This window comes from Pagrus major, chromosome 4, assembly GCF_040436345.1.
Source record: "Pagrus major chromosome 4, Pma_NU_1.0".
Taxonomy (NCBI): Eukaryota; Metazoa; Chordata; class Actinopteri; order Spariformes; family Sparidae; genus Pagrus; species Pagrus major.
This window is the reverse complement of record NC_133218.1, coordinates 29,783,917-29,853,501: the sequence shown is the minus strand read 5'-3', so window position 1 is coordinate 29,853,501 and position 69,585 is coordinate 29,783,917. Positions and strand designations below refer to the sequence as shown.

General features: G+C 40.1%; 7 protein-coding genes across 12 annotated transcripts; 4 read left to right on the top strand and 3 right to left on the bottom strand.

The window, feature by feature from the left end:
- Positions 1-10,341: 10,341 nt before the first annotated feature.
- On the top strand, positions 10,342-23,293 carry zdhhc7 (zDHHC palmitoyltransferase 7). The gene is made up of 8 exons (XM_073465235.1): positions 10,342-10,488; positions 11,700-11,800; positions 16,640-16,990; positions 17,791-17,915; positions 18,038-18,134; positions 18,895-18,976; positions 19,492-19,622; positions 19,797-23,293. The coding sequence occupies exons 3-8, from the start codon at positions 16,646-16,648 to the stop codon at positions 19,977-19,979; spliced, it is 963 nt and encodes a 320-aa protein (XP_073321336.1). The 5' UTR covers positions 10,342-10,488; positions 11,700-11,800; positions 16,640-16,645; the 3' UTR covers positions 19,980-23,293.
- Positions 23,294-23,883: 590 nt separating this feature from the next.
- On the top strand, positions 23,884-34,127 carry terfa (telomeric repeat binding factor a). Of its 6 annotated transcripts, none has more exons than XM_073463993.1 (14): positions 23,884-24,127; positions 25,151-25,246; positions 27,413-27,540; positions 27,838-27,924; positions 28,210-28,350; positions 28,676-28,797; positions 29,324-29,845; positions 30,490-30,643; positions 30,737-30,783; positions 31,170-31,292; positions 31,384-31,527; positions 32,693-32,784; positions 32,879-32,925; positions 33,314-34,127. In XM_073463993.1, exons 1-14 carry the CDS (start codon positions 23,971-23,973, stop codon positions 33,470-33,472), a joined length of 2,019 nt encoding a protein of 672 aa, XP_073320094.1. In that variant the 5' UTR covers positions 23,884-23,970; the 3' UTR covers positions 33,473-34,127. The 6 variants fall into 6 exon arrangements, with proteins under 6 accessions (XP_073320094.1, XP_073320098.1, XP_073320099.1 ...); XM_073463997.1 differs by having other exon boundaries at positions 25,151-25,234; positions 32,693-32,790; positions 33,314-33,563; XM_073463998.1 differs by having other exon boundaries at positions 32,693-32,775; positions 33,314-33,563.
- A 93-nt stretch (positions 34,128-34,220) lies between these two features.
- Positions 34,221-36,710, bottom strand: nip7 (NIP7 nucleolar pre-rRNA processing protein). Its single transcript, XM_073463999.1, has 5 exons — positions 36,564-36,710; positions 36,368-36,454; positions 36,140-36,278; positions 34,835-34,975; positions 34,221-34,663 (listed from the first exon to the last, which is right to left on the bottom strand). The coding sequence occupies exons 1-5, from the start codon at positions 36,617-36,619 to the stop codon at positions 34,544-34,546; spliced, it is 543 nt and encodes a 180-aa protein (XP_073320100.1). The 5' UTR covers positions 36,620-36,710; the 3' UTR covers positions 34,221-34,543.
- A 2,500-nt stretch (positions 36,711-39,210) lies between these two features.
- Positions 39,211-41,548, top strand: cdc42se2 (CDC42 small effector 2). Its single transcript, XM_073464000.1, has 4 exons — positions 39,211-39,346; positions 40,121-40,222; positions 40,317-40,395; positions 41,460-41,548. The coding sequence occupies exons 1-3, from the start codon at positions 39,293-39,295 to the stop codon at positions 40,389-40,391; spliced, it is 231 nt and encodes a 76-aa protein (XP_073320101.1). The 5' UTR covers positions 39,211-39,292; the 3' UTR covers positions 40,392-40,395; positions 41,460-41,548.
- A 5,733-nt stretch (positions 41,549-47,281) lies between these two features.
- On the bottom strand, positions 47,282-52,949 carry irf1a (interferon regulatory factor 1a). Its single transcript, XM_073465065.1, has 7 exons — positions 52,839-52,949; positions 52,592-52,691; positions 48,348-48,527; positions 48,089-48,250; positions 47,945-47,997; positions 47,715-47,805; positions 47,282-47,397 (listed from the first exon to the last, which is right to left on the bottom strand). The coding sequence occupies exons 1-7, from the start codon at positions 52,926-52,928 to the stop codon at positions 47,282-47,284; spliced, it is 792 nt and encodes a 263-aa protein (XP_073321166.1). The 5' UTR covers positions 52,929-52,949.
- Positions 52,950-54,954: 2,005 nt separating this feature from the next.
- On the bottom strand, positions 54,955-59,815 carry LOC140995034 (uncharacterized). The gene is made up of 9 exons (XM_073464919.1): positions 59,730-59,815; positions 59,439-59,630; positions 59,063-59,211; positions 58,795-58,943; positions 58,550-58,709; positions 57,420-57,513; positions 57,190-57,268; positions 56,651-56,724; positions 54,955-56,548 (listed from the first exon to the last, which is right to left on the bottom strand). The coding sequence occupies exons 1-9, from the start codon at positions 59,741-59,743 to the stop codon at positions 55,543-55,545; spliced, it is 1,917 nt and encodes a 638-aa protein (XP_073321020.1). The 5' UTR covers positions 59,744-59,815; the 3' UTR covers positions 54,955-55,542.
- A 1,979-nt stretch (positions 59,816-61,794) lies between these two features.
- On the top strand, positions 61,795-66,370 carry ddias (DNA damage-induced apoptosis suppressor). Its single transcript, XM_073464673.1, has 5 exons — positions 61,795-62,165; positions 62,354-62,515; positions 62,656-62,764; positions 63,314-63,612; positions 63,702-66,370. Exons 1-5 carry the CDS (start codon positions 62,044-62,046, stop codon positions 65,467-65,469), a joined length of 2,460 nt encoding a protein of 819 aa, XP_073320774.1. The 5' UTR covers positions 61,795-62,043; the 3' UTR covers positions 65,470-66,370.
- The last annotated feature ends 3,215 nt before the right edge of the window (positions 66,371-69,585 follow it).

Below are 69,585 nucleotides of genomic sequence, written 5' to 3'. Positions count from 1 at the left end.
TCCAGACGATACATCTGGATAGTTTTAATCAAATATAAAGCAGGTTAAATCAGTCATGAAAGCGTACTAAATTGAGTGTGACAGCGCGCACTGTTTGGTTGTTGTGCACGATGACACATTCCACTGACGTGGCAGCATTTGTGACTGCTGTCTGACATCCGTCTGCTGCTTAAAACCATCTAGTCCACTGCTGTGATGTTATAAAATAGGCTCAGATTTGTTCAGACAACCAAAACACTCTATGTGTGTCACATTTTAAAGTGGTGTGAGCCCAAGCTCACTGAGCAGATCTGGCCATTAACCTCCAACCCTGCTGGCGTAAACGGTGTCAAAATACCTTTTATAACACCAATATCCTAGATTATCGTATATGATACCTCACATATGCCAAATGATGATCTCTCCATACACCAGTAGCAAAGAGGGGGGTGGTTATTTGAACATGTTACTTTAGTTTTGCCAGACAAACTGACTCATTATCTGACTGAGGTTTGTGCAAGTTCGACTCTAAGCTCACGACCATGACGCTGACAGATCGGCAGCCTAACTGTGTTTTGTGTGTTTCTGTGTTTTTGATTCCCTAATATTCTCTAAACGTTATAATAATAATACTGGATTCCATACTATATTCTAGCACATATACTCCACAAAGTAGTGTCAACTTCATTATCGAAGTGTAGTCGCAGAACAGCCAGAGGATCATAGTTTTATCTATAGGGTTAGAGGTTCGAGTTTATGTTAGGGTCATCCTTACAGTTAAAAATGACCAAATGAACTGTTGGTTGTGAAAGTACCCAAAGCCTGGAATTAAAACACAAGATAAGCAAAAACATCCGCAGACTCGAGAGGATTGAAGAGAAAACACTTGGTATGAGGCAGCTGACAAATGCTGCTATGAAATTATCTACACACGCTGTAATCCAGATTAGCAACTTCCTGAAGGTCCCGGGATAAGCAGTATAATGCCCGCTAATGTATCTTTTAATGGATTCTGTTTTCTCTCTCTTGTGCATTTTCATCATATGGAATCAATGGTTTAGGCAGGAAATGGAGCCTGCTGGCACTCACATTTCACGTGAGATGATGGTCAAAAGGGGACGGACAGAGAGATGTTTTCCCTCACAGTTTAATAATTCCCTAAGCAAACACATTACAACTCTTGAGTGACTTCTGTCAGCCCTCTTGTCTTTTGATATTAAGGTATGCTTTCTAGGTAAGGCTCACACTAACTTTTGGGTGGTGCAATCACAAACAAACAAACACAATAGTATCTGTTTTGTGATTTAATAAAAAGTTGGATTTGCACTACCTGGAAGATATTTTCAAGTGACAACCACTGGAAAAAGAGCACATACTGGATACACCGTACCAGAGAGATGTTTTCAACATATTTGTATGTTTTAGCCCTTTTACCAGAAACCTGTCACACTTTTTAGTTCTGCAAACCATCATCCCATTGATTTCCTACCTTCCAGACGGACATTTTATTTTATTTTAGAATAATATTAGATTTAAGTGATAAAACTTGCAGAAACTTGACATTTCCTCACACAGAACATCACACTGATTCACAGATAATGTAAACAGACTAATGGTAAATTAGTTTAGTAGCTTAAACCCAACAATGGACGCAACAATGTTGATTTGACAGAAATAAATTCAAGCTTGATGTTCACCGTCTTAGATTTTGAGATTAGCTCCTTTGTCGGGTGTTTACGCACTGTTAAATTGACTGCCGACTGAAACCGGAGTGGAAATGTACTTTACTTCTTGAATGTAACATTACAGAGAGGAGAGGGGAAAAGAAGACAGAGAACCGGAGTCTCTGGTGAGTGCTGAATTCACTGAGAGTTGACCTGAATTTAAACACAAAAACACACGTGCTTGGCGTTTGCCTTTGCTCGCTATCGCTATCTTACGGCTAGTAGACAGTTAAGTACTCTGACTGTTTGGGACAGATAAACGCTGCGTGAGTAACGGGAATAAACACAAGTGATATCCTGCGGTTATACTTGCTAAAAAAACACCATTTCTGATTTTTTTAAAAATCTGTGACGTGACTCAGGCACACATTTTCACAGACGAGGTAAAGTATTTTAAAGTTTACGAAGTTTAGTCTTGCGACATGCGACCAAATGAAACACACCATTAAGTAAAACTGTGAATTTCTTTGGGTTTGAACATTGTTGGAAACATTTGGGATAGTGTAAGTACACAACTCAACATTTTATGTAAAGTTATTTTTAGACACTTCAATGCAGAATTCCTACATATTATATCTTTAAATACAGTGAACCAGTTTCACTCCGTTGTTCAGTGTATGATTGTGTGTGATAAATAAAGACTCTTCTTCTTCTTCAAGTCATCAGTGGCTGCGTAGAAAGTGGGAAGAAGCATTGCACAATAAATAAAGTACTAACTACTGTACACTGGCAGAAATAGTATAAAATATACTTGATTCAAAGTACACTAAATCTTTCAAGCCATTTCACAGCACTCACTGGACCAAATCCTGTTCTGCGGCCAGTGCCTTGGAGAAAACTGACCGGAGTGTTCCTAAACATGCATGTCTTTAGATGTGGAAAAAAATTGAAGCACCCGGAGTAAACCCACACAAACTCATGGGAGAAAAAACTCCACACAAGAAGGCCTCAGTCAATGAGATCTTGTACCCTTCTTGCTGCAAGGCATTAGTAACCGCTAACCACTGAGCCACTGTGTGGTCAAAACATCATCCCCTAAAATCCTCTTAAAAACACGTCTTTTGACTTCTCCAAGTTTGACGTCTCACTCAGCGATGCTCACATCTGAGATAAAGTGTCCGGAACAGGATTAGCACTCTGTGTAAGCCCTAATCTTACATGATAACGAAAAGCTAACTTGATGTGTTACATGAGTAGAAAGGATCCCTTAAAAGCCAAAGATTATTTGGATGGGCCTCAGATTTATTTGGAAGCACGTTGCAGCGTGTTTTAAGTGGTTTGGGGCGGCAGGGTTAGCAGAGAGTCAGGCGCATGAGGGAGCCCGGAGATGGAGGCTGTTTGCGAAGTACGAGGAAGATGCAGTCAGTTAGAAACAGGCTGAACACCGAGGGGAGAGGGAGAGAGAGAGAGAGGAAGTCTGTCTTTGTTGAATTATTGATGGACCCATCCACTATGTGGTCTCTTACACAGCACAGCATTCAGCAGAGGGGTAAACCGTGAGTCACGCCTCTACTCCATGAAGGTCCAGACTTAGGAGGATGTCCACTGAACCATGACTTACACACACACACACACGCACACACACACACAATAGTGCTCCTCTCTCAACTCCCTATAAAAAGAGAAAGCTAAGGTTACCTTAAAAGCCCTCATATAAACTTTGCATTGATCTTGGCAAATATGATGCAGCACTCAGGAAGGCTGTGTGTGTGTGTGTATGTGTGTGTGTGTGTGTGTGTGTGTGTGTAGCTGATGAAACCAGATGATGAAACCTTAATAAGCCAGCCTTTGCCACCATAAACATGCAGTCGTCCGCAGCAGTGATGTTTCTTAAAACCAGGATTCTTTGAAAGAGAGTTAGATGAGAAGATTGATACCAGATTCAAATCTGTCCATAAAATATAAAGTTTCAGCTGTTAGCCTGTTAGTTAAGCTTAGCATTAAAGGCCGGAAACAAGTTGACTGGCTGTGTCAAATTGGCCTAAAAGCCCCTCTAAAGCTCAGTGTTTCACACATTATATCTAGCTAATTTGATCCAAAACACAGAGTAGAATGGACAATTTGCCTCTCTGCCTGGCAAGCGAGTTTTCTCTCTATGTGCTAGGCTAAGCTAAGCTAACACGCTACTTGCTGTATAGACCTTTATATAACAGGCAGACATAACTCTCTGCAAGGACGTAACTAAGCATATTTTCCATTGTGTCAAATTTTGTCTAAATTACATTCTCTGTCAGTCTGAGAGGTGGGGAGTAAAAAAAGCCTCAATTCTGTGGTCCAGGAGTTGAAACCATTCTACTTTGTATAACCCACTTGTTTGAAGTAGAGTGGAGGCTTTCTCGCGTGCTACAGGACATGGTACATTTTCCATTCTAAACTAAGATGAGCCAAAATGATCCGTGGCATCTGCTGGGCCAAGGCTTAGCTCTAATCCTATCACATCAAGGCAAACTCCGGAGGAACCCAAGGGAGGTTCTGTGAGAGTGAAAGCGATATATTTGGGGAATAACGTCAAACTAACAGCCTAACATGCATACCATTTTTTTTTTTTTTATGTTGCAGGTTGGGATCAGCCTTGTGAACTTCCCGTCGCTCTCCGCTTTCTAGTCTCCATAAAAACACACTGAAGCAGTGAAACAGCTTGCTGCGTGTCATGTGGAGTGTGTTTGTGTTAAAGAGGTGCTTGTTTGTCCGTTGGCTCCGCTACCCAAAGCCTTAATGTAATCCTTTGTACCTGCCCCTTTCAGAAAAAGGAGGACACATCGAGCGGATTAAAAAGATGTCCCTCTCAAAAGACATTCAACTCCACCAAAATAAAACACACTGCAGGAGCATTCTATAGTTGCTAAATGAGGTTTATTAGTGACCCTTATCGATCCCGAGCTCTTATCTGCAAATTATTTGTGAAGCTCATCGTGCTCCAGCCGAGCATTTTACAGCTGTATGTGTGCGCAGTGCCACCAAACACATAAGGAGAGCTGATGACCTTCGGGGCACAAGGTCTTGGCCTTGTCTGTTTTCCTCTTGCAGTTTTTAAAAAAAGCTAACAGATTGCCCTTCTCAGAAAATCCGCTCTAAAAGGCTTCTACGTTGGATTTGTGCGGGTGAGGCGAAGGTAGATGCAGCAGAGATAAGCCCTGCGCTGGGTTAGAGGCCATTCCATCACGGCCTGGGTCTGTGTCATTCTTCATGTCGCTGTGGACGACACTCCCAACGCTCAAGACTTTGATGCTTCTCTCTCTGACTCCCTGACAACTTCCTTCATGTCTGTCTGTCTGAAGGAGAATTTGCATGAATACATTGTCGTTGGATATTCACAGACAGATGGTGGTGTACAGTCACCGCAGGGAGGTCAGTTGTGTGGAATGTGAATTAGCAGAATTAGACCTTAATAGCCGCCGCGTCATGTGATGTTTGGACTCAATGCCACTGTAATAATACTGTAAATGCTTCCATGTAGCATCCTGTGATTGCATTTGCCCATCATACATCTCACCCAACTGAAACTGTTTCTCTCTTTCTCCCTCCTCCTTCTCCCGCTCTCCCACTTTTTTTCTTCTTCTTCTTTTTTACCACAGATAAACTGATGCCAGGTAGTTTAATTCAAAAACACCGAGGCAATTTCTCTTGAGGTGCTTCTCTCTTTAAGAATTCATGAAGACTTTCGCTGTTTTTCCTTTTTAACAAGACATTTCCCTCAGGTCATAAGTCTCAACAGGCCTCCGCAGTCTGACATCTCTCATTGCAGCTCAAGTCTGGTACTTTTGTCTCACAGCATAAAACACAATTGGGTTTTGGACTACTTGAACTATTGCTTTCAGAAAATGCTGGTGTTTAAAGTTAAAACTGAAATGATGATGATGAATGAAAAAAAAAATGTATTTCATGTGGTTCGGTTTCCTAACTTTAACTGCTAACTGCTGCTAACTGTAGCTGCCGTTAGCTAGTTAGCTCAGTTGGCCATGCAGCTAGCAGTCCGAACTGGGAGCTGGGAGCACCAGAGAAGTGTTGGTGTTTACTCCGCTAGCACATGGGCTTTGGACTGGGGTAGGCCAGGGCTAGCTGGTTAGCATGCTAAACATGCTTTGTAACTCAATACGTTTTTATTTCTTACATATTGCGTCTTTGACATCTTAACACTAAAACTTTATTACTAATTACTAATACTGTCCTTAACTTTGGTACAAAGTGATTCGCAAAAGGATTTAAGTACACTGATAAAACACAACGCATGTATGAGTTATGTAAGAATTTTGGTTGAAAACATTCAAAAGTTGACTTTAATTATCAACAGAATGTGTGAAGGAATAACAATTTTAACATTATGACATCTACAAATAATGTTGCAAAGCATGTTTAGCATGCTAACCAGCTAGCCATGGTCCGTCCTGGTCCAAAGCTCAGGTGCTGTGAACACCAACTCTCCATGTCTAGGCCGCTAGCTGCATGGCTAACTGAGCTAACTAGCTCACAGCAGCTGCAGTTGGCAGCAGTTAGCAGCTTCTCTGGTGATATGCATTCAACAGGTAGCCAATTCTAGCATTTTGTACTGTTATGTGTAAATAAAGAGCTATTTGATCTTCTGAGTGTGACTATCCTTAATTAATCTGATTGCAATGCATCAGTGACGATGTTGATATGTGAGGTTATTCTTTAAAATACCTATAACATCTGAATGTGTCGTTCTGGTGTATCTGGGGGGCAGCCAGCCAGTGAGACTGCTTAGCAATGGCTTAATTTGGGCAGTAGTGGCCTAAAGGTTAGAGAAGTGATCTTGTGACTGAAGGGTCAGCGGTTCAATCCCCAGATAAATCTAGATTTGGAAAGTGAAAGGCAGCGCTGTCCACTGGAGTGGCCAACAGATCAGACTGCGGTTTTGCTTAGCAGCTCCCAGATGTGAACGTGTAACTGTGTTATTCTCAGTTAACCCGTTCTGAAAAAATAATGGCTGATAAAAAACAATAAAAATAATTCCCAGGGCAAATGAAAATAAGGCACACTCCACTGACGGACAGATATCTGTGCTAAAGATGCTAGCATTGGTCTGGAGTTGTGCTATCCTGTCATGGTCTCTTCAATTTGCTCTTTTTTGCTTGTTTTTCTTTCTCTTTCATACTCCAAATGCATTTTTCTCTCTCCTCCCCTCTGATGTTAGCAAAGCCCCACATCTTCTTTACCCCTTTTATTCCTGCCGCAACACACACATACACACTGACTAGGGGACCGGCAACAGTCACATCACACACTTGCTCCAAACCACTCTGCTCTCCACTCCACTTTGCTTCACTTCATTTCACTCCAAAAGCCCCGCATGTCAACAAAGGGTGGCGGCGGTGGGGGCACTGCGCCAAAATAATAACGCACATGGGAACCCAAAGCCCCCGGCGGTAGATTTTATTTGTTACATGAGCACTTAGCATTCATTATTTAATCGGATACAAGGCTACTGATTACATCAAGAGACAAAATCAAATACCCCTGCTTGCTATTCACAGTCTCTAATGTACATGGTGGTACGTCCCCATAGGAGATGTGGCCTATATGAGGTGGGGGAAGCCCCTAGGAGGACGCAGCAGACAGTTTACATACAGCCACTGTGACTGCGCTTTTGGCAGCCTGTCAGATGCTTATCTAAGCATAATGGACAGAGAGAGAAGCAGTGCTGGAAATGGAAAGGGCTTCAGTCGCCTGATTCAGCCTTTAAGCTGCTTTAGAGGATTGCTGGGTATTTTTTCTCTCCCTCCCTCTAAAACAGACAGCTGATATCGGCTCTGAACCAGAACAGGAGAGGGCAGAAGCCCTGAGCTTGCACTGCGCAGCTGCAGACACAGGGCAGGGAAGGGACAAGCTGCTTTGTCTTGGCTTTATAATCCACTCTTGGGAGACACGTGACAGCAGAGACTGCTGCCAGGAAGGTCCCGGCTGCTCCCTGCTGGGGACATGCCGCTACAAGTGGGTGTCTGTCCCCAGCTGACCAGAAGAGACCCTGGCCAGGACCAGCTAAATATCTTACTTAGTCTCACAATGTGTTTTTCTTCAGCTGTCAATCCCAAAACTGCCTGGACCAGAAATGTCACATGCATTAAAGTTTTAGGGTCCTTGAGAGCAGGACAGTTTTCTGCTTTGCTGAATAACTCACACGTTTTTTTGGTGAAGTTCAAGGTCATGGTCACTGCGGCAATATCAAGAGGACTCAGTAAGAGCGAGACTCAGACCAGGCGAGCCAGAGCACTGTAAAATATTCATCCCTTTTCTATACCTGTTTATCCTGACCAAGGTAAGCCTGCTGGAGAAGTTCAAGTGCAGATTGATTTTTTTAAAAAGTGTCCATGAAACCTTAAAAGAGACTTAATAGAGAATTAATGCAGACCCAATGTTCACTGTGAAGGTTTATCGGTCATTAGTTTGTGAATACTGATTCATCAAGATGTAACCAGCATTTTACGGCTGCAGCTGCTCGAGGTTTAAATGGCAAATCGACTGTATTTATATCGCACTGCTTTACAACACAAGTCAGCATTCACCAGTTCACACACACATTCATACATACTTCGACTTGTAGACTGCGGAGGCCGGAAACCGAACCACCAACCCTCCGATTGGTGGAGGACGGCTCTACCTGTCCAGTGGTTCCCATCTTAGGGGTCAGGTCCCTCCCAAGGGCCACCAGATAAATCTGTGGGGTCGTGCCTTTGGGTTATTGTAATGAAACGATGTGATGCGTTGAGAGGGAATCAATTGTTTGTGGGAAATGATAACAATATAAAGACCTCGTGGGAAGGGGCCCCAACTCGATGCTGATTTTTAAACCTTCGTTTGTAAAAAGTTTTTCTGTCACCAGTGCACGAAAACATTTGTCTTTAAGGCAAATTAAGTGAAATGAAGAAACCTCAGAAATATCTGAATCTCATCCAACCAGAACACATAAGAGAATATTACGATTTTGTGTCAGCACTCACAGAATAGGACCATGTGAAGATGTGCATATCATAATAGATCAAGATTAAAACAACTAATAGCTTTCTACATTGATACTTCCTCACTTTTACTAAGTTAATTAGAATTGCTTGTAAAAATGAGTGTGAACTAATGAAATGCATCAGAAGTCTACTCAATAAAATGATGTCTCAGAGACCTCAGCTGTAGCACATGGATGAACAAAGCCAACTTTTGTATGCTCATATCCCAAATAGGTGTATTGGGACTTGCTTCTAACCTCAAACATAAGTAACATCACTATGTAGGTTAACATACTGTCTGTGAATTACTTTTTTCCAGACAAAAGAAACATATACTTTATCTGTCTATGCTTTGCCTTTATGACATATAAAACATGGTGTAATAACAGAAACGTTATACACCATGTAACCACTTCAAAATCTATTGGAGCTTTTATTGTAATAGGATCAGAAAAAGATTTGATGATATTATGATCACTTTTACAGATACAGTAGTGTGGTGTGTTGGACCCCAATCAATAAAGGAACAGAGGTCAGGTGCTCACTGTTTTTCATTGACTGAGCATCACCATGAGGGGGCGATGTTGCTCTATTTATTAATGATTCACATGTATTTCACACAATCTCAACAGATGTTTGGACACAAACTGTGCACAACAACACCTTCCTTATTGCAGTGGTGCTAGCTCATCTAGCCTACTTCCAATCCAAGAGGGCATCAGTTTGATGAAAGGTGAGTCCATCAACATCATGTACTGTAAGGTGTTGTAGGTGTTGTAATTGCTGTTGGTGTGATGGGCCAGTTCTGTAAGAGGTGCCTCTGGCAACACTATTGTGGGCAAAGATGAACTTCTTTCACGAAGTGTGAGTTCCAGATGTGAAAGCTGACACGCTGATGTGGTGGGAAGGTTGGGTCTTTGTTTTCTAACACAGCTCTAGAGTGTCACATTGAGGGAAACAATGCTTTTAAGTGTCTTACAAGGCTGTGTGGGAGTCTTTATCACGCATTTGAAAATTCAAAGAGGCCAGATGGCAAACAGACTGAAGGTTTGCTGATTAAGATCAAAAATGATATCTTTGACAACAATGAGATTGAAGATCCTGGAGCGGTAAGACATTTCTCTGAAGAGGAGGAATGTGAAAAACCTGAAAACCAAGGTCAGGTAGGGAGAAGTATCCTTTTCAACCATAAGGACAAATAAGGTCAGATAAGTATTTGTCTTAGATATTAAACATTCATGAGTAAATAAGTAATTAATAGCATAAATACCGCTTCATCGAGACTGTGTGAGTGTGGTTTGATCAGATTTAATTGACAGTGATAAAACAACATGCATCCATGCACACATACAGTATTAAACCGAAGCTACATGCATACATCCATAGCTACATGTATGTAGCTACATGCAATGCATCCTCAGGAGCATTTAACAGCCTTTTACAAACTGCAGATTATGTTAATCATGATGATAAGTAGTATTCATATAAGTTAACCTGGGGAGTCCAATGCATTGTGTTTAGCCAACAGCACCAACGAGTGGAGGACTGTGATTCTGGCAGCTCTGTGGTTGCAGTTCCGTCCCAAATCCACGAGGTGGGGCTATTGGAGCAACTGTGATTTCCCCGGGAGTTCACGAGGAGTGACGGAGGGAGCCGAGGTGAACCCCGGAAGCTCAGTCGTTAGGTTACTGGACACTGTCAGCCCCGTTGTGAGAGCGATGTGTTGCCGCTGAGGGGAACGGGCTACGTCGGAGCCGGAATTCAGCTCAAACGGGACCGCAACATGTACGAAGAGGACGTCCCCAGTACAATGACTAGGGAACATTAAGGTATGTCATTTAGCTGACACTCGGGAGGCGCTGCTTTTGCACTCGTCGCCCGCTGTGTTAGCATGCTAGCTGTGTTAGCTACTGTTAGTGGCTAGTTAGCAAGCGAGATTTACCATCCAGTACGGATGCATGTGAAGTGTCAGGCTAGCGAGCTACTCTCTCTCCCTCCCTTTCTCCCTCTCCCTCTCTCTCTCTCTCTCTCTCTGTGTTTGTGTGCGTGTGTGTGTTGACAGTGTTCAGTTTCAGTCACGACCTTTACAGTTATCATTGCAGGGATAAGAGGAAGGGCTCTAATCTCAGTCACACCTCCTTTAAGTTAGTAATCTGTTGATGATGTGTTGTCTGGGTAAATCTAAGTATTATCTCAGCTTGGACAGTCTTTAAACCAACGTAAACCTCTGCCATGGATGTGAAAATGACAACTGCATGTCAGTGTAGTAACCTAACCCAGAATAATATACATATTTCTGCAGTTTCTGCTGTTGGTTTCAGGAATCGTATTAGTATTTAAGTAAATCCTGCAGGTGGTGGGTTGTGTGTGTCATTACAGTAATTGCTGCATGTCTGTATATTACCCCTGACGTCTGATGGTTTGGACGTATACAAAAAGCTGGATACGATTGATTCACCATCTCAAGAGTCAAGTCAGTAAGGGGAAATCTTCAAGGCTCAACAGAGTGTTAGCAGAAAGTACTTGCAGTGTCACCACATCGCTATGAATAGCCATCATCATTTGGGTGTGTTTTCCTGGGAGAAAAGAAAAGGGAAGACGTGCAAAGTCGAGGAAATCACACAGAGTCATCACAAAGTCATTCAGCTGAGGAGGAAGCAGTGTACAAATTGTGTTAATTTACGGTAAGTGTGTTCATACTGAGTTGCCGGTTTATTAGTTTTGGATAGGCGTACTTCAACAGGGCTCCAATAAATGCTCCCTCGTGGCGGTTTTAGGGTTTTGTTGAAACTGTCTCAGAGAGGTATTGATCCAACTGTATGATCATTTTGGGGGCTGTAGTTTCTGGCGCTTTTGAATTGTGCTGCATTTTATTGAGAGGTGTTTCGCTCGGTGTACACTCATAGGCGCAAACAGTTTCAACAAAATTAAACACTATAACCTTCATGAATTCTTTAGTGTGTAATACACCGATAAACTCTCACTACATTTTGAGCAAAAGGTAAAATACATTTTGTCTGTGTGTGTCTTTTTTTTGCAGGTGTCGGCCTCTACCTTCCAGTCTACATATGTACTTCATCCTGAATGCTGGTCCAGGAGGAACCCTCCACAGCATGTTATTGTAAAGCGAGATCATATTAGGTATGTCTCCCTGCATGTCTTTTGTCTCACAGAGCAGGAATGTGTAACAGGGGCAAACAGAGCAAAAGCTACTCACCCTTAATTTGTTTATCTCTCATGCAACAGCTGGAAAAGTGACATTCCACATGTTAACTTCCACTTGCAAAAAGGAGGTTGTCTAGGGAGGTACTAAGCTGTGGATTGTGACTAAGCCATCGATGCCAGAGAGCAAGTCCTTTCCAACCCGGCTGAAAGTTTTATAATTTCTTCTTGGCATTTTTTTTAGTTTTAAGTCAAGCCTACAACACTGAATGCTAAAATATATGCTAAAATTAATGATGTATCATTATGGATTTTTGCCGATTTCTGATATGCCATTGTTTTTTCCACCTACATATTACACATATAACTATGCCAGCCCTTGCGTAATGGTACATACAACATTTTTTTAAATGTACACATTCAATGGGCAGAACAGCTCCTTTGTCAACAGTTTGCATTGTGTGGCCAGCGTCATCTTATTGGCAGGTCACATTGGCAGAAATGTTAATTTCGGGCCAGTATTTCATTTGAAAGCCTTTCTTGGTGAACGCTGATGAAGTGTAGAGATAACAGTGCATCCCCACTTAAAAGTATAATGGTGGGAATAAAAAGTGAATGAAGTCTCGAGCTATTGTCAATCAGCAGGCATAGAAAACAAGTCTTTAAGATCGTTGGATGAAACAATAGGTGTTTTAAGAGATAGTTGTTAAAAAAGCGTGTTAATATAGCTGGAACGGCTGACCTTGTGGTGCTTCATACAAAGGATTTTATCTAGTTGTGGGTATTATAGATCGGATGTTTGTACAGAGTAGGCCATGAAAATAACATGTGTTGATTGTGTTTGTAGTTTTAATGACAATTTCGATTCTTTGTAATTTATTCGTCTTTGTCAACATTCCCATCAAGGGGCGGTTTTATTTTTGTCCGCTCACTGTTCTCAGTTCGAGTGACATTATGTTGGCCATTAAGCTGGTCGACAATCTGAAAATGTGACAGTGAAACATAAAATCACTCAGTAAATCGAAACCCATTTTTATGTCAGGACTATTTTTGTATTTAGCTATTGTCTCATCTAATTTTCTTGGACAGTAGACGCCAGCCCTCGCTATGACTTAGCATTTGCTGACCCTGCAAAGTGATCTGAGCAGCAGGATGACACTGAGGTGACTGCAGGTTATGTATGCCAGAGAAAAGAGAAGAAGAGAGATAAGGAAAGGAGGGGGAAGGAGAGAGGGACCAGTGGCTCTTGTGTTGCGCCCTCTGACCGGGAAGGGCAGACAGCTGGACAAGCAGCTGGTGTAGCTTTAATGGACCTCCCTTTCATTGACCACAACACAATCAATACACCTTAAACTGGCCAAGAGCGTTTTCTGTCCTCTTAAGGACAATGCTAACTCTCTTTTTTGTTTAACAGAAAGCCGTGTACCATTCAGCTCTGGTGTTATGTGGTAAACAACACTGAAATTGAACTAATACTCATTAAAAGTCAAATTGACAGAGGCACCCTGTGGCACGTACGCATAAAGCTTCTACAAATAGCCTTGCTGACCTGTGTTCTCTTGTCAGGTCACATTTGTCTCCGTCACTGTAATATTTCTTGACATATTTCATTGTCGTGTTTCTTAATCACAGACTGGGAATAATAAGGTGAGAGGATTTTCTTCTAGAAAATAACATTTTCCAGCATTTGCGACTTTGTGAATATCAGACTTCACTATAACTTTATCCTGACATGTGCGGCACTGCCTTGACAGTAGATGATTGTACTGATAGAGCCTCTTGTGTCCAGTATTTCCCAACCTCAAAAACTGAATGCTTGCAGTTTTTCCGTCATTGCGACATGCTGCTCTAATAAATTACTACAAAGTGAACGTGTGAGCCAGATCAGTCAGTCACTACCTTTTTCTGAGCTTACTCTTTTGATGTTTGAAATTGAGCTATCAGCTGAGGCAGTGCTTCCTTCAGCCTCGCCTCCAGCCTTGATCTTCATGGTAGAGAAAAATTTAATCTTTTTAAAGGCAATTCCGCTTTGCTCACATCAGTCAGTGATGCATGCCATTGCTGCTGTCATGTCAGTAAGTGAAACTGCATGGCTGTGTTGTGGTTTACACGCTGCTTACTTGCTGACAGATGTCTGCGTTTCTGCTGTTTAATAGTGATTGGTGGGGCAATTTTGACAGCCAGGGTAGCTTGAGTAAAAATTAAATGATCTGAAAAATACTAGGCTTTATAGAGCCAGTACCAGTTCATTAAACAGGCTTTGATTTGCCATGATCCCAATCAGCTTGAGACGTCCCTCGTCTTGTTATTATGCACAATGGAGAACGAACGTGCTGCTGATATTCATAAGGAGATCTAAGCATATGTTTTATATTAAAAACAGAGTGTAACAGAATACCAGGTCTTTCTGGCACCAGGGTCAAATTTACCCAAAACACTGACGCATCCACGACCCCTAGAAATCTGGTTTGCATGTAAGTGGAAGACCTGTATTTTATGTTATTGCACATACTCACACAAACCTACAAATTACATTATTAGCACCACATTTACTTTGTATTTTGTATTAGCTGTCATAAAGTGACTGTTTTTTGTAGTTTGTTTGTTCAAATTCTCTGAGTGAAATGTGTCCTACGTCAAATATTGAAATTTGTATTAAAAGCTACATAGTGTTTGTGCCGTGTAACCTCAGTTACGCCCTTTTAAAGTCAATTGCACAGATTTAAAGTCACTCTCAATTATATTTTTCTTTGAGAAGCCTGCCGGTCTTAGTGTATAAAACAATTTTGCTAGCCATCAATCATATAGATTTTTTTAAATAGAATATCTTTTACTCTTAGTCAATGCCTGAGCTGGACTCCTAACTGGATCTCCTGGCTGTCTAGAAGACATCTTTGCTTGTTTGGGGTTTCATTTCAACTCTGCAGGGCAAAACACCTCTTGTCTTTGTTGGCATTTCCATTTTGCAAGCAACTTCAATGACACCCACTGACATGGAAAGTTTTGGATGCAAGCAGAAACCAACAGCAGTGTGGTGTTTGGAAGGCTGCCTGGCTGGCTAGTCAGCTAAAGACTGAAAGCTTAGCTCTGCACCAGCCATCTCACTGGAAATGTCTCATTTGATTTAAGCACTTAGCGAAAGGAAGCAGTCTTTTGCTTCGAAGCATTACATCAGAGTCTGCCAGGACACCACACCAACAAATGCAATAAGCACCCCTACCTAACAGCTTGAGTCAATTGTATGGCTTATTGATGGCTAAATAATGAGTGTCTGGTAAGATGTTACAGCATGTTAAACAGGATTCTTTGATGCAGGTTGTTCTTTCGTCTGTTTCAACAACTGTCATCTCAGGGATGGACAGCCGTATATATGTGTGGCTGGTTGATTAAGACAGTGTCATGACAGCCAATCCCAACTGGGCATGCAATACGTGTGCACAGCACGTTTATATTGTCTTTCCTGTATGATTCCTGTCCTCATTTATTGATGTCAAAGAAAAGTGGCAGATTCTTACATTTAAGAGACTGGAGCAAATGTGTGACAGTTCTTGTTTGAAAAATAAAGAAACAATTAACTGATTATCAAAAATAGTTGCTGCCGATCGTCACAGCTCTAAATTTTAGCACTTATTTGAATCGGATACAAATGAAATCTCGCAGTGTGGTTCGCTTATCTAGATAGGATGATGAGTTGCACCTTCTCAGCAGTAAGGGAAATACTGATCATTAATCTGGCTCTGTCGGTGCTAAGTGAACAAATGCACATTTTAACACTAAATCCACTGGAATAAATGAACTGTAGATATGTGTTTCAGCATATTAAAGTAGTTCCTGACTTTGGTGAGGAAGAATGAATGTTTTCTAGTGTAATATATAACAAAGTTGATTTTTAAAAAACTAGGCCATTCCACCATTGTGTTAGACTTTTAGAATATTTGTAGAAAGATCTTATTGATCTGACCTCTTTCCAATCTAACAGTAAACTGCATGTTGAGTTACAGCAACAGGACCTAAAATCAAAGATTATTATGTATCTTTTGGTAGTGCCTTGTGAGTCACAGCCAGCAGAGGGTAAAACTGGGTCTACAGATTATTATTAGCCGTATTCCTCACATGCACCTCAGCCTGAGGATCAGTTTCCTGAAGGTATCAGGGCAGCCATTGATTTATCTTAAGCTGCGGACATGGTCTCAGGCTGGCCCTGAACGTTCTCTTGTGACCTTGACATGAAAAGAGAGGAAGAAACACCATGACTCACGTCTCTTGGAATAACAGCAGCAAGGCTCGAGTCCAAGGTTGACTCACCCTTGTTCAAAAATTTTCCATGCCCCACCAGAAGCGTGGTGTAAGGATGCTGATATTGGTTGGTTTTCCGTCCAACTCTTTGGTTTAAAATGCTACAGGACAGACTTCCATAAGATTTAAAAAAAAAAAAAGATATTCGGGGTCCTTGTGTGATGTTTCCTAATGTCTTTTGTAAGCCTGCGTCATTTCCTCTGACATCAGGACAAAATATTCTCATGATCAATACGGTTGTTACTGTGGGCTGAAAAGACCTCCAACACTGTAAATTGCTATGACTCATTTATTTCATGAAGGAAAGGTCAATGTCTGATGATTTAGCTGGCTTTGTTGTGCTCTTAGTAAATGTTATTGCCTATTTGCGCAGTTTGTATGAATATCATTTTACCTAACATAGTTCATGATTTTTACCTGAGGAAATCAACACTGTGTATATCTTTGTCCTTTTTTATTGTGAGGAGATGGAGACAGTAGCCCTAAATTTAGTCTTACCTTGAATGTTTCCCCTCTCCCTAGGGCAGGATGCAGTCTTCAAACCACCGACTGCGAGATATGGAGCAGCACCACCCACTGCTGTCGGCAGGGGCAGATGTGGAGACAGGGAGCCTGGCAGCCGGAGTGATAGTCGGGGGTCCGCACGCGGGCCATGCTGCAGGAAACCGCACGCTGTGGTTCATTCAGGACAGTTGTGGGATGGTGTGCGCAGGCATGACCTGGTTCCTGGTGTTGTACGCTGAATTCGTAGTGAACTTTGTCATGCTGCTGCCCAGCAAGAGCTTCTGGTACTCACTGCTGAACGGGGCCACCTTCAACTCGCTGGCTGTGCTGGCATTGGCCTCACATCTGCGCACCATGTTGACTGACCCGGTAAGCATGTTAAGGAGAGTAAGAAATGAACTACGAACTACGAACTACAAACAATTTAATTTAATTTCTCCTTAAAGTTCAATTAAGTTAGTAGTGTGTAATGTTGTTCCACTGACAGCTGCTCAAAACAATTGATAAATGCCATATCTACTGGGGTGTGTGATGACACATTGAAAAGTGAGTGCAACAGGGATTCATTCTTCTGCACTGTGTTACTGATACTTTATGACTACTCTTTGGTAAACTCAGTCAATTCATGCTCCAGGGGTTTGTAGGTCAAATATTGTTAGTGCTGCTGTTGCAACACTGACTCATTCCCGCTCAAAGAAACTAGATGTGTGATGACAGCTCCGCTGGTGCTTTCTAGCCCAACAGCCCAGCCTGAACAATTGCTCCATTTCAAAGCCCAAAATAGTACACAGAAGGTTGTGCAGTAGTATGTCAAACTGGGGATTTGCCTAAGCTTGAAAAGGTCTCAAGTTTATTTGTGAATTTCACTTTTGTAGGCTCCCACACCAAAGAGATTGCTTTAGTTAAAATCTGCCATACAATTTGTCAGGCTGAAAAATAACATGCAAGTGTTTCTGTAAATCCAGTCAAAGTCTAACATCCAAGTTATTACTGGAACAACTTGTCCAAATAGTGGATGTTTTAAGCCTTTTTAAAAAGCCTGGAAACAAAAAAAGTGGTTAAATTGCTGCATACACAAAGAAGCACAGCTTGACTTAATGAGCCGTAATGCCATAATATATTTATATGACTGACAGCATTTGTCGGTGTCTGTCTTCCATCCTCCTTAGGGTGCAGTTCCTAAGGGCAATGCAACCAAGGAGTACATGGAGAGCTTACAGCTGAAGCCTGGTGAGGTCATCTACAAATGCCCGAAGTGCTGCAGCATTAAGCCTGAGAGGGCACATCACTGCAGGTCAGTCTGACATGTTACGTTAGCTCACAAACTGTACTTTTGAAAACATCTGTAGAAGCGTATTTGGTGTAAACAGGGACAGTATAGTTGATGACACATTAACATCTCTCTCCTGCCTGCAGTATTTGTAAAAGATGCATCCGGAAGATGGATCACCACTGTCCCTGGGTCAATAACTGCGTAGGAGAAAAGAATCAGAGATTCTTTGTACTTTTCACTGTAAGTACAGACATTGAGTAGTCCATTTGATTTTCCATCTCCATCCGTACCATATTATCATCACTAGGTTGTTGCTGCTGATTACATGCACGCAGACACAAATTTTAACAAATGCACTACAGAAATTTTTCCTGGGTGTATACGTGTTTACAAACATTAATTTCGTTATGCTTGTATAATGAAATATAAATGACCTTGATACATTGTGATTACCTTGTTAATTTTTCTGAAATGACAAGACCACAAATTAAACTGGAGGGTAAATTTGTTCCCTTCTCTTGTTGAAAATTGTGCCACCAGTATTTCACGATGAAATAACCAGCTGAGGTTCACAGCTCAGCACTGATGCTGTGCACACTAGACACAGGCCTACATGAAATGTACTCTCGTAGTCATTTATGGCTCTCATGACAGCATCAGCACTTTTTTATGGCTTCATATGCTGACTGGAACTTTTTTGATGACGGAAACGCAAAGCCGTCATATATTGCTGAGCAGTACAAGGTCACCTGTGTGATGACATGTTTAGTTTTCTCCCCTGACAGATGCCCATAGAGAGGTTCAAAGTAAAAACAAAAAACATACTGCATCACAGCATCATATAAACAAGAGTTTTATAACAAATGTGACATGAACTAGCCTACATTAACACAGTATCTGCAAACCAACCCTGGGATGTGATGGGATGGCTCTTATTTTACCCTGAACCTGTCACTTTATCTCATTATCTCTTTCCCCCGTTCTGTTTTCCTTTCTGCAGATGTACATAGCATTGATTTCTGCCCATGCCCTGGGCCTCAGTGGGATGCACTTCTTCACCTGTATTAAAGTCCAGTGGAATGGTAAGGAAGCATAGAGTATGTCATGTGTTGGAGTCAAAAAAGCAATCAGCGAATGGCAGAGAGATGTAGTTTGTCAGTCAGAAAATACAGATATTTGTACAAGAGACTGAATCTGCTCAGAGAGATTAAAAGAGGTAGCGTGGAAAAAGGAAAGTTATTGTTTCCTGTCGTAAGAACAGCTGCTCTGCGCGGGTCATTGGAGTTGTGCTGCAGAGTCATCACAGAGCTGCCATTGATCTTCCCCGTTCCCTTGTGGGTCTCTGTAGGAATGAACCAGAAAATGAAGATAATATTTCAGTCTTAGAACTCCAGCTTCTAGCGCCCTCTACAAGATGACTTAGCAGTTTTGCTAACCAGGATTGCCAGGATTTTACCCAAGTGTCTACTTTTTGCTTTTAGGCTCTTAAAGAATTCATCCTCTTCAAAATGCAGTGTTACTTTAGTTGGTGTTTCACTTGACATTTCACTTGTTTAGTAAAAAATAAAAATCTCTCTTCCTCCCTTCTTGTGACCAGAGTGCAGTGACTTCTCCCCAGGGGTGTCTGTGCTGCTGCTGATCTTCCTCTGTCTCGAGGCCATCCTCTTCCTCACTTTCACAGCTGTAATGTTTGGTACACAGATCCACTCCATCTGCAATGATGAGACGGTCAGTATCCACTGTACCCTGCATGCTCTGTTGTCTAATACAGTAAATGCTATATATAGGTTTTCTCTCAGGTTTTAATGTAATTGTGTATCTTAGCATGCTAATAATGAGCCAAAGCAACAGACAATTTGATAAGGAATCTTTTATTTACAGAGGGGTTTGAATGTCTTGCAGGAGATTGAACGTCTTAAAAATGAGAAGCCCACGTGGGAGCGTCGCATGAGATGGGACGGAATGAAAACTGTGTTTGGCGGCCCGCCCTCCCTTCTGTGGTGCAACCCATTCACAGGCCTGCGTCTGCGGCGTCTGTTGCTGTTGACCCATGGTCGCCGCAGCGGATCAGAGTTCTCTGTCTGAGAGGAGGGCAGACTGATGCTGATGCTGCTCACCGACACTTGACCGTCGCTAATGCAGGACTTCTTGTACGCCCTCCTTAGCTGGAGCTAATATGGACCTCTGCTCCCTGAGGCTGTCCTTCATGTGTGGGTGACAGGGGGGACAAGCTGCTCTAGTCGGGCCCCAGTGCATCACAACCCCCACTGAAAGTTTGTATTCTCACTTTCTCATGCTGATGTGAACCCGACAGCCTTGGTGTGCTGAACAAGTGGACTGTTGTTACTAATGTGAGCAGCTTTTTTGGTTTGTTTGTGTGTTTTTAGGTAAAGCATGCAGTATGTAACTCAAGTGAGTCTTTAATTCCTTGTGAGACTGTCCGAGGTGCAGTTTGAACTCAACTCGTGCACCTTCAGTAAACAACTTTAGCAGTTTATTTTCTTTGCTGCACACATGAGATTCATGAGTAGAGTTTGAATTTTTTGAGGCAGGATCAACTACATATCTCTCATCATCACTGGACCCAGACAAGAGGATCTCAATGGGGAAATGCTTGAAACTGCTCGAATGGACCCAGACAAGGGAATCACAGTCAAGGACATGCACTACTTACATGGCTCTTGAGAAAAGGTCTGAATATGGAGCACAGTGGACATCAGACATGGGACTGCGCTGCCTTGATTTGCATGTATAACAGCTCAATCAGTCAGCATCTCAGCCAGGAAATGAGGCTTTTACTATCTTCAAATGAACACAAGCCTCATTCTTATTCAAGAGGACTGAGTGGCTTTTCCTATCTGTTCATCTCCTTTGCCATGTTTGTCCCTCCTTGGGCTGAATTTTTGATTCTTTAAGCCAGTAGAAACTTATTTTCCCCTTTTTAAATAGCTGCTGAAGCTTCTTTACCTTTCATGACCGTGACCACTCCTCAAAAGTTGACCTTAAATGACTCACTGGAGATGACTACTGTTATTCTGACTCTTCATTTAGATTAACAAAAAAAAAAAAAATCACCGTTTTGTATTCGTTGTATCTATGTGTCCATAATTTGCCATTCTATCACTCCTACATGCTGCTCCACGTCTCATTCTGTGCAAACCATCAGTGACCCTCCCCCCAGACCACTCATATGCCTCCCTGTGTTTTCATAACAAAGTGATTCAGGTTGAACAACTTTGGCTGCTGAAAAGACCGAATGTTATTAAGTTTGAATGGTTATTCACTTTTTTTTTTTCAGCATGGAAGACTGGACCATCACTCCGACTGGAAGGCCACTTCTGTGTATAATAGGAATCCTTATGCAAGAACAGCTGGATTACACTTCTTAGCATTTAAACTCTCAGAAAACAACCTCACAGACCCCTTGAGACAGAGCCAAGTCTCAGACACGGCGGCTTTTCATGCTCCACATTTTGAGAAGGAGAACTTAAAACACTAGCACAGCCTCCTCTGGCTCGTTGTGAGCTCATTCCGATCCACAGAGCCAAGCTCCATTGTGCAGTCAGCCTGTAGAATTAAAAAGGAACTGCTTCGCTGAAAGGGGCTGAGGTACCAGGCTCATTGTACAAGCTTTAATACTGAACAAAGTCTTGGGGAACTCAGCAGATGCTTGCAAAGCCTTTCCTACTTTACTCCAGAAATTTCAGGCCTGCAACATCTAGTGGCAGGACGGTAGCAGAAACTCTCCCAGTGTTATCAGAACACGTATCCATGCCTTTAAAATCATTCTGTCAAGTGAATTTATCAGCTTGAAAAGATTTTTGCCATTGTTGCTATATTTATCAAAGTGTTTTTCCATTTTGTGACAACTTGTCTCCTATTTTTTACATAATCAACAGGCCTATTTTGCACTGGAAGAATGTGGCTTTTTGAATCTAGAGTTCAGGATTTAAAGTCAAGTCCTGACCGATGGGCTGGTATTGTCGAAGTATTGTCAAATCTAGATTCTCAAAGTCACATTGTTATCGCGCGTCGGACAATATACTGCTGTTTGTTCTCACCTGTGGTTGTCAGGAGAAGGAACTCCGTCTCCACTGTTTACACTAAATGATTATATCTGATGCTCTATGGCTATAATGTTTTAAGAAACATGCTGTCCTTAGAATGTAAAACTTCTCTATTTTGGGACAAAGGGACAAAGCACTGAAAGCTAACTGATATCAGGGGATTTTATTAATGCTGGCCTCTCATGTCTCCTTTATTCTGCTGGACTGCACCTGCGTCTTTTTCAAACAATGTCATATTTTCTCTGAATGCAGCAAGTCCCTTATCCTAACATGCTCAGTGTACTGTTTTTAATTTCTGAGGTGCAAAATGAAGAGGAGTCAGTTTAGCCAAACACGCAGTGCATCAATAAAAATCATATCCAAGCTGTATATCAGACATGCGCATAAGACAGGAAGATGTGTGCTGTTAAGTTTGGCAGGTGCACAAATATGTTGCCATTCCAGCAACAGCTGTCATCAAGAAATAGTTGCCGGTTATGGTGGTAAGATTATATTATAAGAGGCCCAGAGTCTAATAAACACAAAATGTCAGTAGAGTAGAAGAAAATATCTGAAGAGGGAAAAACTGCTCTACCTTGAGTTGTATTTGTAGGAAGTAGCAGAACATCAGAGCTAATTATGGATTGACAAATATTGCTGTGTTGTTGATTGAGTGTAAGTATTTGGTGTTGACTGGTCTAGTTTGGGCAATAATTTGGGATTTGGTTGATGTATTTCACAAATGGATAGTCCTGTTTGATGTCTATACTCGAATGCTGTGATCCTTTTCTCTTGAATTGGGATTCTCTTACAGGGTATGCAGTTTTACATTCATGCTCATCAACAGAATCGATGAATGATGAATTTTAAATGGTTATACTGGTAATTGTATTGTCTCCGCCTTCTGCTGTATGACGTAAAATAATACAATCACCACGGGGAGAGAATGGTGTAAGACTGCAAAAATGTGTGATTCAATGCAACACTATTCTGTCAAAGGCTTTTCTAACAATAGTTGGCATTTAAAGGAGATTCAGGCAGAAAATGCAGGTCAAATAACATTTTGTAAAGTATAAAATGATTCTCAACAGGATGGATGTTTGATCAAAGAATTACCACTAACATTGTCATGCACAGTTGAGAAAGGTTTTGTTTCCTACTCTCCTGAGAGAATGTTTCCTCAAGAACAAAAGTCCTTCAGCTTTATAAACAAAATATAAGGGTTACTATTAACAATATATAAATGGAATGTTTTATTAAGTTTTTTTTTAATTAATGTGTCATAATCTTATAGTGTCATATCTTTAATGTCATTCTTTTACAAAATAAACTTGATTAAATTAAAGCTAAAAATTGTGATTGATTGTCTGCCATATGTAATTACTTTTCTGTGCTGCTGTGTTTTGTTTCTGGATAATGTAGAAAGCGTGGTATTCACAAAATATGCTGCAGATCTGCTAGAAGCAACAACAAAAAAAAAAGCGGGAGTAGATGGCAGTTCAGTGGGTTTGTCAGTTACAACGGATGGGCAAACAGAAATTGAGATACAATAAGATGCAGTGGGGAATTGAAATTAGGGAAGTGAGGAAATGAATTGTTTCAGCATCAAAGAAAAAAAAAACATCCAGTAAAGAAGAACGGAAAGTGGTTTTCTGACCCAATGCCATGCAGATACCCTCCTAAAGCAAGTCACAAAATAGGAACATAATAATTAGGTAGTTGTTCAAATGTCACAGCCATGATATGGAGTAGGAGATGTCTGATAATTTAACATAATTCAAACATCATCGACAGTGCTCCCCTTCAGGCCACTGGGCGGCAGTATAGTGTTGCCTGCGGTTGTGCGACCAGCTATAAAGTCAGAGAAGAAGAATTACTTCCAGCAATGATTAACCCCTGCACTAGGACTCACAGGCAACACCCTTTCCAAAGCTGTTCTCAAATGTAATCTCCTTCACTTGGATTGGCAGGTTTTGACTCTGCATCATCAACATTATTCGTAGATATTCCACAATGTTACACGTTTACTCATGTGGTGGCGCAGAGCTGGACTGAAGGGCTGCCTGAAAAGTCAAACTCTGAGAATAAAACCCCCATGGTGCCTTGCCTCTTCCTGCGCTCGCTGGTCTGATTATCAGGCGGAGACGAAGAAGAAGACATGTTGCGAACATGGCGGCAAACGAAAGTGTAAACAGTCAGCTAGCTGATGTCGAAAGTCTTGTTACACACTGGTTTGTTGACTATTATGTGTCTCTGGCGCTAGAGTTGTTTCAAAAGGAGCTTTACGCGGACTTCCGTAACGTAATAGATGTCACTGACAGTAAGTAACGAACCGCCGTTCACTTCTTACCGCCAAGCTAGTTTTAGACTTTGTTTAGCTAACTCACTCAACTCGTTGTGTCCGGCGGACTTTGGTGTTAGCGGACTGTTTTATCTACTGCACGTTAAGTGTCCTAAATAGTCGCACTGGCCAGTTTTTAATTGTGCTCCATGCCCGTTACCGACAGTTTTGTTCACCTACAGATAGCTAAATTAGCTTAGCCGTAGCTTTAGCCCCTTGTCAGCTGAATGGAAGACGGTTCTGAGAGGTCCCGTTGAAAAGCTCCGGGAAGAGGCTGTGATTGAACACACGTACATTTGTGAAACCAACAAATAAGTGTCTGTTTTTTGTAAAATCGCAAAGTAGTGTTTAGAGTGGGCACTGCCGATAAAGTGCACAGTTTACCCGTGTGTCTCCTAGGCATTAGTAGTTTATTGGATTTTTTGAGTGGCCTGAAATTTGCAAGGTTTCATAGATTAATTTGTTAATATTTCTAGAGGCTGTTTTTAAGCAAAGCATTTCAGTCGATTACTCTAAAACATGTGTTAATACAATTCCAACAGATGTTTTCTGTGCCTAAACAAACTAAATAAACAAACTCTCTTTGCTTTCATGACTGAATAAACAAACTGAGCTTAAAGAACAACACAATTTCATACTGTTTTACTTTGTTTATTTGGCGGACCCTGCCACCTTTCTAGCTTTAAACAGTGTTCCAGGGACCTTATTTTCTTCTAAGAACAGCTTGTTTATTCAGTTAGTAGTTTGTATCATTACCTCATTAATATTGTAAATATCAAATTTCTGGGGTTAAATTTTTTCTACAGAACTACATAGTGCCCCTTTAAGTTTATTTATTGTTACAAATTTATTTATTGTCATTGTTACAGGTGTTTTGGATCGTCCTTGTGAGGATGCTGAAGACCTGCAGTTAAAGATTCAAGTACTGAAGTTCCTCTCCCGGATAAATGAAGGTGAAAATCTCGGTGAGAAGAACATGAATGCATTCATCATGGCACATCCCTTTTTTAACAATGTTTATTGTTGGGGGTCTAGTTTAGTTGCATCTGTGTGGGTACTTTTGTATCTGTGCATAGTATAAACAGGCTCCATGCCAAAAATGCAGAACAAAGAAATTAAGATATCTTAAAAATATGAGTCATTATTTACCTAACTTGCAGTTTAATTCTCTAGTATACTACGATAATGTCGCATTTGGAGAATTTTCAATTCTGAGAATTGAGAATAAAAAAGTAGAGTTATTCTTGAACCATTTTAAGTTGTTTAACACAAAATACAAAAAAGAAATCAACAAAAGATTGTATCGCAAGCAGAAATATAGACTCGACACAACCCCTACAGTACTACATTGTTATTCAGATTCCAAACAAATGTTTCATTACAAATGATATAGTTGCAGCCCAACTGTAAAACTGAACTTAGGGCTTTCCCTAAATCAGTGCTTGAGCATACACTACCGTTCAAAAGTTTGGGGTCACCCAGACAATTTCATGTTTTCCATGAAAACTCACACTTTTATTCATCAAATGAGTTGCAAAATGAATAGAAAATATAGTCAAGACATTGACGAGGTTAGAAATAATGATTTTTATTTGAAATAATAATTTTGTCCTTCAAATTTTGCTTTCGTCAAAGAATTCTCCATTTGCAGCAATTACAGCCTCGCAGACCTTTGGCATTCTAGCTGTCAATTTGTTGAGGTAATCAGAAGAAATTTCACCCCACGCTTCCTGAAGCACCTCCCACAAGTTGGATTGGCTTGATGGGCACTTCTTATGTACCATACGGTCAAGCTGCTCCCACAACAGCTCAATAGGGTTGAGATCTAGTGACTGCGCTGGCCACTCCATTTCAGACAGAATACCAGCTGACTGCTTCTTCCCTAAATAGTCCTTGCATAGTTTGGAGGTGTGCTTTGGGTCATTGTCCTGTTGTAGGAGGAAATTGGCTCCAATCAAGCGCTGTCCACAGGGTATGGCATGGCGTTGCAAAATGGAGTGATAGCCTTCCTTATTCAAAATCCCTTTTACCTTGTACAAATCTCCCACTTTACCAGCACCAAAGCAGCCCCAGACCATCACATTACCTCCACCATGCTTGACAGATGGCGTCAGGCACTCCTCCAGCATCTTTTCACTTGTTCTGCGTCTCACAAATGTTCTTCTATGTGATCCAGACACCTCAAACTTAGATGTGTCTGTCCATAACACTTTTTTCCAATCTTCCTCTGACTAATGTCTGTGTTCTTTTGCCCATCTTAACCTTTTCCTTTTATTGGCCAGTCTCACATATGGCTTTTTCTTTGCCACTCTGCCTAGAAGGCCGGCATCCCGGAGTCGCCTCTCCACTGTGGACGTTGAGACTGGTGCTTTGCGGGTACCATTTAATGAAGCTGCCAGTTGAGGACCTGTCGGGTGTCTATTTCTCAAACCAGAGACTAGAGACTCTAATGTCCTCTTGCTTAGTTGTGCACCGGGGCCTCCCACTTCTCTTTCTATTCTGGTTAGAGCCTGTTTGTGCTGTTCTCAGAAGGGAGTAGTACACACCGTTGTAGGACATCTTCAGTTTCTTGGCAATTTTTTGCATGGAATAGCCTTCATTTCTCAGAACAAGAATAGACTGTCGAGTTTCAGAAGAAAGTTCTCTTTTTCTGGCCATTTTGAGAGTATAATCAAACCCACAAATGCTGACGCTCCAGATACTCAACTAGCTCAAAGGAAGGCCAGTTTTAGAGCTTCTCTAATCAGCACAACAGTTTTCAGCTGTGCTAATATAATTGCATAAGGGTTTTCTAATCTTCAATTAGCCTTTTAACACGATTAGCTAACACAATGTACCATTAGAACACTGGAGTGATGGTTGCTGGAAATGGGCCTCTGTACATCTATGTAGATATTCCATTAAAAATCAGCCGTTTCCAGCTAGGATAGTCATTTACCACATTAACAATGTCTAGACTGTATTTCTGATTTATTTAATGTGATCTTCATTGAAAAAAACAGTGCTTTTCTTTCAAAAATAAGGACATTTGCAAGTGACCCCAAACTTTTGAATGGTAGTGTACATCCAATCCTGTTTTCTTATTGTGACCCAAACACAACGTTTAATTTTTATCTTTTCTTTGTTGACAGGTGAGTTATTTGGTCCTGAAGAGTCTAGTCCCCTGGAATCAGCCTTACTTTTGCTGAAAGAAATCAACCAGGAAAACTCTATTCCACAGCAAGATTTTGAGAATGTATGCACTTCACTTAAAGAAATGGTATGTTTTTATTTTATTAATTTAATAAATAATTTTTTTTAATGTCATTTTTGTTGTTATTCATTTACATTCAAATTCTGCATTGGTTCAACTGTGATGCCTGCTGGCACAAGGACATACAGTTATCAATCAAAAACGATGGTTTTAATGATGAATAAGATGCTAATGCCGCACCTACTGTGTGTGTGTGTGTGTGTGTGTGTGTGTGTGTGTGTGTGTGTGTGTGTGTGTGTGTGTGTGTTAAAGACACTTGCTTTCAGATTTGCTTAATCGCGTTTTTTTTTTTTCTGTCTTTAGACTGTGGTCATTTTCATGAAGAACAACGAGTTTGGCAAAGCTAAAGAGGTTCTTAACACACACTTTCCCAAACAAATGGTTGGCAAGGTGAGTTCAGTAATTAAAGCCTCAAGGCCTTACACATCTATGGATAGCCATATGAGTAGCTCAACACGAGTGAAGTTGTTTTAACATTAAACACAGCCTGAAAGTATTATTTAGATCAGGTATAAATTTGTCCTTTTCAATTTGACTTGCATGTCTATACATTTTTTAAAAATGATGCTTAAACTATAAATTGTTCACTTGTTAATTTTAACATAGTTGACTTCATTTCTGTGTTTGTGTGCATGCCATGTGTTTCACATTATTGAATGTCCGTGTTCTCTGTAGAAAGCTATATTCATGGGGCTCATCAGAAAGAAGAGTAAAACGCATGAAGTCATCGAGCAGAGTGACTTCCAACGGTTCAAAAAGGAGATGTTGGCCTTTTGCAGAAGGCTCTGCCCAGTCGATACTCCCTTTCTCCTCAGGGTGTGTTGCGATGTGTTTAGCACAATTTAAAGGCTTGTTGCATAGGAACTTTCCTTTTTTTTTTTTTTTTTAAGCTTTCTCTATGTTTATGAGGTATTAATTTGAATGAATGATTGAATTTAATTATCTGTGTTTGAGATTTTATTGCACTGCAAAGTTCACCTCATGAGTCCTCTTAAGACATTTGTCATAAGGGTTCAATAAAAAAAGCCTAGTCTCTGTTAACCTTACTTCTTCTTAATCGGTCCAAAGATGCAACTCTGTTGATGTGTTGCTGAAGTACTTGTCTTTATACTAGTGATTTTGGTTTGTGTATGTGTAACAGGCTGCAATGCTGTATGGCAAAAGACTCACAGAGGCAGATAACGAGGCAGCTGGTCCTGATGTGCAGGAAGAACCTGGTCCGTCCTCTTGTCCACCAATAAACACCGGCCAGTTTGCACTACGGTAGGCTCCCTCTGCCTCTTAACTCGTTTCAAACAAGCTCATCGCTGCTGTTAAAGCACTAACTTTAACTAACTAAGCCAAAGATGGATGGTTTATATCAACTGACGTAACATGGTGTGACACACTCCCGCTCATCACCTGACTGAACAACATCAATTTGAAATGGGCCTTTTTTAGAGTTTTGAAACGCATCATCTGGCTAACAATAGACCTTTCTTTTTCTTTTTCTTTTTAGCATCGAACCATCTGTTTGCCATTATCTGGACAGATTGTAGGAAAAAATGATTTCCCCCAATTGTTAGCTTTACTATTACTCTGATACCCTCCTTAAGCAGCAAGTCCAACCATTTGTATCAACCGTATAACCACATATTACTGTGCTTGATATTTTTTTGCACAGTATTTTTTCATTCTGATAAGATTGATTCCAGTACAATTTTATGAAAACCTTTCTTACTCTATGCTTTTATTCTCTGGCCTAAACACCCCAATCTCTTCTTCTTGTCTCTACCTTTTTATTTTCCAGTAAATATACGATTAGCCAGAGGACAAGGCTGGAGGCAGCCTACAAGGATTTGGCTGCAGGGTTGATTGAGAGAACATTTGCTCAGCTGGAGGAAGAAGTGGAGAGAGAGGGACAGGCATCCCTGTGCCTTTCATCCACTCCCACAAAGGACATCAATCGGGACTCTGAGCAGGATGGGTTATTTCAGAGAGCCTCGGGTAGCCCCATGGAGGCTTCCCCAGCCGACCAACCACCACAAATGGATGTTGTTCCTGAAACGCAGGCAGGTTCACGTTCCAAGACACCTTCAGTGCTGAAGAACAGGCGGCTTTTCACTGTGGCACGACTGGTGGTCGAGCCAGACAGCCAACAGAGCTGTCAGTCCACACCAGCTTCTCAGGACCTGGAGAATGAAGTCAGAACAGAAGAGCCACAGTCACCATCTGTACCCAGTAACAAACAGCCGCAGAGCCCATTAACAGACAGTGAGGTTGATGTACCCACACGGAAACGACGCAGGCGGGCCAATCAAATGTTTAGCAGGTAAATATACATATCACTCTTTAAAAGGTTATCCTAGAATACATCAGTGTCATTTTACATGAAGTTAAGATCAATCGGATGGCAATGGAAATACAATAGGCGATATTTATTTCTTTTATTTCACACATTTAAAAAAAAAAATAAAGGTCATGAAACAGGCAAATAAATAAAAGTTGCTCAGTGCATCTCCATTACACAGGCCTGTTCCTATCAGCCCACAGTTAATGGAGATTATGTTTTCAGGCCCTGAGACTTCGACATGTAGAAAAATGTTAGCAAAACTATTTACCTTTTTGTATCTGAAAAATGCTGCCTTAACTGGACAATTTAATGGTAACGGGTCATCTGTTCCAAAGTGTATGGTTAAAAAAGGAAAATACAAGGTCTCCATTTTACGGCGGGGATCTGGGAACATCAGGTAGATATGTGTTAGCAGACCTGACAGACCTTTAACTGCTATATGGACACAACACTTGATTTAAAACATCACTGATAGCCAGTGAAGTTTCTCTTTAAACTCACTGTAATGTAAATTTAAATTAAAGTGGGTAGCTTAAAGCATCAGTTTAAAACTTGGCCATTGAATCCATTGATCTATCTTTTCCTGGACGATGCTTGACTAAGTCTCAACTGTCATCATGCAGAAACTCCACTAAGTCAAGGCAGTTGTCATCAGACAGTGAGGAAGACCCGCAGGAGTCACCGGCTTCCTACAAAACCGCACAGCAGACACCTCGTAAACAACCGGCCAACGATCCTCTCAGCGAGAGTCGTACCTCAACCCCAGAAAGAATATCGGTAATATTTTATCAAATATCTGCCTCTAATTAATCCTGTGTAAATGTAGTTGTGAAATTCTTGTTATATAATATTTCTTTTTTTTTCTCAAAGGATTGCATAGGAAGAGCACCACCTAAAACTCATGCCTCAGGAAGAGGGTAAGTAAAACAAGACTTGCCTTTGTAGTACAAAAGAAAAGAATAAAGTAACAGATCTGTTGGGGTGCATTACATACCGGCAGAAGTCTTGAGTTGGCTATATTCACGAGTTGTATTGTGGGAACAAATAGGGGTGGGCAGACTATCCAAAAAATATCACAATGTGTTCAATAGCACACACGATCCATGATCTAAAATGTAAATCTATGATTCTCCTGAAAAGTGGACACGGTGGACACCTTCAATCACTCTCTAAAATTGTCAGATTGCCCACCCTTAGAAAAAGAACATAGCCATTGAATTTCACAGAGAAAACCATGATTTTGGTCAACAAATCTGAAATTTTCTGATTTAAATCTTGACTGTCTCAAACTCTCAACACACAGAAAGTCCACTGAATCCAATCAGATGCCATCCGATAGCGAGGAAGACCCACAGGCGTCAGTTGCTCCCCGTAAAACCCCAGTGCAGAAACCTCGTAAACAACTGGCCAATGATCCTCCCAGCAGGCAAGTCCAAACACTACATTCATTTGACGTCATTATGTTAGTTAAGATTCGAGGACGAACGTTATTCAATTAACTTCATGTTTTTATGCAGGGATCCTGATGATACAGATGAGGTCCATATCACAGATTCTTCTTCGGACATCTCACCCAATCCTCATCCTCATCAACGGAGCCCTCAAACATGCTCCACCCCTCACAAGGACACTGCTAAAGACAAAGGTCCTACTGCAAAATGGTAAGTGAAGATTACACCAGCAGCAGCTTTAATTCACCTGTTGTTGTGAATGAGTACTAGCAGAAAATACAAAAATAATGCCGGAACTCTAGAATAGAGGTCGACCGATACCGGCACCGATAGGACCTTTTACAAACTTTTTTCATGGGCTGAACTTGACTCCGATAGTTGCCAATGGCTGCGCAGCCTCCACTGACTGCGGGGGAGTACGTCACCATTTTGCATGGAGGATACGCTGAGTCAGTCATCATCATTTAAGGGCCACTTCTGCTGAAAATATCTACATCCTCTTAATCTCCCTCTCCCTCTAAATCTAAAGTAAACAAATACAGACAGATAACTGCTGTACGTTAATGTTAGATATGTAGCAGCCATACATGCGCGAAAGACTTTAATTTACCAAGATAGACTAACGTTACATCAGAGATATTTTTTTTCATAAAGTAATTCTCCACTCCATGAAATACCTAATGAGAGTTCAACTGTTCTAATGAAGTTAATACCAAAGATTGTTCAATTTTGAGTGTTAATTTAAAAAAAGAAATAACATTTAAAGTATGAATATAGATGACTTTGTTGTCACTTTCACCAACAAAAATAATCGCCATAATTTAGTAAGTCAAAAGGTCCTGTGTATTTGCTTTCCTCCTAGTATTCATTTGGGTGTGTGACAGTCACACAAAAGTTACACATATTGATGACTTCACTATTATTATTTCATTCAAGTTTCATTACAAACCATTAGGGCTGCACCATTAATTGCAAAATAATCGGAATATGACTAAGTGCAATATCCAAATCGTAAGAACTGCAGTTATTTTATGAAGGTAAAATGTGTCACAAAACAGTGTTTTAATGAAATGTTGTAGTGCTGCAGAGATGATCTGGCCTACAAAGCTTGTTCTCCAGATGTAATAAAACATGTTTGTTTGGCAGAGACCTGGAGAAATGCCACATCATGATTTTACTAGTTTTTCAATGATAATGAAAATTGTGATGTAAAATGTAATCACCCATAATAATCATGAATTATATCGCAATCGCAATATCACTTCAAAATGACCTATTTATTTAAACAACAGTCTTAAAATAATGTTTTTGTTTTTTTCACAGCTGTTTATGAATTAGCATTATGAAGCATGATAAACTCTTCTTTTGTTCACAGGAAAGAGCTGTTCTATAATGCAAAGGAGACTAAGGAAAGATGGAGTGATGAAGAGACTTATTTCATCTCCAAAAGGGATAACGGTAATAACGGTAATGGTAATATTTTATCTTATTAATACTTTGCGAATCTAGTTGAAAAAATAGTTCAAGCAGTAAAATATCCTCTTTTTTTTCTCCCTGGAAGGATCACACGACGAGAGCAACAGTCCAAACTCAGGCCATAAGAAGAGGGTAAGTAAAACAAGACCTGGATTTGTAATATCTAAAAGTAAAAAATGAAGTAACAGATTTGTTGGGGTGCATTTCTTTTCGGCAGATGTCTTAAGGTTGGCTACACTCACAAGTTATTGAAATATCAAACTACAATCAGAAAACATTGATGTAGAAAGGATAGCATGAGTTTGGTCGCTTCTTGCCTCCAATAAGACCCACAACTTTCAGATGTCTGACGGTTCTGGCAGCTGATCAAAGTTCTATGCAAGCGGACTTCTCAGTATAGTCGGCTGCACTATAATGCAGCAACAGTGACAAAAATAAAATGCAGCGATGTTGTCTGTTTTATGCTGGTGTGTTAAAGTAGCAGAAAATTGAGTGACCTCATGTTCCTGTTGTATTGCAGAGGTGGACTGAGCGTGAGACGCAGAAGCTGAAAGAAGGGGTCCAAAAATTCGGAGAGGGCAACTGGAATAAGATAAAGTCATATTACTCCTTCAGAAATCGATCAAATATCAACCTTAAGGACCGGTGGCGTACAATGAAAAAGCTAAATATGGTCTGAAAGGACTTCAAAAGCACAGGGCACTTCTTTTCTGTTTTTTCTTTTTTTAACCAGTTTTTGTACATTAAAGGGTAGCTTCCGTATTTTTCAACCTGGACCCAATTTTCCCATGTTTCTGTATCTAAGTGAGTAATGGGGGCAACACTTTTTGGAATTTGGAAACAACTTTTCAACTTTCTCCCCTCCTTGCGTTTGCCTGCAGTATTACTATTGTTGATAGTTATTAGTCGAAAAGACATGGCTACCGCTAGCGGCCAAGCTACTGTCCAAAGCAAAAAAACAACCGTAAGAATCCCAGTTTGACCTCGGAACCCTGATCTCTAAGCGAATGGTCATTTTTGCATTGTAATCGCAATTTTCATTTTCTGTAAAGATGCTATTTAAAGCATGATGATTTGACATTTGCAAGCATTTTCAGTTGTTGTATTTTTACAGTGCACAATTGCCCAGAGGGATTACTTTGCAACCTGTGTTGTGGTTGCTGGTTGTTTCACTCAATAATGGAAGTATTTCAAAAACTCTTGTCCCCATGAGTCACTTAGACACAAACGTTGGAAAATAGGGTCCAGATTGAAAAATACTAAAGGTAACCCTTTAATCACGTTTAAAGTTAATGTACAGTTTGTACTTCAATAAATTTGTTTCAGCTTGCAAAGTAGTGGTCTGTTTGCTATAAAAACTGCATTAGTGTCTGATAATCAATTTCACTGTAGCCCTACATACAGTAGCAAGCTCACAAAGACAAATATTTACAAAGACAATATGGATTTATTTGAAAAGGATGACATTTACAAAAACATGATTTGACTCGCAGCCAGAGTGACGGTTTCAGGAGGTGTTGTGACAAGAAACCTGCAGATGGCAAATTAGCAGTATCCCAAGGTGAGTCAAGAGAGGTCTTTGTTTCAGTCTTTTGACTGTGAATTGGAAATATGGGCCAACTGTAGCATCTGCTGTTGAGGTGCCCTAGAACCAGACACTTCAACCATTTCTGTTAAAACAAACCGCAGCTGTGAATTTCAGTGAATGTTCCTGGGTATTAAATGTGACAGTCCAGCTGTTGATGCATCTTTATGTTAATGTGTCTTCATTCCTAATGTACTCTCCCACATCGGCCTGGTGGAACACAACAATGGACATGGGATCCACTCGCCGACACTCCTGAGTGGACTTGGCTGCCACGCCGAAACCCTGAGAAATAAGACACAGAAATCCCATCAGTGAACAAGGACAGAGATGGAAATCTGTCGTATGATCTAAAATTAAATGACTCCTCCAGAGTTACACTAGCACTAGAGTTTGTTTGGATATAAGCACTTGACATTGCGGTGAGTGTGGTGTCATCATAGTTACAAAACTTACCAGGGGCACATCTGACATGGAGTAGACCACGACTCCCTGGTACTGATTGGTGTTCTCGGTGATTCTCCCAAGCCCAGACTTTAGCACGTGGTTCCCATAGAGGAAAGACTGCTCTGCTCCAGGTTTCACCCACACCTTGAACTGATGACAGGACAGAATCAGAATTCCTTTATTTGTCCCGCAAATGGGGAAATTTCTGTGTCACAGCAGCCAAAGGACAGAAATATTACAATAAACAATAATAAAAGTAAACAATATAATAGAAAGATAAAAAATAGAATAGACTCGTATATACATAATATTTACAATATGAACAGTAATTATAAACCGAAGCCTTCAAGTTATTCATACGTGCATGAATTTACCTGACTTAATCTTAGTAGAGATGTAATGCTTCAACTTTTTTTTTTAAGAATGAAAACAGGACTGGCTGTATGCACAAGCAGAATAGCAATGGAGGTCATATTTAGTGATTACATTTTAAAATATCCATAATGTATAACCATAAGTTTTTTAGGATCGTTTCAAAAATAGGCTTGCCTTAACTGTGTAGCAGGTGTAATCATGCAGGAGCCATCTCATAAAGCAGAATAAATCTTATCTGGTTGCTCAGTAAAACTGGGCCAGCTCTTTTTTTTAACTTGAGTCAGTCAATTTTCAATACTACAGCTTGAGTTTTAGTTGGCGAATGTGTTACTGTGACAGTAACTATGCTTTTCCTACTATGCCAAGTCAAATGGTCTGCTGTGAAAAGGCCTACTGTTATGCTGCTGATGTTCTTCAGCCATATGGCTTCTAAAAACATTAATGGCAGATACCACCTGCATACACTGATTCTCACTGTTTTTAAAAAATAATAATAATCTGGGCATTTGACAGAAGAGCAACTGACCTCTATATAGCATAAATTGTCAGATTAGTGACATGTTGTATATTTAGCAGCAATATAATGTCAGGGGTTTGTCAGTCAAAACCAGTATATACAGCTGGAGAGTGGCATCTTCCTGTATGACATCTCGCAAGCAGGCCAAAAATACACCACCACTAATAATTGACATTACACACCATTAAACTGATCTGTGTCAGTACAGGGTACACTGCTCTTCCTGTAAGCTTTTGCAAATCATGACAGATTAAAAAAAAATTTAAAAAATGAAGCTCTGTAGGGAGAAACGTGTCACTTTGTTATTAAATATGTGCATCTCTTGATCCAACCTCCACTGATGAGAGCAAAGGAGAGAGGAGGGGATGCAAATGATGACAGCAAAGACACAAATAAGGGAAATGAGATGCACCCATAGTCACCTTTGCATAGGGAGCCAAGAAATCCAGAGCTGTGATGTGCAGGCGGAACTTGATGGTCTTTGTGAACTTTCCGAAACATGTTCCCACTGACACGAGCTTGTCCCGGGATATGTTTGTGGCCAACTTCAGTATTTTCTCACTGTGGGCAGAACACGAATTACACATTCATTTCTCGAAGTGAAAGAAGTGACAGATAGAGCACATGTGTTTTAATGTATCCCGGATTACCTCATGTAGTACACACGGTCGTTCTGTAGCCGGAAACAGTAGGTACCGTCAGGTCGGTCCACGAGAAGCTTTATGTTTTCCCCGATGCTGTTGAGGGAGAAGACATGGCTCACACGTTAAGCTAACGGGGATGCTAACAGGTTTCATAGCATTTGAATCTTAGCAGGCAAACAAAATGTCCTCTGGGTTCACTTACTACTTCGACAGCTTCTCAAACATCGTCTTCGTCTCTTCGTCTGTTAGTGGCCTCATTGTGTGAATTCAAAAATACGTGTTTTTTTTTTTACCAGCGTGTAGTTGTGCTCGCTCGTGAGAAACGTGGGTCAACACGGAAGTAGTCACACTCTGTAGCGGAAGTTGTGTGACGTCATCAGCGAGCTCACTTCCTGGTTTTTTTGCATTCTTTAGCGTTCAGTCGATCGTTGGTTTTTACTCCGGCAAACCGGCCGCCATCTGGTAAGTTTTCCCACTTATAATCATAATAACTCTTCGGATTATGTTCACTATATAGCCGGCAAAGAGTTACTACAATATTAATTTGTGTTACGTGTCGGTTTTGTTGAGCTTTGAAGTCACACTTTCGAAAACGGGCTCAGTTAGCCTGGTTAGCTAGTGCTAGCTGTCACTGGGAGGAAAAAAAACACACACACACACGGACCTGCTGCTAGTAGCGAGCTAGTGAACATTAGCTTGTGAGCTAACTCTGCTAGGAGCTGATAATGCTAACACTTGTCCGCCCCGCTCCACTAAAGTAATTCGCGTTAAATCAACCGTGAAACACTGGGATATCACCCATAAGTACACTGAATTAAGCCTAGTTGTGATTTTTAGCTCGAACTCTCCGTGTGAAGAGTCTTTGCCGCAGCGGTGCGAAGTTACGTAACGTTCATTTGTTTGTAAATACCGATTAGGTTCGTGTGATCTGAGGTAGAGTAACTTAAGCCTTTAAGGATTTCAGGAGTCATTAAGTTCAGCATTTGGCATCCCTCTCACCCACCTCATGTTATGATTCACCTGTACGGATTGCAATGTAACACTTCAATGTCAGCCAGGGGCACCAATTAGGATATCTACATTGTCAGCGAGCTCTTTGCATTTGGCAGATCATTTGATCCTCCTGTCACCGTCCTGTCTGACTGCAGTAATGACTGGAGGGGGGAAAAAAAGCCTGATCCTGTTTTTTTTTTTCCTGATGCTGCCAAGTAAAGTTATCCACAGCAAAACCATTTTATTCACTGACACGGTACATCCCAGGGTGTCTGATCCTGCTGCTCTGTCAAAATTCACTGCAGTGCCTTTGCTCCTGATAAACTAAGTTTGGTATAACCTTAAAATCCAATAAGTTCCCTTCACAGCCTGTCCTCTACATATATTATGTCTGGAGAGCTTCAATGACTCGTCGATCAATCTATTAGTTGATCAGAGGAATATGAGTTGCAAACTCTTTTGATAAATCATTCATCATTTCAGTCATTTTTCAAGCAAAAATGTCAAATATTTGCTGGTTCCAGCTTCCTAAACGTAAGGATTTGCAGCTTTTCTTTTTCATTTATTGCTGGGAAAATTGTGACGAGTATTTTTCACAGTCACATTTTCACGTTTTTTGACAGTGTATAGACTAAACAATCAATCCTGAAAATAATCAGCGGATCTGTGGCTAATGAAAATAACTCCTCAGCACATGTTACACTTCTTTAAAATAAAAGTCATCTTGAGTCTCCATTTCAAGATTCTGTTCCCCTTATGAGCAAGTCCTTCTCACATATAATATAGCATTTGTCACAGTCATGCAGCTTAAAATATTCAGTGGTGAAAACATAGGTACTTTCAGTCATGTTGTCAGATGATGCTCCAAATATATTTGAATACATTTGCTTGTCTGTCCCATTAACTGAATACACCTTCAGATGTGTTTTAGCTCCAGGGCGATATTAATTAAAAAGGATGCCTTATCAGAGCTGCATTGTTAATAACAGCTGGATGAGCACTGAAGCATCTGCTGATCAGTGGCCATGAAAGCCCAAGGTTATAATCACAATGCCCAGTTCTCTACCACATTATACAATTCATTCATTCACTGTCCAGTTTCTGCACTACATATCATACAGAAACTGGACATACTGTACATACAGAAACATAGTAGTTTTTTTTTACATTTTATTGTCTATTTAATGTTAGTAAATGTCTTTATCTGTCGTGCACCGTATTGTTACTTTAGTGTTAGGAAATGTCTGTCTTCATCTGTTGTGCTTGTGCACTTTATTTCTCTCACCGTGGGATAGTGAGAAACGTCTTTTCGATTCCTCTGTATGTCTGGTACATGTGGAGAAATTGACAATAAAAACTTGAAACTTGATTATTTTGTATGAGAAAGTCAGATATGTATGTACAGTAAATGAGTGTAGTTAATTAAATATGAAATAGAAGTATTTTTGATTAGACGAGCTATATATGTACACAAATGTCGGCTTTTAGTTTGACCTCATTACCTGTGGCTCTTGGCAGATGACAGTGACACGCTAGGTACAAAACCGGCTACTAAATCAACCAGCATTAACCACATGACACTGCTTTTAACTTCAAGAAGGCGCTAACTCAAATATATGATCTCTTGACATGAGAAACAAAGTTAAGACATTATGGATAAGCTTGACAATAATAACCAATTTGCCACGGTGTATCAGTATTCAACGAAAAAATAATGTTTTTCTGCATCTTTCATGTGTTGACAGGAGTGTGCTGCCCTGTGTTAGATGAACGGTTCTCGTGCCAACTGTTAACCCAGGATAAACCAGTGGTTTGTGCCTGTCATCAGTTTCCGGCGTGTGTTTGTGGCTCTGCTGCTAAGACTGAACAGGAAGACAGACGCAGAGAGACGTCTGAACAGAGAGAGGAAACTGCTGTGGCTTCTTTGTCGGCCTCAGAATGACTGAGTTCTGGGTTTGTTTCAGCTGCTGCATTGCAGAGCAGCCACAACCTGTAAGTATGAGATTAACATGGAAGACAAATTGATCGACTCACATCTTTAATCAAGATGCCTTGTTTAAAGTGGAAGTTGGTATTAATTCAGTTTTAGAACACATGTTATACGATTTAGCGGCCCGTACAGTTTGTCATTGCCACACCTATGTTGTTAATACAAATCCCACGTCTTTAACCATTTGTCAGACGTATCTTGAAGTAAACATGTATGTAACGCTGTGATCCTACCCTCTCACTGAAGTTACACAGTGTAGAAACATGTGATAGGTGGGCGGAGTGGCAGAGACAGAGACACCATTCATCCTATTACAAGAAACTGTACCATCAAAATGATTTTGAAGCTTTTTAAGGGAAAAAAGTTACATAATGTTACCGTAAGTGTTTTTTTGTTGTTGTTTTAATACTGTGGTTGTGACATGCCTGACAAAGTATGTATTACATCCTCTTTTTATTGGAGATTAAATAGAAAGTATCAGGGCCTCCACCTTACCACATCCCACTGTCTGTCACGACACTTACTTTCAATAAAATGTATTATTGCGGCAGCAAAAACAAGGATTGTGCCAAGTTGTAGTCAGCCAGCTTATCTACTATCAGATAAGATAAAAGGATTCATGAATGTGGAGCGCAAGTTTCACAAGAGAAAAGAGGAGGCTCTGTTTCAGCTGCTGTTTACCTGATTAGTAAAACTGCCTTAAATATATTTAGGATGAAAAGAATTTCATCATTTGGTGTAGAAATGAAGTTTATGTTTATGGCACTCATTTTCAGAAACGGCGGCGACGAATCGATCGCTCCATGATCGGGGAGCCAACAAACTTTGTTCACACAACACATGTAGGCTCAGGGGACATGGGTCTGGGACTGGCATCGGTAGGTTTTTTTTGTCCTCTTTACAGAATATTCAACCAACAGAGTATAGAAAACAGTGTTCAGTCAGCTAACATGAAAACCTTGATGTTTGTAGGTGGACCTTGTTCAGGCCCAGATGAAATCTAAAGGGGGCTACGCGCACGGAGGGTCTGAAGGTTCCCAGTTGTAACGAGGTGAGAGATACTTTTCGTCTTTTAGTGGAACTGATGTTCATCCGCAGAATTTCAACTCCCCCAAAGCCATACAAGCCCAGCTTAGATGCGTTTTATGCAAACACTACTTATGACTGGTTAAAGGTCAAGTTTGTTTCTGTGGGGAAATTTGATTACCTACAGATATTATGTAAAACTGTCAACAACACACATGCAAAAATGTTCCCCTGCGAAATGTAATCGAAGAGTGCAGCATTCGTGGTGAACACAGATAAGCAGCTGGCAGGATGGGAGGGGATCATATACAAAGACAGAAATAGTTCTTCTTTTACCTCCATAGAAATATCAACACTTTTGTTCTTGATGAGGAAGAACACTGCATTTAAATCCAAAGACTTCCCTGTAAGCATTTATGACTAAAAGTCCCTGATTTACCACCCAGCCAGTGTCAATATATGATGGCAAATCATGTGTACACACAACAGCAGGCTTGTCTTGAGTGGCTTTGAAGTAAAACCTGTAAAAGGCCACACAGCACATATTGGTACTGTGCACCTGTGTGTACTTTTATTAGGGGAGTTCTTAAGTTCGGCCATGAAGGAATTCATGTTATAATCACTGTTGATTTGCTTTGTTGTGCCGATAACCACTTCCAATTTCCTTATGACACCGACTCAGCTGTCAATACATTTCCAATTGTATTGTTTTGATTTCTATATTTGATTTTGTTATTTTTAACACAGCCGTTTGGCCCGTGCGGTGGCTTTCTAGTGGCTTCAGGCAACCACTTAATTGTTAAAAGAGACCTATTATGTGTTTTTCATTTTTCTCCTTTCCTTCAGTGTTTTATATTGTTTCTTGTGCATTTAAAAGATCTTCAAAGTTAAAAAGGTCATGTTTGGGTAAAAATGGGCCAAAGTCAGCACTCTGAAGCCCGGTCATTCTCAAAAAGTGAATCCCTTCGGCTGAATACTTTGACTAAACAGGCTCAAATTTGATTAAAATTGTGTGACGGGCTATGCCAACACTCCACCTATCAGTGGCAGCTGAGATCCTAACATTTGTTCCACTTTTCCCCCTTGCAGCCCTTCACAGTCTTGTGGAAACTACTGTTGTTGATATGAGGAAGCATTTTCAAAAAAAAAGCAGTTCTGTCTGTAATGGACGCAGGACCAAAAGATGAAACTACTGCTTTTCCATAATGTTGTATATATTTTTATTTTCCATTCCTTTTTTTTTTTTTAATGAAAGCACTGCTATCCATTTGCTGCCATACTGTTGCACTGTAAAGAGTAACTGTTAGGAGTAGATAAGAGGGTTTAGAAAGCTCATAATCTCAGTCAGACGTATGCTTGTGTGTATGCATGAGGAAAATAGTTTCAAAAATATTTGCTGTTGTAGCCCATTTGGATGCCTGTATTTATTATCTGATTTGTTAACGGACCTCATGGTGGCTGGGCCACGCTGGAGATTTGGAACATTCAGTTTCCTTCTTTATTCTCAGAGGTTTATCAAAGGACAGGTAGAGGTAGCAAGGCAAAAAGCGACATGTTCATTGTTTTATTCTGAGAAATACTCATGATTGTCTGAGTTGCTTTCAGGGTTGAAGATTGCTGTCTTGTAACAAACTTGAAATGAGTAGAGTACACTGGATCATACGTTGTACACTCACACTTGCTTAGGAATTTCGCATTGATTTCAACTGTTTTTTTTTTTATACTCATTTAGATTTAAACATATAGAATTTTAATAAACTATGAACTTCCTAATCTGCCTTCTGAAGTCATGTTCATTATTTGTTTTTATTAGTGTTGTCTGGCAGCTTGATGCTGCAAATACTGAGCTTTGTAGTGTCAAGATTCATGTTTTTCTGTTTTTTTCATGGCTTGTGTACCAACCGTTGACCAAGAATTAAACTTGGAAGTAACCAAATGGCTGTTGCAAATGCTGCTGCGAATGTGGGTCAGGTTTTTTTTTTTTTTTATAGTCAGCAGTGTTCTTAAACATGTAGTCTACCTATCATATCCTTTTTTTGATAGCTGTAATCGCTGTTCCTTTTTTCTGAGCACAGTTTCTGTTGCACACTTTGTCTTGTCATGACTTCTTGGAATATTTCTCAACATAAAATCATTGTTGCTGTCTTTTTTTGGCCATTATTTCCATGGAGATGATTTTGTCCCTCCTGTCTCAGTAGTTTCAAAAAGGGATGCACAATATCGGACATTTGCCAATTTTTTCCAGCTCCTTTTGTCCGATATTTGCACATTTCTTCCCACCTAACTGCGAAGAACATCCTCTGTTGCAGCGGGGTGAACACATTACTTTGAACAAAATGATGAAATTCACTGGACAAAATAAAACATAGTCAGTTGTTCATCTTATCAACAGAAATGTTCATTTTGAGCCGATATTTCTCTTTGCAGATATTGTGCATCCCTAGTTTTGAATGCTGAACTTTAAAAACTTTACGACTGATGATACTAAACGGCATTTAACCTAATGTGACCCACCTTCGTAGCAGTGTTTGTGATTCAGTTGCTTCATTGTTAAAAGATGTTTCCATGTTGCTGTTAATATTATTGTGTTTTAAAACAAAATTACTAAGGTATTAAACCCCCCTCTGACCCACTTTGGACGTTAGATTAATTAAATCCCAGTTTGTCTGTTTGTGCAAAAGTTTAGCCTCCTCAACAAGGAGAGCTCTTTTTTTTTTTACCCTCTCTTGTAGCTCTTATTCTTTGATCACGCTTGTTATCAGTTGCGTCAGTGATCGGACCCGAGTTAATGTTCTCCCTTTTTTATTGACTGGCTGGTACATTTTCGTCCCTCAGTATTGTCATATGTAGTCCAAATTTTCTGATCCAGGCTCCATTGAAAATACCTTTGCAGATGGTGACAGAGCAGCTGCAGTATGATCAGTAAATGCATAGTCACTCCTACTTGAGGTCTATAGCGTTCATGTGCACGCTGCTCATCGCTACTAACAGTGATTGTAAATCAAAAGGTCAAAGGTGCCAATCAAACCAGCAGGCCTGGATCTTTTATTACATGTGATTATTTTTTGTATTCCATCGACATCACATAATTTACTATTCCAACAAAAGAATGTGGTTGTATTATAAAGTCAAGCAAAAGTCTGTGTCAATTGGTGTTAACGAGTGCTATTGTCAAAGTTATTTATGATACAAGAATGAAATATTCGGTGTGTGTACCAGGCGATGTGAAACATATTATGGATATAGTCTCATTTGTGTTATCATTTATAGCCTTAAAACAGCCACTTTCCCAACATTCACTGACTGATTCAATCATGTGATCCAGCAGGCTAAAATGTTGTCCGTCACAGAGCTCCTCTGTTCCTCTTTCAATGTTTCTGTAGTGATTCCTGTGTGAAAAGAGATCCACATGTGTAGACTAGTTTGTTATTTCCAGCTCTGGGCTAAATGCTGTAGTATGTGCAGACATACTGGGATTGCAGTATATTATGTGACCAGCAGGCTGTGCTAGTGGACTGGTTGAATGTGACTTAAAAAAAAAATGTTTCCCTCTGGGATTCCTGTCATAGGACTTATTTTATGATGATATTGTAAATATGTAACATAAAAGCAATGGATCCATGGTTTATATGTATTGAGGGTCATACATATTTTTGCTCACTTTTCTGTATAACGAAACTGGAGAGGCAGAGTTGGTCCAGTGTTTTTTTTGTTTTTTTTTTGTTATGTTTTTCCTCAGGAACTGCTTGGTATGTAGTTCCCACTTTAAGGGAAATTCATCTGTCTTTTTTTTCTGCATTTTTCAGAATAAAAAATGAGAAATAAATGTTTAATGTTGATGTTTGACCAACTGTGTGTTCCATGTCTTCACTTCAGGCCGAAACCCCACATCTGTGGGGCGAGGGAGGGGGTATTTGGCTCTTTCTGGAGGAAAGCAGAAATGAAGCCTTAAAATATAAATATCCTGAACTTAACTAAAAAAATCAAAACATCAATGTGAAAAAGTCCACCACAAGTAAAAGTCCAGCTTTCAAAATCCTACATGGGTAAAAGTTGTCCTTCTTGTGCTCCGACAACAGTCTTTTGACTGATTTATTATTTTTCAATCAAATAATTAGATTGTTAATACTGTTTTGCTGTTGTTTTTGTCTTTATCTACTTCAGATACAGTTCAGTAATTTAGTCCCATGGCTCTTCCAAAGGGTCACAAGATAAATGAGAAGGGTAGTGAACTTTTCTTTGCTTGTTTTTGTGAAATAATGGAACATTTTACCACTTTGGGCCTGAAACTGTTAAAGTGAAACAAAGAGGAGTTTGGAAGTGCTAACAACTCGTAGACATCTGAAATGTAGGTCCAAACCAGACACTGTAGGGGGTCACAAGCTAAACGGCCACTCATCTAATCTTGACAATGTGCAACAGTGGAAGAATTATTCAAATGACTTACTAAGTAAAAGTACATACTTTTAAGTCTCAAAGTAAAACTAGCCCCTGTCAGCGTTCTGTTATATTTTTGGATTATGAATTCACGTGTAAGCAATACTTAAATGTTGTATCTTAGTTGGTCTATGTGAAGCTATTTTTTAACTGTTTCATATACTATTGGGTATTTATACTATGTCATGACCCAGCTCAGGAGGTCACAACAAAAAGGGAGACGAGTCCATTGTTAACGTTTGAAGAATGCTTTATTAAACCAAATCAAACCAACAACAGTTTACAATTTACAACCCAACAGTTAACAGACGCTCCTCATGACACTATGGAGCATCACAATTATAAAAACTAATATATTTTTCATGTAAAATCTTAATCTGACAAGTAGCAGTAGCTGTAAAATATATATTTGCCACTGAAATGTAGTGACGTATAAAATAAATACACTCCAGCAAAGTAAAAGTACCCTAAAAGTGTACTGTGGTATTGCGTGTACTTAGGTTAAATGTACTTGGTTACCTTCCCTCACTGACAATTTTATAATCTTATCATTTATTTGTACTGAGCAAATGCACTTAATTACTTTCTCACTAACTTGACAATCTCAAATGTCAGGTGTGTGTCATCATTAGACATGTAGCTGGCCAGTCAGGAAAGGCTCAGATGTTATCGCAGGCTGCATTACATTCAGGTGTGCCATGCTGACACACTGGAATGGCATCATGACACTTAAAACAAGCAGAGCCACAACTAGTGACTTGCAATGACAAGTCAAAATGTCAAGGCCTATATCAATAAGAAATCCTGCAAAGACCAGCACTGGTGTAAGAATAGTGTTGTATGGCTGGTATTAAATTGAATTAAATGTCATTGTATATTAACCTCACATTCAAAGGTTTATTTAACTGTCATTTTACAACAGTGTTGTACAACGAAGAATTAAGTTTTAGTCCCTTTATGCTTCACAAAGGAAAACAGCTATTATCTGTGGTGGAATGTTGAGAATGAGGAAAAGAAGCCACTTCGCCATGGTTTTTTTTGGCAGAGGGCACTCGTGTATCTCTTGCCAGAATGCAGCAGGATGAACAGGCTGTGGCTGGAGTGGATTTGTCTTTTTGTCCTTTAGTATCCTGCGGGCTGACACATCACTGATATCACTAATAATCTGGTCAGCTGTCCTGGGCCCTGGGTCATGGGAGGCCCCCAAAGGTCTTCTAACCCTTAAAATTCAATATGCCGGGGGGTCCTTTGAAGGTCTGTTTGTCCTGGGCTCAGGTAAGTCTATCGGTGCCCTGGGATGATGGGTACCAATGATGTCCTGAGCGATTTTAATGACCACATTAGATAGTGTTACGCACGGTTGAAAAATATCTTTATTAACACGTTAAGACAATAAATGCAAGTTTTAAAGTCAGTAAACAAATAAGGGCCACTACAGGTCAGCTTATGTTTGACTGAAGACATCAGTTCAGTGGAGGATCGAGTGTAACGACTGTGGGAATCTTCTTTATTCCCCGGCTGGTTACAGGTGTTATTGAAGTTTATTTAATCAAGTAAGATGAACTAGGAGTCAGTCTTCTCACACAGACAATGACAATAATATTTTTACAGTATGTTGATACATGTGCCTTACATATGAGGGCAAAAACAATCCGAAAATGATTGACAGATTGGACCTCTGTGATTATTAATTGGGTAGTCAAGCAAGCTATAAAAAATACAAAACAAGCACAATACAGGCCATACAAAATTACTCAAAATAAACCGCACCATCTTGTTGTCTGAAATATTGAAAACACACTTTCTTTTTGTCTCTCTTTATCAAATCTTAAAAGCTGGTAAAAAAAGGTATAAAAGGTATAAAAGGTATAGGCATCAAACACATGACAGAAATATACATATATATATATATATATATATATATATATATATATATATATATATATATATATATATATTGCAACATAAGTCAGCTTACTGTGTTTGGTGGTGAACATGGGGGTTTTTAATTTCACTCACAAAAGAACATAAACCTACAAACTATCAGTGCCACATGTACTGCACTTTATGTTGCCTAAACATCCAGTAAAACTCAGAGAAATAACTGATGCTGCACTGAAGCGAAATGAGATCTGTTTACTCTGTAAGCTGTGCTGTGAGCTTTGTGTCGTTTCAGTGAGTTTGAGCCACTTGAACCACAGTGAACCCAAGTGATGATGACAGAGGTAAAGCTTGGCTTGGAACAGGATCTTCATCTTGATCAGCATGCTCAGCAGAGACAATGACCGCCCGTCTGACTGACTGACTGACGGAGCAATATTCCTCGTCCGCTCCCCCTCTCCCGTTTCTCTTTTTCAGCGGTCAGCTCAGCAGATAGACGGCAGGAGGGAAAACAGCTGAAGGTTTGCAAGAAAACCCTGAAGGAAAATATACGGGCAACACACAGAGCAGGAGGATGAGGAGTTGGTGCACAGCTACAACATCAGTGTTTGCTGATGTGTGGACCAATCAGAGAGCTCCTTGATGTAGTTTGGACAAAACAGATCGTTGTAGTCTGTGTGCAGAGAGTACGGGTTATCATCACCAGCACCTGAGGAGCACAAAACACACATGTAAATGTGAATTGACAGAAAACGAAAGGACCTCTAAACTTCTGTCTGTCCACAGCATGCGATTATTCACACACACCAACATTTGCCTACATACATACAATAATAACACGATACTGATGCAATCTGACAGATTTTTCTCAATGAATCAAGTATTGAAGGAAATCATAAAACTGTGAGGATTAAACATTAAATTTACGCCACTTTGTTCAGCTGAAATCTTTACCTTTAAGGAGTCAAGGACAGTCCTTATAAACACAGAAACACAAACTATAGAATAATACGTATAGTGTCGTACAGTGCCATTGGTTCCACAGCGTGCTTGTTCTCCATCCTCTCTGCTCCCCAGTCTGGTTCCAGAGGTCAGCGTTGCTTAAGTGGTCCATCAACTACAGGAGACAAAATACCCACAGTCAGACAGACGGAGCCAAAACTGCATCCTAGGAATGTGCAACTGATCTCTAAGCAGTCAAAAGAACAAAACTCATTTTGTTTAGTCAGAGGGACAGTACATTAAAGGTCTGATACCTTAAACACAGCCTCACTCTGCTCCTGGTCCTCTGGTTTGGCCTCCCACATCCCTGCACAACAACAATAACCATCATCCTAACCAGGATACAGAGGCAACAATCAGAAGAACAACTAAAAAAGATTTGACAACAAGCATCTCACCGTGTGTTTGAGTGTTGCCGAATGTGTCTTGTGCAGGGGTCTCCGCCTTCTGTGGTGTGTCTGAAATGGGTCTGGTTGTGGTGGGTTGCCACGTGTGCGTGGTGTACGCATCATCACCTAAACTGGTCTGTCTGTCTCGAGGCCTGCTGAAAAACCGCAGCCCTGAGAGAGGACAGGACAGCACTGTCACACGAGGTCTGCCCGTGTCAGGACATGTTCACCTCTGAAGTGATGAACACATCATAAAGGCGTCGCTTACCTCTCCTGCGTCTGTGTGTTTGTGTGCTGGGCATCATCCTGTAGACTCTGTAGGCGTTGCTGCCTCTCTTCCTGCTGTGCTCCTGCAGCTCACAGATGTCAGGCAGAGAATTCAAGGCACAGCGGAAGTTCGCCTTCCATGTCTTGGGATCCGGCTTGTCTTTGCCTGGACGGTACCGCCCTGAAGTGGACAAGTGGACAGACAAAAGTGTTGGTGTGTTTGCATGTTTAAGTTTTTAGTTTGGGTCCCTGTTTTTTTAATACTGGAAAACCTGGCCTCTCATTTGCTATGTGGTCATTTGAATAAAAGAAAATTATTTTTTCAATATGAATTGTTTTAGTGATGCATAGTCACAAAGAATTAGTAGAAATGAGACAAACAAAGCTTCAGAGTTTTGGGGCCCAGTGCACTAAGCCTAGTTGGAAATTCAGTCTACCTGAAACAGAAGAGCTCGAGCCAGACTGACCACCTGACCTTGGTGTTTTAACACATTAGTACAGATCAAGACTGACCAATTTTTGCCCATTCATAGTACGTTTAAAGAGTCAAAGTTTCAAGCTCTGACGACAGCATCACTGAGGAATGTGGGTTAATGTGGTCAGAAGTAGGTTTTGTTGCAGCTGTCAGGGCACCCAACAGTGGCTTAGCTTCTCACCACACTGCAGTGATGCACAGGTCCACTGTCACATCACTGCAGCGAGGTGAGAAGCTAAACCACTGGAGGTCAGCAAAAACAAGATTTTCAGGGTGCATTACAGGAAATGTATGTTATATATAAACCTGGCATATATTTTCCATAAATGTGGCCACTGTAACAAACTAACTGTGCGAACTTTGTATTCACCACCTCCGTTGTAGTAATTTGCAAAACAGGACAAGATGTGCGAGCCTCCCACAGCTCTCCGAAGAAATATGATTGTTATGAATCATTTAAAAAATAAACATGAAAAAAAGTTTCCAACTGGCGGCCCACGGGCTAAATGCGGCCCTTTAACAACTTCATTGTAGCCAATCCATTAGTTATGCCTGCTGCCAAGCACAGAAATACTCTTTCAATAAAACAAATAAATAAATAACCCAGGCTGTGTAAGCTGGGGAATTATGAGTCAAACTGACAACCTACTTCTAAGATTGAAAAGGTGCAATTTTTCCTGCATTTATGTATACGCAGGCCTAACAATCGTTTTCAATTGTGAAATCTGATCGAGCAAAGACAAAAGAGTGCATTGTTTTAACACATTTAAAATGCTAGCTCAGACCTAAGGAATGTAAAAGTCTGGGCCCTTGGCACCACACTTTAATTTTCCAAATCTGGCCCTTCTATAAAAGAAGTTGAAAAAGGCCTTACCTACACCTTTAAGTTACACGATAAAGACTAATTCATATAATCTGTATGCAAATTATCACCTTTGTTATCAAGTGTGCTTCTTTGGAAGAGACACGGAACCTGATAAGAGTTAGAACTGCTCAATAAAACAGGAATCTAATCAAATCAGACCTCTGCCTGTCACTCAGTAATATGTATCTCTTTGTTTTCACCCTTAAACACAACTGTTAAAACTGGAAATGTACTTCCTCCTTTGAAAAGAACGTTATCTATCACCAGCTGTCAGACCATTTATCATCAACTGTACTGTCATCCAGAGTCCTTTCTCATATCTAATGTGAGTTGGGTCTCAGCCAGCCCTTTGAATATAATTGCTGGCCTCAGTCATAAAATCACCGGAGCTTTTAAACTAATGGATCACTTACAGCACACAACTTCAACCTCCCACACTCATTAGTGACGTGAAGAGCCTTCTTAGGTTTTGTGTCAAAGAGCATCTGATCTTTTTGACGGTTGCTCAATTGAAAGTTCAGTTATATATTATATTCTACTTTACTGTTGGGTTTGTTCTATTAAAAATAAATTAATTGTTACCAATTATTGTGTTGAATGCTGAGCTCAGTTTTGGAACGTAGCCATGCTAAACAGTATGCATCTGTCATATAGTTATCTGTTGCATATGTTCTTTGTAGATCTCTTGAAGAGCCATCCTGCTGTACTTTGACAGCAATACGATCTGAACTGGAGCTTTCCCATGATGTGATGCAGTCACGAAGCGTGACTTTCCCAAGACTGGAGTGTGTGACGTGTGTGTGTGTGTGTGTGTGTGTGTGTGTGTGCGTTGGTTAGAGAGGATTATCAAATTTTTTTTTTTTATTTTTTTTTTTTTATACTTTATTGTGTTCATTTCAGTCAATTTGACACATGCTTTACATAGTCACACATTCTACTTTTCTTTGAACACATTTTTGTTTTTGTTTTTTGTTTACAGTCACCATCCCTATTTCCCCATCCCGTCACCAGTGTTAATAACAGTAATAATAATGATAACTATTAAATTAAAAAAAAAAAAAAAAAAAAAAAAAGGATACAATAATATAAATAAGTAAATAAATAAAAAAGAACCTCTTCGGCTTTCTGTATAAATCTGGTTTCAATAGACAACTTAATACCTTCATAAATGTATACATAATAATAGTAATAATAATAATAAGAAGAAGAAGAAGAAGAAGAAGAAAAAGAAGAAGAAAAATCCTACTAATTCCCCTTGATAAGAATTTAAAAAAACAGAGAAAGGAAAAAAAAAACAACAATGATAATTGGATTATCAAATTATTATTACGCTAAAGGGGCATTATGTAGTTTTGGAGAAGAAATTCACAACACAGAATTGTAATATTTACAATATTAATGAGGTAATAATACAAACTCAGAAATATTTATATTTTTTCCGTAACTGAATAAACAAGCTGTTCTCAGAGGAAAATGTTTGAAGCTAGGGAAGTGGCAGGGTTCGCCAAATATAAACAAAGTAAAACAGTATGAAATTGTGTTGTCCTTTAAAGTCAGTTAGTTTATTCAGTTTATTCAGTCGGAATGCGAAGAGAGTTTGTTTATTTAGTTTGTTCAGGCATAGAAAAATCAGTCAATGAAGATCTTCTGATTAAAATGAATAAATAAATTAGAATAAAGTGTTTAATGTTTCATATTTTGTGGATTCTGGACACTAAATAATGTACAAAAAGCAAATCAAATCACTCAGTGTTATTTGTTTGACCACTGTTAACAGGTAACTGATAAAAGATTACTTTAGAGAAGATGCCAATTAAATGAACTGAAAGGAATGCTATAAATAATTTGCACCTGATCGTACTTGATTTTACATTACTGTGTATTACAACAGGGCCAACCTGGTTTGTTTTTAATGGGGAGGTGTTTGTGCACACTAACAAGTGTGTTTCTTTCAGTTCAGCATTTAGTTTTCGTTAAAGGGAGCTGCCCTGATTGAAGTGAGATAACTGTTTGTGACCGCTCCCGAGGATGATTAATATGTTGTAAGTGGCACACGCTGCTGTTATTAAAAGGTTGCTGTGTATGTTCATCTCCTAGCAGTGAACTGGGAATGTGGAAAGTCTAGAAAAACGTGGACTGAACCGTGGTGGCTGTTCACTGGAAATACTCCAGCTAAGCAGGAAACAGGTCTGCAGGCAGATCCCATCAGGGTGGTTGAAATCGTTTGCCAAAAATGCAGTGAAAACATCTTCTGCATTTCAACTTCACATTTAGAAACTGTGTTTTCTAACTAAAATAATGTAAATTCAAGAAATAATACTGTCTAAGGTTTATTGTGTGGATTTAAGACTTTCTCATGAATTAAGTCATCCACTAAAGCTAATGTTTTTTTAGGGCATTTTAACCTTTACTGACAGACCCCTGGCCAGAATTAAACTACAGACGCAGAAGTCAAAAGAATCTGAAAGTGAGGCGTAGACTCTTAACAGACAGACACGAGGTGGTCAGTCACTTGTGGTCACTTTCATTAGGACACAACTTTTGCCGTTGGGCTGAGTGATCATTCAATATTATTGTTGTCGTATTATCCATGAAAACTGAAATTAAAAACTGTAAGAGGCGTGTGACGTTTCCTTTTTACATGTGTGAACACATCACAGTGGAAACAGTTAAATACACAAATATTGATGAATACATTTGGCACATTCTGATAAATGTTATCGTATCATGATATTTCAACCATGCCGCCCAGTTCAGTGCTGTGGCTCTGACCCCAGAAGTCCACTCTGTCAGTTACCTGGAGATCACAAAGCTTTTTCTGCTGTGGTTTTACTCCACAAAGCATCAGTGTGACACAAGGTATTAGGCAAAGTGTCTCAAAAACAAAAACACATTTTGCTCCTACCAGTGTGCATGGCCCAGCTCCTGAAGAGTGTAGCATCTCGGTCAATACTCCAGCCATGTCGCGCTGCATGTTTCCACGGGATTTGGAAGATTTGCGCTGGCTGTTGAATAAAATGCAATAATAGAACAAGAGTATTTCATGATTCATGCTTTATTCTTTGTGCACTTCCCAAAGTGAAAACTTCTTGCCCCCAGCTGTGTGTGTGCATGTGTGTGTATGGGATGAGGGTGAGATGGAGGGGTCTAACCTGGTCCAGCCAGCTGACTCCTGGATACCTCCCAGACTGAATCTGCTCCTCCAGCCACGGCCTCAGCCTCAGCCGGCCTGGTTGTTGCATGCTGCAGTCCAAAGCTTCAGGTGAGCAGGAAGGTGTTCAGTATAGACGTGTCACCGGCTACACAGGAGCCAGCGATAGCAGAAAATTTCTCTGGAGCTCAGATTAAATCACAGGTGAAACCGGGGCACCCTTCATGCTCCACTGCATTCGTCCAATCACAGACTTCTCAGTTATTACAATATCCCTCCTCCTCCCAAAAGCCCTCCTCACTGCTAAAGTGGCTCCTCCAATTACAGGAAGTATTGCATACTGTATGTTGTTCTCTTCATGAGTGAGATGGAGGTGGAGTATGATGGAGTGGAGAGTGGTGAAGGTCCTGCTTAATATTTTGCCTGAAATTTAACATGCTGAGGATGGACAAAATTGTGGATGCAACACTGTTTACACGTACAGAGATCTTCAAAATCAAACATTTTAATGTGCTGCATTTAATTCGGGCATGCACAGGTCAGCCTTCTGGTTAATGTCAGTGGCGATAATGTGGTTTCTCATGTGGTTCTACGTGAAGTCACTGTGGCAGCAGTGAGAGACACGGTGTGTTCATGTAAGACCACCAGGTGGAAGCAGTGTTAACGCTGTTTGTGACAGACACCACTGCAGCCACATGTTGCAAGAGGTTCCTTTACTGCTGAAATTCATAAGCAATGCCCCTTTAAACTTGTGAGCCTCCTGTTAACACTGTTCACATCCAAACATGCTGTTTGATACATTATAATATACAGTGCACACACAGTCACATTATCAGATAAGTATTAGGTGAGACTGTGTGCTATATATTAAAGTACAATTTTGAGGTACTTGTACTTCACTTGACCATTTCCATTTTCTGTTACTTTATACATCCGCTCCATCATATTTTGGAGGCAAATATTGTACTTTTTACTCACTACATTCAATTGAAAACTTTAGTTACTAGTTTGCAGTTCGCATGCTGCATCAGAGGGAAAGTCGCACATTTTTTAATCAATTTATTTTATCGACAAATAAAAACCACACTGATTCTGATGATCGGAAAAATGGTGCTTATCAGATCCAATAATCAGCCAGGCTGACCTGTAGTATACAGTATATAAATACATGAAAATATATGTATAATTAACTTTTACTTGGAGTACATTTAATATGAGATACTTTAAGACTTTTGTGCGATCCATATGAGTGAATTTCACTTTTACCAAAGTAATATTGTAACACAATTTCTTTACTTTTACTCAAGTATGACCTTATATACTATAATTTACTGTCAGCACTACAGCTGTTGTAAAATACTGTATTTATTGCTGAAACAGCACTCTGCATTAAGTCATTCTCATGGTATAACTACACATGAATATGTTCAGTTAATCAGTAGCTCAGTGTCTCAGTGCACTGACAGCTTACATACCTAACTCAAAGCAGTCACATCTCTCTTCCCTGCACATTAATTTTGTTGCGTGCCACTGTTTACTCTTTCGAAATATTCCTCCCCGAATTATGTCTGACACCAGTGACCAGTTTCATCATAAAATACAAATTAAGGAAGGACATGTTTGGTCTTTTGCAAGTTCCACATAATAACTGCTGCTTGGGGTCAATTTATCCACGTCACGAAAAAAAAAGAAAATGGTTATTTTGTTACAACAATATAACTGAAGTCAATAGAAATTGCTCCTTATGCATTGAAACAACATTAAGAAACCCAGCAGTGATGTCTCGCTGTAGCAAACACAACTCAGAAAAATCCACATTCCACAATATGAACAACTTTATTTGAAATATTTTTGAACATGTATTAGTGCAGATGCCATGTGCTCAGATGTAACATTTGTTTCGCTTCTACCAAGAATACAACCATTACTTAACTTATTCACACGAATACAAGTTCCTTTTAGCTACATGTCTTTCCTTAGCGAGTATAATGTGCTGTGTGACACACTTTTCCGTGGAAGTGACTTAACAGTTCCAGAGAAAAGCTATGAGGAAGTGATTTCACAACCATGAGCTGCCCGAGCACGCACGAAAGCTGATTGTTGTTGCTCGTTTCAGACGCAGTTTATAGCCGGCTATGATGCATTTCTTCTTTGAAAGTCTCAATCGAATTGGGCCGTTTTGAAACATGACTCCCCTTGCGCGTTCAAATCAAGCTCACAGACAGATTAAACAACTTACCCTAACCCTATGGACTGGATGAGTAGAACACAACACTTAACACACTTACATCCACCAAGAGTTATCTCCATTTAAATGTGAAAATCAAAAGGACTTATTGAATATGTGAAATACATGAACCAACTGCTGTTTTTTTCACATTTTCTTCTGTTTCTCTATGTACAAACTTTCGTGCTCAAACAAAGTTGCAAAGTATTTACAGGGTAAACAAAGCAGCTGCTCTTAAGGTGCAAAGATGTGACTGTAAATCACTTTACAGCAATATCATTATCAAATAATCTTCATCAGCAGGCGTTGTCAGGGAAATGCAGACCAGCTTGTGGTGAGAGGTGAGACGTCATGGTGCAGATTTTGAACACCATCAGTCTGTTCTGTCACCCTGTTCCTCACTCTTATTTTCAACATTTCTCAACAATGTTTATGATCCAAAGAAGCCCCCAAAAATGAGTGCGTCAAAAATTCAGCACTACACACTTTGATAGCCGCTGTCTGTGATCGCTGGCATTGACTGGCCAGCAGATACCAAAGAGAGGAGAGGTCTTTCGAGTGCAGAGAGACACTTTCCATCCTGGACATTATTAATGAATCCTGGAACACCTGGGCTTAGGAGTATTTGAGGCATCTCATTGAATGATTCCTCTGGATATTTGTCAAATTGTTCCTCTTCCTCACCGCTCCGCTGCTCTGTGAACAAAATGTCAGGCTGCCCCACCAGATTTTGAAAAGCCTGATAGTCGTCATTCACTGGAGGAAAGCTGCATGAGGTTGCAGGCACACAGCCGTAGCAGGGATTTTCATCGCATTTAATGGCCACTTCATGTGTTCCATTTAGCTTTGTGGTGTCACCGACCGCCTCATCAGACCTCTCACACCCGGCCTCAACTCTGGATGCAGGATCACATGACGCAATTGGGTTGGTGCTGCTAGAGCTGGAGGACAAACTGGAGTCTTCTGCACAGGAAAATCTCCCAGAATCTGAATTACACTGCTGATAGGATATGTCCATTGGCATAAGAGATGAAACCGCTGGGGGAAAAGTAATAAGCGGACAAGCCTGTACCTGTTGGTCAGCACAGATCACAATGTCACCCTGACTAGGATGGTATGCGGAGTCACACTGCATCTGGACCTCGGAGCTCTCCATCGTAGTCTGGTGTGGGAGGTTTGGGATGAGGTTGAAGTAGGTTTTGTTGTCAAAGCCAGATGATCCAGAATTCACGTCATCAGCTCTGACATCACAAAGGTTGTACGGAGAGAATAGACCGATCTCTTTGTTCATTTCTGGAAGTGGGTTGATGGTCATAGGTGATATCGGGCTTATATCGGCAAAGACTTTACCAAGGGCCTCCTGAACACCGGCTACGATGTCAACAGGCTCTGTGTTAGCATAGCTGATACAAGAGGAGCCAGTGCTGATTCCACTGCTTTGCTGAGGGCTCCCGCTGCTGCTGTCATGCAGTGACCCCTTTGACCTGAATACAGAGGAACTTGTTACTTAAACTGCCAATGTAATCACACAGAACTCCTTAAGGAAATGTGTTGTATTGTTGATGCACTGGTGCAGCCATACTGACCATGATTTGCTGTCGTCTGGAATAAGAGGCTCGACACAGACAGCGGAGAAGACAGGTCGAAACGGCTTCAAGATCTGCAGCAAGGAGGATAAAATGAAACTACAGATGTGAACACTTCAGTTAAAGGAATCAATCTAGAAATAAATGTCCTTCTTTAATAGATTCTACACAAACTATTTAACAGTGCAGAGTACAAGCTTGTATTCTTTTAATAAAACATGGCACCAGTTGTTGATTTCATGCTGCATTGCTGCCCAAACACACCAATCTGGCGGCAACAAAGGCTGACTGTTGAACTTGAACACACCACAAAGACAACAGGTAACTAGCTTGTACGTTCTGCACCTGCGTGAGGGGAAATAACTCTCCATACCACCAGGTAGCGGTAATCTGAAATTGTCTAATTGAAGCTGGTATTTTAAGGGGGGAAAAGTTACACAATGTTGCTTTAAATAAAATAAACAGATGCAAGTTGTGATGTGATGTTGCAAGTTTTAAATTTATGACCAACATTAACTTTACATCAACAGGTGCCTTACCTCTTCCTTGCGTGGATGCATATCAAGAAGTCTTGGATTTGGACATTTAGCAACTGAGTCCCACCACATTGTTTTGAACCTAAAGTCAAAAGCAAAAAAAAATGAAAATTTAAGAAAATAATATGGATGCCACATAAACACAACACCGGGGTGGATGTATTTAAGCCCTTCATATTATTCACTAACAGAGACACAAGGCAAAGAAGATCTTTTTAATCTGCATGACTTACTTTACATAACAGCCATATATAGCACCACTGATGATGACTGCTGCAATACTGAGGCTGATGATGATAGCCAGGAGCAGGACATGAAGGGACATAGCTGTGAAGCAACACATATGAAGGAAGTTTAGAACGGACATGAGATGAGACGGCGTACGGAAGAGAGATAAACTAGAGAGAAGTTCATCGTGTGTGCCTTTAGTTTTGCACCAGGCTTGTCTTACAAGTCAGTAACAGGATCCACAAAGGGACCATTTAACACCTGTAAACACTGTATCAGCAGCTGTTGGCATTATCACATCTTTAAAGTGGCCCCTGATTAAATATGTATTTAGATTTGAGCGGCCACATCTCAATACAGAAGTTCACGGGTGCATAACATGGATCAGTAAGGTCCACACACTTCAGTTTACAGACAAATACATGCAAATATGGATCCACCTCCCTGTGTTCCCCAGAAGCATTAATACAATAAAAATATGAAATAAATTAATTATATGAAAGTAAAACATTTTCAAATCCCACAAATGCTACACCTTGATCCCTTTTGAATGTTTCAATGATTTTGTGTTTTTGAAATTTAAGGGCAATGAATGCTGGGAACTAGAAAACCTCGACTACCTGCCAATCCCAAAGATAACATCATTTTTTATGCCTAAACAGACTGAGACTAAACAAACTCCCTTCACTTTCATGACCAACTCATCGAAACAAACAAACTGACCTTAAAAGGAGAAACACCGGGGACCTTATTTTCCTGAGAACAGCTTGTTTATTCAGTTATGGAGAAAATAAATACTTCTTTGCTAGCTCAAACTGCATTAAATATAAGAAATAGCATCATAACAACATGTGCTTTTTCTGTTTTGAAGAAGGTTTTGAATAACTGTCAAATCAAGTTTACAGTTTAGATAAAGTGAAAATAATTTGTTAACTCTCTAACTTGATTTTGAAGCTTTCAGTGGTCTTTTAAATAATGTGTATGTATGTTTCACACACTGGTCATATGCTTAAACTCTTATACAATAGGTCCGATCCTCCACTTTTATTTTAGGTCTTTTTCAGCAAAGTTCAGCAAAGAAATATACAGGATACTGCATAAAAACTGACAACAGGACCGTAAAGACGACACTTACACGTTGTGAATTCCACCTCTTCACTGCTGTCACTGGGGATGCCGTACCAGTTCTCGCTTCTCACGCTGACCAAATATGTTGTATTTGGCTCCAAGTCTTTACCATTTATTTCATAGTATTTCAGTCCATTAACTGTAGTTGGTGTGAAAGGTTTAGATACCTGGAATGGATAAACATAAGACATAATTAAATGTCCCTGTCTATGTCTACATCTCCAGGACAAATGATCTCAGTTATGACGTTACCTTTTGTGTGTCCCCTTTTTTACGATAAGTCACAATGGCAGTCAATGTGTCCCTGATACTGGGCTTATGATCCATGTTTGTCCTCCAGGTGACTTCAAAATTCCCATTGGATTCTTTCACTGTGACGTTCATTGGGACTCTGGGTTTAACTGTGGAAGAGGAGAGGCAAGAAAATAGGTTTATCAGGTATCCAATCTGTTAATCTGGGACTGGATCAGTCTATTCCAGGAAGATGAAGATTTCCAGTTAAAAAAGGGAGCTGACTTACAGCTGTCTTCGATGCTGATGATCTTGGAGGTCAAGCTTTCAGCTCCTTTCCAAACTGTTGCGTTGTGAGTCTCCCCATAGATAAGAAGCATTTGTGGTGAGCAACAGCACTTTTCACTGTCACACTGGTTGAAAATGCAGGACGCTTCCCTGTAGAATAAGAGATAATTAAGTATATGTGTACAACATTATTACATTAAATATTTCTGACTTCTCAGGCTGATCCTAATATATGAAAAAAACATGCATTACTGAATATTCTAGTGAAATGAATCATTATAACCATTTGATTTCCCAACTAGAACAAAAATAAATAAATAAATAAATGAATAAATAAATGAATAAAAAGTTTGTAAATATAAGTTAAATCAGTTTACTCTTCCCGGCTGTCGCTCTGGAGAGTCAGGCTGTATCCAGCGCAGGTCGGCGCTTCAACGTCGCAAATCATCTTGTCGAAGTCGTGGGTACAACTAAGATTTTGGACTGTGTCTATGTGCGAACCTGAGAGAGCCATGGCAGTCGCATATCCTACAACAAGCAGGGCGACGGACAGCGTGTCGCCCACTCGCCTGGAAAGGAAACACAACAGAAAATGAGGCTGTTTTTCTTTACTTGAAAGCGACAGGTGAGATTATGTTGGTGGGATAGTAGAGAATAATCGACATTACCTCTTTAACGTCATGCTGGGACGAGTTCAATCCGCTTCTAAGACAACAACCCAGCTCAGCCACGTCTTTTGAAGAGGACTGAGGACTCTGCCTCTCTCCTACTTCCTCTTATGGAAAGCTCTTACTGGAAACACTGAGCCACTAATGCAGTGGTAAGAGCTCCCCACTCCCATTTCCTCTCACAGCAGTGGGAAGAGGGCGGCACACAGGCGTCAGTTTATTATCGGGACAGAAAAGGAAAATGGTATTTATCTGTTTCATTTCATCAAGAGGTTCAAACACACAAATCCTCAGGACAACGTTGAGTTATCTCAGTTTCACCAGCTGTTCAGGAAATAAAACGGCCTGATGAGTCGTGACGAAAAAAATAGAGCTGAGATAAAGATGAGATGTTAAGAGTGCGATATGCATAATATACATTTACTCAAGTACTGTGTTTAAGTACACGTTTGAGGTACTTTACTTGAGTATCTCTTCATTCTTCCACTCCACTACATCTTGGAAGTATTTGACCTTTTACTCACTATATTTTACTTAGTTACTTTGTAGATTACATCCTACACCAGAGCAGGAAAAGAAGAAGACATTTTTAAATTAATTTAATTAATTCTGATAATCAGAAAAATTCTGAATGTCAGATCTGATAATCAGTCGACACATAGTATACAGTATATACATGCATGTAAATATATGTATCATTTACTTTTATTTGTTGTTTTGATCAAAATCAGATACTTTAAGACTCAAGTAAAACTTCAAGTACAATGTAAATCATTTTGGACTGTTCAATTGCTGCCTTAAATACTTGAGTTAACTTAATTTAGGTTGAATAGTTAATTTAACATCTTCTTTTAAGTTTTCTTTTTTTGTGATTTAAAGTTAAATGAACTTTAGAATACATGTTTGACAAACTTAAGATACTAAGTTGAATCTACAACTGTTGACACTTACAATCAATACAAATACATTGGATATTTTTTCACATGTGATGATTTTTTTGAGAAGTCACTTCCTCATTTCCCATTATGTGTAGTAACAGTCACATCATTTGAGGTTCACTGTCACAGGTTCAGTAGAAAGACATATCATGAAGCAACTCACAGCAGATTATTCAGAAGAAATGGCATAATGGGCTAAAGACTGATTTCAACACTAACCTCTATCATGGTTACAATATTTTTTCGTAATCATAAAAAAAGCAACCATGTTTTCAACCATGACTTATCTTAAAATGTATTAAAGACACATGGCAAGTTTCCACAACGGATGTTTTCCTCAAACTATAAAACAAAGAAGCGTCTCAGGAGAGTTTTATTCTCAAACAGTGCATGCTGGGAAGTCTGCCAACATGCTGATCATGTTCCTTTAGAAACTTATTACTATGAGTTGATTCACTGCATTCGTCCAACTCATCATTTCAAATCAAAGTTAAAAGAACTCATGAAGCTGATAAATAAAAACTATAAACTTTAAGTTTAAACAACTTTTAACAAAAAACTTTTAACTATGTATGTATATCTAACTATGTCTCTGCACAATTGTTAGCCTTGTGTCAAACCCAATTACTGACAATGTTCAAAATCTCCCTTCCAAGAAAGAAAATAAAATAAGCACCATTGTGGTTTTGTGTGGTATAACCGGAATAACACACCACACAGACACTGGTGTTGGGATGAAATCACTCCCTTATTCACTACTCTCTATTAAACATCAGTTGTTGGTGACATTTAGATTTCAGACATACAAATAATCATGTTTTTGCACCATGTAGTATCTGTAAAGTACACATCTATCAAAGGCAATGCGATTTACAGCTGATATGGGCATGAGATTTATTTATTTATTTTTGCATTTTGACATTTTTTTACACTTTCAGACATAAATTTAATATCCTTATCGTTAAGTACATACATACAAAAACGTTTTCAAGTGTTTATAATAACAACATTCCCACAGATTTCGCAGAGAAGTCGTTTTTCCTACACGGCCAATCTACTGTTTCACGCCCACACCAGTAGGTGGCGGTAATGCGCCTACAAGCGGGCAGGCCGACCGCCGGTAAATCAAAACAAGGAGAAGAAGCACTTGTATCAGCCTGTTGACGAGACCAAAGTTCATGAGTACAAACTGGCCTGTTTTGTTGTTTTTTTTTTAAGCTTTGAACCACGTTTGGTTCTCTGCTTTTTAAAGTAATTGTTAGTTAAGGAGTTGCTGCTGTGATAACTGTGTTCATGTGACTCTCCTGCGTGTTGCGAGAAGTCTCAGTTAGCCTGCTAGCGTTAGCAGCGGGCAGAGAGATCCACGGACAGACTTGATGTCTGTGAGACGAGCTCTGGTGGACTGTGTTGTGTTGTCTGTCCAAGATGCCCGCCTGTTTTATCCCTGCTGTAGAGGCTGTCTGTCGAGGATTGATGTTGAACGGCAGGATACGACGAGGTAACAACGCAAACAACCAACGGCAAAGACTCACTTGTGTGATTTGTGAACATCTTGGCTGTGACTAATCTTAAAGTTGTGCGACGTCACTGAAAAATGAATGCCAGTACTTTGTTATGTCAAGCATGCAAATCCTCCTCCTCCCACTCACTGACATGGACACACGTTTATCTGTCTCTCCACCACAGATGCAGGTGTTCCAGGTGTGGCTACAGCTGTCTGAGAGACCAGGTTGATCACAGATATCGTCTCTCACTGAAGGTGGCCAGGGACAGGTGCATATTTGGAGTAACAGTATTTGGAGCCTGCTTGAACCCATTCTTTGGCATTCATGCAAGTGGTTTACAGAGGTGAGCACGGACAATGAGTTCACAGAATGAGGCCCGTACTACAAAGCAGTAGTGGTTAGCTAGGTAACTTTAGGTTTAACCGGTGTGGCGCATGTCAAAAGCTCAACTTGTGGATTTCTGTCGTGTCTGTAATTTTGTAGGTTAGTGGAGGACTTGGATGGACCAGTCGAAGCATCAACCAGATCCACGTTGTTGCTGAAGTCTGTCGAGGACTGTTTCATTGGCAGACATTTCATCTTTGGTTTAAAGGTACAATTGCGATTGGGTATTGGATGTCTAAGGGAGTTATGCTTGTACCAATACAAGAAATTTGATAGGTTAGTTTCCAAATATAATTTTGTGTGTTCCCAGGGATTTGTGTCACAAAATCCTCTGCAAATCCAGATATTTCACAAGATAAGTAAGATCTGGAATAACAAAGTCAGTATTATTCATCCTTTAGGAACCATGAATGTCTGTACAAAATGTCATGGCTTTCCATCATGTAGTTGTTGAGATATTTCAGTCTGGTTGACTCACTAGCTGAAAGACCGACATTGCCATTCGTAGTCATGCTACTAGCCCGGATAAAATTAATTCTAAGTTATTTGTATCAAGACTGTTTGTTAATGTTTAAAAAATGTACTATTGGCCGATATATTATCGTATTTTAAACACACAAATGTCAATATTGGTATTGGCCTCAAATCCAGTTCTGGTCAGGCTATAATCATACATATTTAAACAACATTTCCAAAATTTAATGTTTACCTCGCCATCTTATTCTCAACCATCCCTGCTCTTGTTTGTGTCCTTCAGCTGCCCGAAACAGAAAGTGGGCCTTGGTTAAGAGGGCCTGTTGGGAATGGCTCCAGCACCAAAGACACGCCTCACTTTATCGCCAGTCAGATGATTCTCCCCAAAGCTACAGGCCTGGGAGGTTGCACAGTGGTCAGTTACTATCAGATCCTTCTTCAGAAAGCTGCATCCACTGATCCCAGTAAAACCTCCGGACCCCCAGCAACAACCCTGCTGCTGCTTGCACGTCAGTCTCCGGCCAGAAGCTTCAACGATGGCACACTTTGTGCCTCAGGCCTTTTTTCCCAGTCACTGCTAAGGTAATGACTAAGATGTGTCAGGTGGTGTCACTGCATAAATTGTTCACTTTTGTGACATTTCTTTACAGTTGCGTTTGACTTTATCCTAGATCACAAGACGGCACCCTTACACCAACACCTCCATGGCAACAATCACTAGGACTCGTGACTTCATCAGCGGAGCAGGAGGAAGGATGCAGTTCCCAGGACAGTGGCGATGATAACAGTCGACAGACAGACAACTTTAAAACTCCACATTGTGCACAGACAGTCTGCCTGGAGGACCATAAAGTCACAGAGGAGAAGGTGCTGTCACCTGTTCTGTCTTTGGAGTGCAGTTCTTACAATCATCCATTTGCCAAATACCCACACCCGTCCATTGAGGAAGCTGTTGGAAAGAGCCCCACCCTGAACACATGGTTCAGTCCCTCCCCACCTGGCCACAACAGCTCCAAGGGGAAATGTTTTTCGACCAGACAAGTCAACAAAACCTTTTTGGCGAGCTCTTTGGCTTGGGAGGATTTGCCTTTCTCTGAAAGTCTTACTGAGTTTTTGTGTGAGGAAAACAAAGATTCAGACATTGTTTGTGAAACAAAGCAACATCTAAATGTGCAAAATCACAAAGAAACAGCAAAAAACAACCTGGAAATCAGATCACAAGACAAGAACTTATCAGTCAACTCAACTACTGTTCGTCATACTAACACAGCGATAACAGACAGCAACTCACAGATGTTACCGGATATCACTTATTCACCTGCACCGAATGGAGGTGGCAGACATGATTTATCTGAGCAGGTGTGTAAGAATCCTGTTGGATGTCTAAACAAGAGTCAAGCCAGAAACATTTGTCTCCATGAGTGTAATCAGGAAGATGAGAAAGCTAGTTTGCCGTCTTTTGAAAACGAAGAAGAGCAGCTTGAAGGGGATGCCTACGATTGTTCAGCAGACCTCTTCAGTAGCTCTCTCATGACCGATATGAACTCAAACACACTCACCACACAAGAAGAGACTGTCAGGACAAACACAGAAGTTTGTCCCGTGCGTTCAACACCAGACAACCAGAGACCGAAACATAATAAATGCAACAGAGACAGTTTAATGCCACTAGGCACACAAGATCTTGACTTCATCCCTCCCTCTCAGTCCACCCCGATTGTAAAAGGAGCTGTTGTATCAAGATCACCTGCCTCCTTGCACAGAAACTTGTCTTTAGGTCAAGATTCTTGTGCTTTTAGCAGAAATCTGCCTGAATTGGACAGTAAAAAGGCAGCCAAAAACACCACTCCTCTGAGTAGATTTATCTGTGTCGGTGCTAACCAGCTAAGCCACGGTGACAGAGAGTCTACAAAAGAAAACCAGGTGTGGAGGACGACATCCAGCAAACACAGATTTACACCAAAAAGGAGGTTCAGGAAACCAGAAAAGCATAAAATCCATATGCTGGCTCAGCAACACCCGAGGGTCCAGAGAGAGGCTTTAAAGACAGCCTCAACAGGAGGGATCAACCACAAATGTGACTCAAGTGCTTGTGATGTGACTGTGTGTGAGTATGAAGACAGTGAAGAGATTATTGTTCCTCCCACTCCCGCTGTTACAGCACAACAGAGTGTGAAGCTCAGAAGAAGAAGGCTGACTGATGACGGCAGCAGTACTTTGGGTTTCACTTGGGAAGGGCAGCAGGGAGGTGGAGTTAAATGTAAAAGAACTCTGTTGGATCAAACTCTCACATCATCACAGAGAGATCTGGTACAAACAGGAAATGGTGACAGTGAGACTGTTGTTAAGAGGAGTCTGGATGCATCAAATTGTTACCTCCTTGATGACGAGAACGAGGCTTGTGATTGGTCCAGAGATCTGTTCTCTGACTCGGTCTGACAGGTTCTGTTGCAGATTGGACTTTAATTGTTCCAAAGGTTTTTCCTGAATGCATTCCACACTGACAGAACAAGTTAGACCTACCTTTGTGTTGTAAAGAGTAGCACTACTGCCGCTGCTACTGCTGGCAGCACTGTTGCCGGTACTCCAATTCTGTGATGAAAGATCCAAGAATAGACCACATACAGAATATTAAACACTAAAGATATGAGAGAGGTTGTTAAAAGGCACCACATGAGAAGCCTTACCTCCCCTCCTTCTGCTATTTGCACATTTAACAGTCCAGCTGCTTCACATACAGTCTTCATTGACAAACATTTACAGTAGAATGAGTTATAATAAAGCAGAGTGACTACAGCAGCAAAAGTGGGACAACTCTTATTAATGTCTGGTTTCGGAATGTGAATTTGAAATAAAGAATCTCCTGGACACGTGTCACATTTACATTTTTTGCTATCAAGCTATCAAGTTATCGCTCATTTGACTGTAACCCTGGCAACAATTCTCAGTCTGAAAGCATACATTATCACTGTTAACACCTGTTTTAAAAACACTAGCAACAGGAGGTGGTACACAATTTGGAGCTTAAATTTAAATTAATGTTTCCTTTTTTTCACACCTTTCAGTATTTTATTTCTATTTAAATTTTTATTTGCGCTTATCTTTTCTACAGGCTACTTTGTCTCTGTGCTGCTGCAACATTTGAATTTCCACTCTGGGGATCAATAAAGGATTATCTTATTATAGAATTGCTTCACTACCCTTTATTTATTGCATATTTTTTCCTATAGGCATATATTTATTTACTTGTGAAAAATAAGTTGAAAAAACAATAACAAAAAAAATTACTAGAAATCCCAGGCATGCAGTAATAATTAAAAAACAACAAAAAACATTAACATGTATACAGTATAGTCACCCAGTGTACAGGACTGTGAGTGTTCTAGTTACCCCTCTCTAAAAACCCAAAACAGGAAACATGGGTAGGCTTTCAGCTGTGTATTGAATGATTAATAATTTATTTTACTGTTTTCAAAACTGTTGGCGTTTGAAAATATGCATATATATAGTGTTTTGCAGGTGGTGGGGAATGAATGAGAAAAGTTTTCATGGATTTTGTAAAATGTGGTCATTTGAAGCAATTTGTGTGAAAGCAGTGAAACATGTTTCACATTTTGGTCCACATAAACCTCTGTTTCACTGAAGAGTTTCCACAATGTGACTTCAGTTTTGACCAATGGATGCCAGAAATCAACAAACACTGTAAAAAGTGACTCAAACTGTGTTGTAAAGGCTACTGTCATTTTCTCTTACCCTGACTGCTCTCCATTGGATTTACTGTAACTTAATTATGTGTATGATTGAATTAAAATATAAAATTCTTGACAGACTTTTATTTTATTGTTATTTATTATTATTTTATTTTTTCTTTTATTGATAGATAATATGTACTGAGAGGAAATAATAGAGAAAAAGGACATTGGACCTTAAATATATGACGTGCATCACAACCCCAACAAGATGCTCTGTTGCTCTGGAATGCTCCCCAGTCTAATTTGAATCACTCTGCTGCCTGGTACTTCTGACGGCAGCCGAGTCCTTAATAAGCTGACCCGCTGTCCTCTGCTACTGTGTGTGTTTTCGCTGGGGTGTTAATGCAGCAATGAGTGTGTACTGTGCCATGCCAAGGAGCTAAGAATAGTGTGATACCAAATATCATGACTACAATGTTCTGGATGTGTGAGTGAGCTGGTTGCAAGGTGAAGATGATGTTACATGTGTAAAAATGGAACTGGTACAAGAAATAAACAGCTGGACCCTCGTACTGTATGTGTTACAGAAGCAGGGTTGGTGTGTAGTCAGCTGGCATGTCTGGGCCGATGTTTCAGCATGCTATTTAATGGTTTTTATTTGAGGTGCCATATGTACATTTTTAACATCGAAGCTTTTCTCGGAGGACATCTGCGATTACACAGGAGGACAATTTTGTCAATATATCATGGCCATTTACTGACGGCTGAGAAAGGCAGCGTGCAGGGCGTTTCCAAGGATGGCGGGCTAAGGTTAGATGTTGGTCCAGACTGAAATATCTCATCTACATGTCGAATTGGCACACATTTTGATAAAAAAACATGTATATATATGTATATGTATGATACCCAGTGGTTTAATGACTGAGTATTCCCTGACTTTTCCTCTACTAATGCCGTCAAAATTTCAGTCCTTTTACTTTTCTGTTAACTTTTGCCAAAAAAGTTGAGTGCCTAAAGGCAAAGCATTTCACATTTCCACATTAAAATGTTTAAGAATTTTGTTGCACATTTGTTGTTTACTTACATCATCCCCAAAATTTTCCAACAATGTTTAAACAAAAGCAAAATCCGTAATTTTATTCAAGGTAACAGCTCGTTTCAAATGGTCGCCTGCCAACAGCGTCATGTGCTGAATCCTTCTTATACATGCATGCCTGTGCAGAAAGGATGAACGTGTACCTTGTGTTTGCAGATACAGTAGTACAGAACGTTAGCTATGGGAGTACTCAACCATTTAAAGCTGTGTCGTTTTGATATTTGGTGTGTGTCTGCCAGAGATGTTTGGCTGCAGTCGCTTCAGTAGTAAAAATAGTAAATATAACCTCGAGTGTCAGTTTATATAACCACCACAAGTGTCAGTTCACACACTTTGGGCAATTAGCCCATTCCGGGTTTATAAGATTTGAGTATAAAGACCTGCCTAACGGTGGTGCTAAAGGGAAATACCCACGCACCGGAAAAATACCTTTTAGTGTGAGTGTATTACTAGGCAGGTTGTTGGCATTGGCTGTTTTTTCTGACTTTTTCCTGTGTGGTTCTGATTAATTTCAGGGTTTTTGCTACTATAGCTCTTTGAACTACCTTTTTTAGTTTTTAACCGATTCAGGAACCATGTTAGTCATTAACTACAAAAATAATAGTTTTAAATGACTATTGATGTGACCCTTTTTTTTCTCTAAATTGGCCCTCTGCCTTTAGCTGTCTTATAAATACAGACCCAGAGCTCGATATGTTTCCAAATGTTGCAGCTGTGTGTGCCAAGGGAGACCCTCTCTCCTTAGCAACTGGTACAGTACGTGAGCTATGTTACCAATGGAAATACTCAAAGCCACTGTCTTTCCAGCAAACACCTTGTACTTTGTGTGTGTGCCTGTCATTACTGCTTATTGTATAACTGAATTAATGTCATCCATCGTCTGTAACCACCTATCCTTTTCAGGGGCACGGGGTGCTGGAGCTGATCCAAGCCGACATTGGGGTACACCCTGGATAAGTTGCCAGTTCTCTGTACCAAGCCAGGTCTCGAACCCAGGAGCTATCATCATCATCATTTATTTTTCATAGGACAGTGCATCTGAATTTTTAAATGACATGTTTTTGTTTATTTTTGGGGGTTTTGGTTCACGCTAGGGACCCCAAATTTTGTTAAGTATTTTAATTAAATTGCATTCTGACACAATATGTCTATGTGGCACACTAAGATATTTAAAGCACCATTGTAAATTAAAAAATATATTGCTCTAACACCATAACATTAGGCAAACCACACTATATGACCAATATGTTATGTTCTTTTTCTGTATTAAAAATTACAAATGAGTTTGAAGTCTTAATTTTAGAGTAAACAAATAAGCCTCTTTTAATGTTCTCTGTCAGTGTTTTTGAATGGGTAGTATACCTAAAAAGGGCATCTATGTGTTTTTATATACATATTTTGCATAAATATATATGATGTGCATGTTTTTATTTAGCAAGTCATTAACTTGTTCATGCCATAAGACTCATAGAATAAGGTCACGATGTGAGAGTGCGTGTTGAAGTAGTGTTTCCATTGCACAGTTTCCACTTTTTCAGTGCCGTACAGATTAAGAGGCATGACAAGCACATGGTGTGGAAGGGTGGAGAGATGGCTTAGTATGGAGTTGTCAACAAAGCGTCAGCCAGTGGGCCGTCTCATAGTCCTGATACTGGAGAAGCTTCCTCTCGTAGAATTAGAGCAGATAGAAATGATTAGACAGACAGATGCACTGCTCTGTAAACTGTGGGTTGGGGCGTTTATTCCACTTCCAGTCCCCACAGCTCA

Bases quoted from the DNA above. Each gene is read 5' to 3' on its own strand.
- zdhhc7 (XM_073465235.1), top strand. From the start codon at position 16,646: ATGCAGTCTTCAAACCACCGACTGCGAGATATGGAGCAGCACCACCCA. The intron at 16,991-17,790 runs GTAAGCATGTTA...CATCCTCCTTAG, and splicing joins GCACCATGTTGACTGACCCG to GGTGCAGTTCCTAAGGGCAA. The intron at 17,916-18,037 runs GTCAGTCTGACA...TCCTGCCTGCAG, and splicing joins GAGAGGGCACATCACTGCAG to TATTTGTAAAAGATGCATCC.
- terfa (XM_073463992.1), top strand. From the start codon at position 23,971: ATGTGGTGGCGCAGAGCTGGACTGAAGGGCTGCCTGAAAAGTCAAACT. The intron at 24,128-25,150 runs GTAAACAGTCAG...TCATTGTTACAG, and splicing joins ACATGGCGGCAAACGAAAGT to GTGTTTTGGATCGTCCTTGT. The intron at 31,293-31,383 runs GCAAGTCCAAAC...GTTTTTATGCAG, and splicing joins GCCAATGATCCTCCCAGCAG to GGATCCTGATGATACAGATG.
- nip7 (XM_073463999.1), bottom strand. From the start codon at position 36,619: ATGAGGCCACTAACAGACGAAGAGACGAAGACGATGTTTGAGAAGCTG. The intron at 36,279-36,367 runs GTAATCCGGGAT...TTCTGCCCACAG, and splicing joins GACCGTGTGTACTACATGAG to TGAGAAAATACTGAAGTTGG. The intron at 34,976-36,139 runs GTGACTATGGGT...TCCTGTCATCAG, and splicing joins TCTTGGCTCCCTATGCAAAG to TTCAAGGTGTGGGTGAAACC.
- cdc42se2 (XM_073464000.1), top strand. From the start codon at position 39,293: ATGACTGAGTTCTGGGTTTGTTTCAGCTGCTGCATTGCAGAGCAGCCA. The intron at 39,347-40,120 runs GTAAGTATGAGA...ACTCATTTTCAG, and splicing joins TTGCAGAGCAGCCACAACCT to AAACGGCGGCGACGAATCGA. The intron at 40,223-40,316 runs GTAGGTTTTTTT...TGATGTTTGTAG, and splicing joins TGGGTCTGGGACTGGCATCG to GTGGACCTTGTTCAGGCCCA.
- irf1a (XM_073465065.1), bottom strand. From the start codon at position 52,928: ATGCAACAACCAGGCCGGCTGAGGCTGAGGCCGTGGCTGGAGGAGCAG. The intron at 48,251-48,347 runs GTAAGCGACGCC...GTCCTCTCTCAG, and splicing joins AACACACAGACGCAGGAGAG to GGCTGCGGTTTTTCAGCAGG. The intron at 47,806-47,944 runs GTATCAGACCTT...TGTCTCCTGTAG, and splicing joins AGAGTGAGGCTGTGTTTAAG to TTGATGGACCACTTAAGCAA.
- LOC140995034 (XM_073464919.1), bottom strand. The intron at 57,269-57,419 runs GTAAGTCATGCA...TTTTGACTTTAG, and splicing joins ATATATGGCTGTTATGTAAA to GTTCAAAACAATGTGGTGGG. The intron at 56,549-56,650 runs GTCAGTATGGCT...CTCTGTATTCAG, and splicing joins CCAGACGACAGCAAATCATG to GTCAAAGGGGTCACTGCATG.
- ddias (XM_073464673.1), top strand. From the start codon at position 62,044: ATGTCTGTGAGACGAGCTCTGGTGGACTGTGTTGTGTTGTCTGTCCAA. The intron at 62,166-62,353 runs GTAACAACGCAA...TCTCCACCACAG, and splicing joins GAACGGCAGGATACGACGAG to ATGCAGGTGTTCCAGGTGTG. The intron at 63,613-63,701 runs GTAATGACTAAG...ACTTTATCCTAG, and splicing joins TTTTCCCAGTCACTGCTAAG to ATCACAAGACGGCACCCTTA.